The 72089-nt window shown below is 33.3% G+C and overlaps 1 protein-coding gene across 1 annotated transcript; it reads right to left on the bottom strand.

The window, feature by feature from the left end:
• Positions 1-24463: 24463 nt before the first annotated feature.
• LOC108472378 (uncharacterized) lies at positions 24464-25357 on the bottom strand. Its single transcript, XM_017773863.2, has one exon. The coding sequence runs from the start codon at positions 25355-25357 to the stop codon at positions 24464-24466; it is 894 nt and encodes a 297-aa protein (XP_017629352.1).
• Between the last annotated feature and the right edge of the window lie 46732 nt (positions 25358-72089).

The raw sequence follows: 72089 nt of genomic DNA on the forward strand, positions 1-72089 counted from the left end.
TTGCTTGAATTTGGTTAATTTTCATTTTTATATTTTTTAAATTTTAAATTTTCAATTTTAATCTAAACAATATCGTTAAATTTGATAGGTCAAATTTAGTTATTAGTCTTGTGCTATGCAAAAATTGAGGATTTAGTCATTATTCTCCAATTGATCATTTTTTAGTCCTTATGCTTTTAAATATTTTGAAATTTCAGTCTCGACTTAGACAATAATTGTTAAACTATTAACTAAAATAATATGCCTTTTTGTGCGAGTATTATGTAATAATAACAAGTTTTCATAACATTACAAATAGGGGCGAAGCTAGGAAGTGGTTTTTATGGAAGGGTTGAAATTAAAATTAAAATTTTTATGAGAAAAAAAATGTTTTTTTGATTTGTAACCTTAAAGCTTTATAATTTTTAGAAAGGTTAAATAACAATTTTATCAGTTTAGGGAGACAAAATACCATTTTATCATGTAATAATTTTCAATTTTTTAGATTTTAAAAGGGTTAATACAAATTTTTATTTTGGGGGCAAGGCAGATTACCCCTGATTACATATGTGATAATGTGTTTATCGCTTAATATTATTGAAAATGGTAGAGTATAGAAATTGGGTTAGGATTGAAATTTTAAAGTTCAAAAAGTATGGCTAAAAATAACGATATTAAATTATAGAGATTAAATCTACAATTTATACATAGTATAGGGATTAATAGCAGAATTTGACTTTCTTTTCCTTTGTTATTACTAGGTTAAAACAGGCTCGAAAATGTTGGATCATAAATTTGGAATTGTTTACTTTTGTACATGTTCATTTGATGATTTTATGTTTGCTTTATTGAGGCTATTATTGTTGTTGTTTTTATTTTTTTTTCTTGATGTTATTTGCCGGTTTATTTAGTGCTAAAAATTTAGTGGGAATTGCTTTGATGTTGGGTCTTGGTTTTTTGTATATGTTTGATTCTCCTTATCATTTTATTTATTTTTGTTATGTTACTATCCTGGCTTGTTGATCTGTTATCTTGATATGACTATGCTTTCTGTTGTCTTACTCTCTAATGGCTTAGTCATGATGCGAGAATTACTGTTGCTTATTCTCGCTCCAAATAGGCATGGATGTTTGAAGGTGGTTGAGAATAATTATTGTGCTTCAAAAAGAGGTATGCTGTATTTTTCATTTATTTAATTTAATTTCTTATTGGTTTTGGAACTTTGGTCCTTTGTTATAATTCCTTAAAAAATAGAAACTGTTTTCTCACTTCTTGCATTTGGAGGTTTCAAGTAAACCTATTAATTACAAAATGAAGTATAAGTTGTGTTGTGAAGCAAATGGTTCTACTTGTTGCAATCTGTTAAGAAGGAATTTGAATCTGTTCTAGGTGCTACTTCATAGTAAATAACCAGCATCTTTTTTCTGTTGTTCATCCTTTTGAAAGTTGTTAACTATAAAAGCTATTAACAAGTTAGCTGCTTGAATATACTTTCATTTGCTAGTCAAGTTTTCTTTGTAGTTACCTGACTGCTAGTTCAATCTAGTTTTCATCTCTCTATTTTTATATATATGCGCATGTTACTTTCATTGATTGAAGTGGATGCTAAATTCCCAACTGAAATCTGTAGGTGGAGTTCGCTGCCTGCCTATTTTGAATGCGATTTTTGCTGTCATCTTTGGTCTTCTTGCTTTGTTTTTTGGTTCAAGCCTCCTCACGCGGTTAATCGGTAGCTTCTATTTTTTTTATCATTTTATTTGTTTATTCCCACCTGTTATTAGCAAATATAAGTTTGGGATTGTGCATTTGGTTATTGCTTTTCTAGGTTTAACTAATCAAACTGTGAGTATCCTTATCATATATGCATTAGGAACTATGATATCTATATTAGTGAATATGGACTGTAATTGATAGGCTTACTCTTGAAAGTCCTTGCAAAGTTTTCTTCATCCTTAGGGTTGGCGATTGAAATGTCTAATCCTTTATGGGATAGAAAAACAACCACACCCTTTATTTCATAACATTAATCAAATGTATGAATTGCAGCCCTTTAAATGTATGAATTGCAGCCCTTTAAATAAACTTGAACTAGACCTGATTCTTGTAGCTTAATTATTATTTGAAGTATGAATAAGTATGAATAAGTTTTTATATTTGGTTCAACTTAATTATTATTTGATTCAACTTAAGTATGAATAAGTATGAATTAATTTTATTACCATGTAGCTTGCTCGTCCATTAAAATTACAACAATAGCTGACCTTCTCTCCAACCTTATTTTAAATATTTTAAAGATTCAAAGTATATAGGCTAGAAACCTGACGGGTTGCCTTATATCGAGCTGTAAGATATAATGGATCCTCCCTAGGTGTAACAACGCCACGTATGATGAATCTTAAAAAATTTAAAAAGACATGAAAAAAGTTCTATCGAGCTCATTTACTATTGAATATTTATATAACCTTAATTTATTTCCAATTTACTTATAAAAATTAAACTACGATTCTTTTTGATATTATTATATTCAAATTACTATTTTTTATATTAATAATGTTTGATTTTAATATTTAATATTTTAAATGTCTTTAAAAGTTATAATTAATTTTTATCAAAATAGTATTAATATTGATCATTACTTAAATAAATTACATAACTTACATAACTCATATAACTTACATAATTTACATAACAACTTACATAACTCACATAACTTACATAATTTACATAACAACTTACATAACTCACATAACATACATAATTTACATAACTCACATAACGTACATAACAACTTACATAACTTAACTAATACATATAGTTTAATCTAATAATTTCCTTAAAAGCATATAGTTTAAAGTTCAAATTTCATAACTTACATAATCTACATAACTTACATAAAACATAAAAATAAATCATATCAAGACTTACATAATAAACAACTTACCCGTGTAACTTATTGCCAACTTTAGACTTCAACAACTACGAAATGGATAGGACTTGGATGAATTTCTCAAGGGCAAGCAACGAGTATCAAAATAGAGTGCAATCTTTTTTAGATTTTGCATTTCACAATTCAAGCCAAGAGAATATGATTCTTTGCCCGTGTAAGAAGTGTGGCAATATCTATTGGCATTATCGTGAAGTTGTCTACGAACATCTAATTGTTGATGGCTTCATTCGGGGGTATAAAAAATGGATTTTCCATGGAGAGTGTACACCTAGTGGAGCCTCTTCGAAGATTAATCCGGGTTATCCTTATAGTGGTTACCGTCAGTATGTTAGAGAAGATGACATGGAAGGTATGATGCGGGATGCATTTAATATACGGAGTGAAGGTTTCCAATCATTTCCACCAAACTATGTTGCATCTGATGATTATAATATCGGTGGGAATACTTTTATGGAAATGAGAAGAAGTGTACCGGATGAACAACCGAATGAAGAAGCGGCGAAGTTCTACACGTTACTTGGTGAAATGAATGAAGAACTTTATGAGGGATCAAAATTTTCAAAAATGTCATTCTGTATTTGCCTTTTCCACTTAAAATGTTTGGGAGGGTAGACCGAAAACTCTTTGACAATGCTGTTAGAGCTTTTGAGAGAAATGTTCCCGTTTGCAAAAATCCCTCAATCATGTAAAGGCATGAAAAAAGTGATAAAAGATTTGGGCCTTGGGTACAACAAAATTCATAGTTGCCCAAACGATTGCATGTTGTATTGGGGTGATCGGAGAAATCAACAGTCTTGTCATGTTTGCGATAAATCTCATTGGATGAATAGAGATGCAGAAGATGTTAATGAGGATGAATATGGGCCACAGTCAATAAGGAAGCCGAACAAGATTTTGCGTTATTTCCTGCTAATCCCAAGGCTTCAAAGGCTATTCATGTCGTCAAAGACAGCTGAGTTTATGATGTGGCATCATGATCAACGAACGAGTGATGGATTATTAAGGCATCCTGCAGATTCTTTAGCATGGAAATCATTTGACAATAAATTTCCAAGCTTTACAAGTGATCCTCGGAGTGTAAGGCTCGGGTTAGCATCTGACGGATTTAATCCTTTTAAAATCATGAGCACCTCGTACAGTACTTGGCCTGTGGTCCTTGTTCCTTATAATTTGCCTCCATGGCTCTGCATGAAGCAATCTTCTTTGATATTGTCTATGATCATCCCCGGAGAGAAAGGCCCCGGAAATGATATTGACATATATCTGCAGCCACTTATTGAAGAGTTAAAACAATTATGGGCGGGTGTTGAGACGTATGATGTATTGAGAAAGAAGAACTTTTACCTACGTGCTGCTTTGTTGTGGACAATTAATGATTTCCCAGCATATGCGAATTTATCCGGTTAGAGTACCAGAGGACGTTATGCTTGTCCTTGTTGTGCTGCTCAAACATGTTCACAGTGGTTATATAATGGGAAGAAGTTCTGCTATATGGGGCATCGTCGGTGGTTAGATGAAAATCATAGCTATAGATTTCAGAGGGCTTTATTTGAAGGTACTGAAGAGTTGAAAAAAGCTCCTGAGCAGACCATTGGATCTGAAATCTTATTCATGTTAAAAGATATCGATTTCAGTTACGGGAAGCTGAATCAACCATCTAACAGGCAAACAAATAGACGATCGAGGGATGAATCTGATGATGAATCTGACGAGGAGGTTGACCCTAATGAGGTGGACTTGTAGAAGAAAAGAAGTATTTTTTTTGAGTTGCCTTATTAGGAGCATCACATATTACGCCACAATCTTGATGTGATGCATATTGAGAAGAATGTCTGCGAGAACATCATCCAGACAATTTTGAACGTCGATGGTAAATCAAAAGATAATCTTCAGAGTCGACTTGATTTAGTTCACATGGGAATTAGGCGTGATCTTCATCCCCAAGTATGTCCTAATGGAAAATATTGGTTGCCGCCTACAATTTAGGCAATGTCAAAGGAAGAGAAAGAAATGTTCTGCACGGTGTTGAAGGATATAAAGGTTCTGGATGCGTATGCATCAAATATATCTCGATGTGTAAGTCTTAAAGATCGAAGACTATATTCATTAAAATCACATGACTATCACATCTTGATGCAAGATCTACTTCCGGTTGTTTTACGGTCTTTGTATGTCAAAGAAGGTAACGTCCTGTATAATTGAACTGTCCAATATAATGAAAGCAATTTGTGGAAAAGTTCTGAATGTTGAAGAACTTGAAAAAGTACAAGATCGAGTCGTTTTGACATTATGCAATTTGGAAAAGATCTTTCCACCTTCCTTCTTCACTATTATGGTGTACCTTGTCATTCATCTCCCTCGTGAAGCAATAATTGGTGGGCCTGTTTTCTATCATTGGATGTATCCAATTGAAAGGTGCTAATTTATTTCAAACGCATTCACCTTTATACCTATAGTTACCAGTTTTGATAATGTTGTATATGGTGTTTAGGTTCCTAAGCAAATTGAAGTCTTATTGCCATAACAAGCGTTATCCGGAAGGATCAATTGCTGAAGGCTACTTGGCAGAGGAGTGTATGACATTCTGTTCTAGATATTTAGAAGATGTTGAAACAAGATTGAATAAACCAAGTAGAAATGCCGGACTCAATGATCCTAGCTTAGCCGAAACTTATTTATTTCAAAGTTATGGAGAACCAATCGGCAAAGTTGAAATTGCAGAATTAGATGACCGATCTTGGATACAAGCACATAGATATGTTCTTTTCCACCACGATGCACTTGAACAATTACGCAAGTAAGTTCTAGAATATGATAAATATTCATCTTTTTTTGATTTGTTTATTTTTTAACGAATTAAACATGTTTTTAATATAGTGAGTACAAACAAGTCTTAAGATCTCGTTCACGCTCACGAAGATTACAACATCGCTAGATTAATAGGTTATTCACAGAATCTTTTCATGAATGGTTAAGCCAAACGGTATGCAACTCAACATTTTATTGACAAATAATAATGTTTTCTCATAACATTTACAATTACTCAATTTACTTTTGATTCAATAGGTTTGGAGTGGGAATGTCATTAATGACGAAGTTAAATGGCTTTCCCAAGGTCCGAATCGAGTAGTAAAAAGATATAGTGGCTTCATCATGAATGGATTCAGATTTCATACCAAATATCGCGAGAGATTGAGGAGAACTCAAAATTGTGGAGTAGTTGTTGATTCTTTAATTACAAGTTACGCTAGTGCTAGGGACAGTAATCCTGTCGAGGGAAAGGTGGAGTATTACGGACTTCTAACTGACATTATTGAGTTGGATTACTATGAAAAATGGAAAGTTGTCTTATTTCGATGTGATTGGGTGATGCTAATCTCGCTCATGAATTAAAAATGATCAGTTTGGTTTTACAATGGTGAATTTCTCTCGATTAATTCACCTTGGAGAACATTTGATAGACGAGCCGTATGTATTTTCTTCTCAAGTTAAACAAGTTTTTACTCGAAAGATCCAATTGATGAAGGTTGGTACGTTGTACTCCGAAACACCCCTAGAGACTTGTTTGACATGGGGAATGGAAGTAGAGAGGACATCGTTGAAAGATCAAAAACTTTGCCTTTTCGAACAAAACTTAAATGAAAATATCCTAGTACTAGTACACAATTTCAATGGGTTAAATCGGGATGTGGACGAAGATATTTACGATTTATGATGTAGTAAGATTTTATGATATTTTTTTATATGTAATGTTATAATTTTAACATTGGTCATGTTATATAATTTAACTATTTTATATTTACTATTGTTGTTATTTCTTACTAAAATTTTAACTATTTTATATGTTGCGGAAAAATGCCTAGAAGAAGATTAAGAGATCTTAGTATTGTACAGGATACTACAAATTCGGAAGAAGTAAATCTTGAGCAATGAGACAGGTTGTTGGATCTTTAAGCGTCTTAAGAAGACACTTGACGAGTCTGTGGAATTTCAAATTAATGTTAAGTTTATTTTACAAATTGTATTAAATTTTATTCTTGATTTATTTTTAAATTTAAATATAGTAATAATATATTATTTTTCAAATGAAAATGGTGGGGCCAGCAGAGGTCGAGGACATACGCCCTAATGATTTATATAACTTAAATTACATCGAGCGTGTCAAAGTAACTAAAACAGACCATGGTTAGCTTTGTTGGACAAGAAGCTCGACTTTTAGCGAGGCTATTTGGGCATTATAGCACGAAATGCCGATATGTTGCCCATCAACTACTTAATTATGGCATAACATGCCCGATAGCAATAAAATCAAGCTCTCTCTAATATTAAGGTAACAAAACGTTAATGTAATTTATAATACTTTGGTTTAAGTTTCATTTATATTTAATTCCTAAACTTGTGTTTTTAGGAGAGGTTTGCTTTAGAGGTCTCTGATGCCTATATCAAGAAGGCATTGGGTAAAAAATGGAGAGACCATAAAAGCGGTTTGAAAAAGAATATTTTAAAAACCCATAAGCCTCGAAGAAAAATTGCAAAATGTTCCACCGGGAATGCTGAGGTACCAATGGGAAGATGCGGTTTGATTTTGGAATTCGAAGAAAGGAGAGGTATTATGTACTTGCAAACTCTTATAAATTCTTTGGTTTATAGTATTTACTATATACGTAATAATAATTTCATTATGTAGGACCGTGAGCGAGTTGGAACAAGCGTGAGCAAAAACAAAAATTTACGCTTAATCGCAAGGTCGAGAAGTTTTGCTTGTGTAGCTCAGGCAGCGGTACTATGGATTTATTAATTCTATCAAGTATTAATGACTTTTACTATTAAATAATATTTTTACTACTATATTGTAGGAAGCCTAAATGCTGGTCAAAAGTTGGACGCCTTGACTTTTTGACATTACATATGAGAAAAAAGATGGAACTCAGATGACATCCGAAATTGCGAAATTATGGTATATTTACTTAATAAAATTTGATTCATTATAAATATTTATAATATTTAATTATAATGTTTTAATTAAATGCGTTTTTATTAGTTTAATTTTAAATAATGTTATGTTGTATTCCTTTTTATTGTATATTTCGTTTCTAACTCTTTGGTGATTTATTAGGAGAAACTAAAAGATAAGAAGGCGAGTATGAAGCTTATCGCTTGATCGATAGTTCTGTTAATTTTAAGGATATTGATAATGTAATTATTAATGAAGTTTTGGGTCTGAAAGGTATTGTCGGGTTAGATTTCAAGGATCCGTGTTAACTTGGCCAATATTTTGGATCCACCTCGCACCAATACATGCCTTCCAGAGTCAAAGTCAAGCTAAAGTTCAGAGGCTAAAAGATCGATAGTTCAGATACAAGCTAGCACAGATGAGCAAATTTCTCAACTTAGGCGGAGGCGATGGCGAGGAGGTGGGCGAGCGAAAATACAATGAACTCCACTCTGACTTGGTCTATGATGACTATGTTCGGCAATTTCAAAATCCGCCATCTTAGACATTTGTTTTCTTGCAACTTTTAACATTATTGTAAGAATATTTTGAATATTCATTTACAATTTATATAATATATTTTTCATATAATTTTGTATTATTTAAATTTGCGGGTTTTGGTTGGATTTCATAGTATATTTGTTGTTTTTGGTTGAATTTCTTGCAGGAAAGTTGGATATAGGTGCAAAATACATATTGCAAAACTGGGCAAATTAGCAGCCTTTTTTAAAAAAGCACCGCTAAAAGTCCTGGTCTTTAGCGACGTTTTGTTAAAAAAAAAGCCGCTATAAATCCTGGTCTTTAGCGGTGTTTTTATATAAACGCCGCTAAAAGTCCTGGTCTTTAGCGCCGTTTTTTAGAAAAGCGCCACTAAAAGTCCTGGTCTTTAGAGGCGTTTTTATATAAGCACCGCTATAAGTCCTGGTCTTTGCGGCGTTTTTTATATAAGCGTCGCTAAAAGTCCTGGTCTTTAGCGGCATTTTTTTCAACAAAACGCTGCTAATTTTAGCGGCGTTACATATAGCGACGTTTTTTGCTGCGCTTTTCAACGCGGCTAAAGGCAAAAAAAACGTCGATAAAAGTCTATTTTCCTGTAGTGGTTATAGTACCAGCCACAACTGGACAGATGGGTGTTCTTCCAGGACATGTAGCAACAATTGCAGAATTAAAGCCTGGTGTGCTATTAGTGTATGAAGGAAGTGAAACTACAAAGTACTTTATCAGCAGCGGTTTTTTTTTTATCCATGTCAACTCATTTGCAGATATAATTACTGTCGAGGCAGTGCCACTAATTGGATCGACGCAAATCTTGTCCGAAAAGGGCTTGCAGATTTCACCTAGAAGCTGAGCTCAGCCACAACTGAATTGGAGAAAGCTGAAGCACAGATTGGGATTGATGTTCATAGCACACTAAACTCAACTCTCACAAAGCTAACCGTTGTTTGCCATTATGTTCATTGGTTAGTCCATTTGTCCCTTCTCTTTTAGGTTTATCTCATGGATGTTGATGTTATTCGAATACAAGTGGTTCTATTTGTTACGAATATTTAAAGAGATCTTGCTTGATTAATAAAGAGGAAACCAAGATTTTGATTTGATATATAATCAAATACACTAGTATTAGTGGTAGTAGCATAAAAGCGACAATGGCGTGGACTAAAGTTAAGGGAATTAATATAACAGAGAAAATCACTTCATAAGATTTCAGCACTAATATTTAGCATCTATAAAAATGTAGGTGGTGTGTTCTTTTTGGTCTGACACACTTTGGTATCCGTTTGCCACATTGGGTTTTGATTAAATCTAGAATCAAGTCGACGGAGGGCAAGCTCTTTCTGTACTGTTTTTTTTTCTAATTAAAAAAACTTAAATTTAGAATCTTGCTTAAAGGCATTAAATTTTTTACCACTCGACTCGAAAGGTGTCGAAGGTGATGATATATTATGGGCTATTTGTTGTCCGGTGATCATCCAAGTTATGACTTTAAAATAAAAGCTTGGAACTTGAAGGAGTACTTGCCATGTCAACTTTTATATATTTCATAAATAAAGAAAAGAATCATCGTCACTCCAAAAAACAAGAAAAAGGTGTTTATTACTTCCAAATCCAATAAATGATTAAACAAATTCTTGAGCTTGCATAGCATCTAGTCAGATTGCTTTTTATATTGTGTTGTTGCACTTGGAGGGTTTTTCAATACTTGATGAGAAAATTTTTGCTAATTGTTTAGATTTGGAATAAATCACGTTACAATCAAACTTCATTATTAAATATAGTGCTATAACTTCTCTAATTTAAAGCTATATTTACTATTAGTTTTTTTTTTCAAAGAAAAAGCTTTACATCCCTTATATAGCATATTCTGTCTCTATACTTTAATTTGTTTATTTTTATTATTAAAATTCTTGATCTCAACATGGATCTAGATTTTCTCATTTAATTTCACTTTAGGAGCACGATTCATTTGCTTTAATTTTAATTTTGTTGTTATTAAGGAGGTTTGTGTAGATATAAATCTTCTCATCTAGTTATCTATTATTTTTCCCTTATATATTGTTTTCTTTTTAACTCAGTTAGTTCTTGTTTACTAATTAGTCATATGGAAACCGACTTACCATAAGTCGTAGCTTTGAAACAATTATAGTTAGCTAATTTTATGAGAAGATTTCTAGTTTGATTCGCCTATGTCATAAAAACTTGAATTGATAGATGAAAAAATATTGAGTGAAGTGATAACCTATATTACATTTTAAAAGAGAATGCATGTTTAAATTTTGAAGGTAATATTATTGAAAGAGACAAATACAAACTTCAAATATAATATTATATTAACATAAATTTGACAAGAAAAATATAAAAAATCATAAAAACTTTGAGTTTTAAACCAAAGAGGAAGGAAATGTTAAGTTGAAATTAGAAACACATTGATTGTTTACAGGGGCCTCGAGTAGGAACTATGTTTGTACTTTGCATTTCGTGTTTAAATGGTTTAAATTTTCATATAAATTACAAGAGAAATAATTTGCTTTTTTTCACAAGGTACATCCACTATCTTGTTTTTAATGTTAGTAACAATTGTGGTTGTTTTGAGACCTCATGATTAATTAAAACTAATAAGTAAAAAAACCATCAATAATTGAGGTTTTTAAATGATAGAAGATATTTTTATGCTGTTATATCATTCATAAAAGTTAATTTTTTCTATGTTAATTTTATATGTTAACTTTGAAGTACATTTGTCCGATTCTCAATGCATTTTCTTATATATTTGCTACCCAACATCCATTCTTTGGTCACAAAATGATTAAAATATATATGATTAAAATCATAGGCTTCTTTTGATGTTTTTGTCTTATATATGATTAAAATATATATGATCTAAAAGCAAGAGAGAAGGAACTTAAAGCAAAAGAGGCTGAACTGAATAAGCGTGAACAGGTAATTTGTTCTTATATGTTCGGATGCAATATGTAACTGTGTGTATGTAAGGTGATTTTGCTATTCATTTTGCTCTTAGATTAATTTTTCCTTGTAGAAACTGAATGTTAACTTTATATTTTGCAGGAGTTGAGAAGCAAAGAGGATGCAATAGCACGAGGTAGGTTCTTTTTTATTTTTTTATCTTGATGAGTCTCGAGTTTATCCATTACCAGTTTTATTTTGACATGAGTTCTTGACATGAGTCCCTTAAACATCTTTTTCTTTTTTCTTCCAAAAGTTTAACATCTTTCCATTAGTGTTTCATCGTCAAGTTTATCTCCTCTTCCTTTTGATCGACATTTTCAAGACTTCGGGTTCAAGATCCCCTATATGCTAGAGGTATAGAGTTCAAACTTTGGCATGAGCTTGCTTTTCAGCAACTATGGCATTTTGCGCTCATCTTCAATGATTAGACATTTCAAAGTGACTAAAGATAATACCAAATTTGTTTGAATGAAAAATAATTACTTTATCAATGCTATTGGACATAGAAATTAATATTATGATAACTAAAAACCTGTGATATTTGTGAGCTTAATAAAAAAAGTGAAACATGTTATGAGTCGCATGAAATCGAGAAAGGAGATAGACATTAAACACGTGAGGTTCGTCATGATATCTCATTTAACCTTCATTTAACCCTTTTTGTCTTTTTCATATATGCTACTTATTTTCTTTTTTGAGGCCTTTACAAGTCCATCAACATGAAACTAGACTTATGCCTGTCACTTATTTATAGCGACATTAGCATTTACGATTAGCCTAGCATCAGTTTTTTTTATTATGGGTTTACTTTTTACTAATTTCACTTTCATTACAGTAAATGGTATAGCTAATTTCCTTGTTTTGCTCAATCAAGTGACCGAGATTCCGTTTAACAATTTTCTTTATTGCTGGAAAAGTCTTAACCAAGATCAAGATCAAAGTACTTCACTAAGTTATATATGCAGGCATTGCAATACTTTGGCTTCATCTAAGCTTGACCAGCCCTCTGTTGTATATTGTTTCTTCTTCTTTTCTGATCTTTTTCCTTTTATTAATGAGAGGTGATGATGATTTGGCATTATTTTCTCACTAGGATGAATTTTGTTTTAGAAATTGTAATACTTTGTGTGCTTTTTTTTTATGTATTAAATTACATATTGAATCAATGTTTATGTATTAAATTTAAATTCATTAATTTTTATATTTAGTTTTGAAGTTTCAATTTTAATGGAAAATTTAATTTAATTAATATTTTTATTTATCCTTAAAAATATATAGTTTAAAGTTCAATTTCAAAATTAAACATAATATAATATTTAACATAGAAATAAATATTATTTAATTAAAATAAAATAATTTTTTAAAGGTCATGATTTTTAACGGCGTTTTTGAGAAAAGAGCTGCTAAAGGTCGTGATCTTTAGTGGCGTTTGTGGGAAAAGCGCCGCTAAAGGTCATTATCTTTAGCGGCGTTGGTGGGAAAGCGCCGCTAAAGGTACTAATCTTTAGCAGCATTTGTGGGAAAAGCGCCGCTAAAGGTCATGTTCTTTAGCAGCATTTTTCAAATAAATGTCGCAAACTTTAGCAGCGTTTTTTGCAGCGCTTGCAAAAACGCCTCTAAGGACCTTAAAAGACACCGCTAAAAGTCAATTTTGCTGCAGTGGCTCAGATTGACCATCCATCTGCGGGTAAAAAGCAATATTGAAATGTAATTTTGTAGCTAAAGTCTCTTGCAGTTTCTTCCAAAATTGCAAATCGAATCTCTATCTGACACAATAGACAATGGCACACCGTGCAATCTCATAATATCATAAATGTATAACTCAGCTAACTTATCAAACGAGTAATCAGATCGTATCGGAATAAAATGAGCTGATTTCGTCAATCGATCAACCACAACCCAGATCGCATCTTTCTTTCTTGGAGATAGGGGCAAACCTGAAACAAAATCCATTGTCACTCTATCCCACTTTCACTCCGAAATCATAATCGGTTGTAACAAATTGGATGGCACCTGATGTTCAGCTTTAACTTGCTGACAGATTAAACATTTCAAACAAAATCAGAGATATCCCTTTTCATTCCAGACCACCAATAATGTTGTTTCAAATCACTATACATTTTCGTCCTACCTGGATGTACAGATAATCGACTGTTGTGAGCTTCGTTCAAAATCATCTGAATCAACTCTGGATTTCTCGAAACACAAATTCGATCTCAGAATCTCAGACAATCATTTTTATCAATTCGATATTTAGAATCAGAATTTTCACATTGAGTTTGTTTTGCTATTAACTCATTATCAACTTTCTGAACATCAATAATATGTTTTAAAAACAACAGTCTCGCTTTCAATTCGGCTAAAAACGAACCATCATCAAATAGAACCAAATGAGTATTCATCGCACGTAATGCAAACAGTGACTTTCGAATCAAAGCATCAGCAACAACATTTGCTTTTCCCGGATGATAATCAATAACAAGCTCGTAGTCTTTTAGCAGTTTTAGCCATCTTCTCTTTCTTAGATTCAAATCTTTCTGAGTCATCTGATATTTCAAACTCTTATGATCTGAATATACATGACATTTCTCACCAAACAAATAGTGGCACCAAATCTTCAAAGCAAAAACAATAGCCTCCAATTCCAGATCGTGTGTCGGATAATTCTTTTCATGCAGTTTTAACTGTCTCGAAGCACAGGCTATGACTTTGCCTTCCTGCATCAAAACGCAGCCCAGACCGTTCAATGAAGCACCACTGTAGATCACAAATTCTTTACCCGATTCTAGTTGTACTAACACCAGAGCTTCAGTCAATAGGGCTTTCAACTGATCAAAACTTTTCTGACATTTTTCAGACCATTCAAATTTCACATATTTCTCAAGTAGTTTCGTCAACGAAGTTGCAATCATAGAAAGGCCTTTTACGAATCTTCGGTAATAACCAACAAGTCCTAGAAAACTGCGGACTTCAAAAACATTTCTTGGAGGCTTCCAATCCAAAATAGTTGAAATCTTGCTCGGATCAACTCGGATACTTGATGCTGATACTATATGACCCAGAAAACCAACTTCGCATAACCAGAACTCACATTTACTGAACTTTGCAAATAATTGCTTATCACGTAGAGTCTGTAACACTATTCTCAAATGATTAGAATGTTCAGTTTCATCACGCAAATAAATCAAAATGTCATCAATGAATACGACAATAAATCGATCTAAATACAGTCTGAAAATTTTGTTCATCAAATCCATAAAAATAGCAGGTGTATTCGTTAATCTGAAAGGCATAACTAAAAACTCATAGTGGTCGTGCCTCGTTCGGAAAATATTTTTTAGAATGTCTGAATCTTTACTCTCAACTGATAATATCCTGATCTCAAATATATCTTTGAAAACACAATAGCTCCTTTCAACTGATCAAACAAATCATCAATTTTGGACAGAGGATATTTATTCTTAATAGTCACTTTGTTCAACTGACGATAATCAATACATATTCTCATTGTACCATCTTTCTTTTTCACAAATAGAACAGGAGCACCCCAAGGTGAGAAACTTGGTCTTGCGAATCCTCTATCTGTCAACTCTTGCAACTGGGACTTTAATTCTTTTAACTCGGTCAGAGCCATTCTATACGGAGCTATCGAAATCGAAGTAGTTCCTGGTACTAACTCTATTCCAAATTCATCTTCTCGGATCGCAGGTAATCCCAGAAGTTCTTCAGGAAATACATAAGGGAATTCACAGACAACAGGCACTGATTCAACTTTCTTTTCTATCACTTTCGAGTCAATCACATAAGAAAAATAGGCTTCACAACCCTTTCTCACAAAACTCATAGCTTTCATCAAAGATATTATAGCCGGCAACCCATTTAAGTCACTAGATTCAATTCGGACTACTTCATCATTCTTGCATCTCAAATCAATAGCTTTCCATTTGCAATTCACAATAGCATCATGCAAAGTTAACCAATCCATACCCAGAATTATATCAAACTCATCAAAAGGTAATAACATCGATTAGCCAGAAAACAAATGTCTCAAAACATTAACGGACAATTCTTGCAAACTTTGTCAACTAGGACACTTTTACCTAGGGGGTTCGATACTCTAGTCACAAATTTAGTAGACTCTATAGGCAAAGCTTACTGGATACTAAATTCATGCATATATACGAATGCGTCGATCTTGGATCTATCAATGCAATAACAGAAGTGTCATAAAAAGTAAAAGTACCCGTAATCACATCTGGAGATGAAGCTTCCTCACGAGCTAGGATGGCGTAGGCTCTGACAGGTGCGCAAGCTTCAGATCAAACAGTGGTATCTTTAGTCCCTCTTTGACTACCACTCACATTTCCTGTATTTCTAGGAGGTCTACCATGAGCTGAATTTCTACTTGGCATCGGATTCTGCACAATTTCTTGTTCAACAGACTCAAGACAATCACGAATAAAATGATCTAAAGATCCACATTTGAAACAAGCCCGATCATACAGTCTACAATTGTCGGGATGTCTTTTACCACAGTGTTTACGCTCGGGTCAGGCCGATTGGACATTTCCAACACTTGCAACAGAAGTAACTGGAGTTCTACAGCTTGAACGCGATCTAACACAATCTCTACTCGAACGGCCCACATTAGCCTTTGAACGGCTATAATCATCTTGAAATTTCTTTGACTCAAACTAAAATGATTTACTTGTGGATCTCTTTCTCACATCTCTAGCTTCTAAGTCGACTTTTCTTTTCTCTTTCCCGAGTTCTTCAGCTTTACATGCTCGTTCAGCAAACACAACAAACTCTTTTATTTCCAGAATCCTGACTAACAATTTGATGTCTTCATTTAAGCCATCCTCGAATCTCTTGCACATAATTGCTTCAGTCGAGACACATTCTCGAGCGTATTGACTCAATCTCACAAATTCTTGCTCGTAATCTGTAACAGACATACGGCCTTGTTTCAATTCAAGAAACTCTTTATGTTTTTGATCGATGAATCTCTGACTGAAATATTTCTTCCAGCATTTAACTTGAAAGAAATCCCAAGTAACTCGTTCTCTCGAATTTACGAATATCAACGTCTTCCACCCATGATACCCCGTATCTCTCAAAAGTGAAATGGCACATTTTAGGCATTCATTTAGAGTTAATAACAATTCATCAAACACTCGTATCGTATTCTCTAACCAGAATTTAGCTTTCTCGCCATCATCATTAGTAGTGGCACGGAACATTTTGACCCCATATTTTCTAATTTTATCCACAGAGGCTTATTCAACTGAATCGAATTCGCTTGTGGCATGACAGGGACTTACAGAGGATTAGGCGGGGGTAAAGGTTGTGGCACAGCATGATTAGCTCGAATATATTAGGTGAATCAATCATTCATCATTTGGTAAAAGGCTTGTCTAACCTCTCCCTCGTGGCTACTTATAACAGGTTTAGAATTGGATGGCACTATCCCTTGAGCGGAAGCAGGCGCATTACTCTTGACATCATCAGCTACGGCTCGTTCAGGATCCACTTGCTATATAAAAGCACACTTTCGATGTCAAGAATCATCACACTATCACAGTTTACAATTATGGCATGTATATCTAGACTCGTATATGCTACGTTAGTTCTAGAATCGACTAAATCGTAACTCTGATACCAACTAAATGTAACACCCCTAACACATATCCGTCGCCGGACTAGCGTTAAGAGGCATTACCGGACATATCGAAACATTTAACATTCATTTCACAATCATCATAACATCATAGCCATACATCAATACAGAGTCCCTTACATAGGTTAACAAGACATTAAACAGTTTTAGAAAGGGGTCATGACTAAACCTAACGTATACAAAATTTTTCAAAACTTAAACATTTTTCAAAGTTATAAAGGTCACACGCCCGTGTGAACAGGCAGTGTGCCTCACACGGCATTAGACACGCCCATGTGTCTAAGCCATGGAAAAACAGGGCATACATACTGACTTGTCCACATGGCTACAAGACACGCCTGTGTACCAAGCCGTGTGAAAATTAGGGAGGCTACTGACTTGATCACACGACCAATCACACGCCTGTGTGTCTAACACATGCACAAAACTGACTTGGCCACACGGCCTAGCGCATGCCCGTGTGTGTGCGACTGTATGGTCTGCTCAGGCTCATTTCGAAATGATCATTAAGCAACATGGCTGAGACACACGCTCGTGTCCTTCCTCGTGTGGGAAAAAATGGGCCATTTACAAGGCCAAAATTTCCCCATTAAGGGTCCTCCCTACAAGCATCAAAACCAAACATTTACAACATATTTCCAACCAATTTCAATCACAAAACATTCACCATTCATAACATATATTCATCAACCTATTTCATCCTTATTATACAAACCAAACATACCAAATCACGAGCTAATGTCATACCTAAACATATGCTTCATAATCTCAATTCATTTTATTCAATCTCATGCCATAAACTTATCAATTCCTCAAATAAGCACATATCATAAACTTACCAAATTGACCATTACTATTGGCCATCCAAAAACACATCATATTGGCAATATTTCATCACAAAGTTATTACTCAAAAATCATACATAAACACAACCAAAACCAAGCCACAACACATAGCTAATATTCACAACTCAAAAACATATAGACATATTTCTAGCCTGTACATGCCATAATCCAATATACACATTTTCAAAAGGTACCAAAATATAGTTCAATAGTATGGTGATGATCCTCGATGACCCTCGAGCTTTCGATAGCTTCGATATCTATAAAACAGTTGAAAACACACACAAAGTAAGCTTTCCAAAAGCTTAGTAAGCCATATACAAATAAACTCATATTTTAACACATATAAGCATCATAACTTACATTTATTCCATAGTCAAATACTATTACAAACCACATAATTCATATACATTTCACATATTCCCAATTCATTTGCACATATAGCATATTTTCTTATACTTATATCACTTATCATCACTTGCACATATACTTGCCTTTCATTCTCAATTGATGATAAATATTTCAAACGTACCTGAATCGAATACACATCCACATAGTTATTCATTTCTCGAAATGCCCGTTGAACCGTTTAGAATTAATAAGGATATTCAGATAGCTCGAAAAGCTCGTACAATGCCAAAGTCCTAGACGTGGTCTTACATGTAATCGAATATTGATGCCACTGTCGCAGACAGGGTCTTACACAAAATCAAATACGATGCCGATATCCTAGACATGGTCTTACACATAAATCATAAGTCAATGCCAACGTCCCAGACGTGGTCTTACACGAAAAAACATATTAGATCCTATGTCATGACATATGTATCCTAACTATTCCTATAGTTTGTACGGGGCTTTTCGGACGTCGTCACATTATCGGAACTTTCTTGGATTTTCTCATATTAAACTTATATTGCAATTCATCAATGTTCAATAGCATATAAACATTAATATTCCAATTCAAATCACATTTATTTGTATATATACTTACCTCGTACGGATTCGAACGAACGGAGTCGACTACTCGATGACTTTCGACTTCCCCCGATCTAATTCCGTTTTCTTTTGTTCTTAATCTAAATAAATTCAAATTTGACTTATTCAAACTCACATTCATTCAAATCAATTCAAAAACACATATTTAGGTCATTTTACAAATTAACCCTCACATTTTCACATTTTGATATTTTAGTCCCTAATTCATAAAATCACAAAATATACAAAATTTCCTTTTACACATGCTTAGCCGAATTTTCATGGAGTTCATACAAGTCCATATATTTCATTTATTTCATATTTTAATCCCTCAAAATCTCATTTTTACAATTTAGCCCAAGTTACTCAAATTCATCAAAAATTCAAATACAAAAATCTATCATATATCTTTCATTTTTCATCATTTAACAACACAAATCTTACAACTTCATCAATGGCATAACTAAAATCATCAACAGAATCAGAAATTGAGACATGGGCTTGATAGAATACTAAGCAACAATCACAAAAACGTAGAAATTATCAAAAACCTATCAAAAACACATTCCAAATTGATGCTTGAACTAGCTGAACCGTAACTATCTCGTTTTCTTTTCTTTTCCTTTGATTTTTGGCAAGGATGAATGAAAATGGCCTAATTTCATGCTTTTGTTTTACTTTAATTAATAATTATTAACTAAATACCAATTTTGCCCTTAATGAAAACATTATCAAAACATTAACATTAGGCCATTTATGTCCATTAACGTTTTCAATGGGTTAATAACAACATAAGGACCTTTGCTTTAGAAAGTCATGGAAAATAGAAACCTTTACAATATAGAAAGCCACTTTTACATTTTACGCGATTAGGTCTTTTTTATCAAATAAGCACACAAACTATCAAATTTTCATATGAAATTTCCACACATGCTTAACCACATACTAAAAACACGAAAATTAATATTAAAATATTTTTCTAACTCAGATTTGTGGTCCTGAAACCACTATTTGGACTAGGGTCTAAACCGGGCTGTTACACATGGTCATGCGCACGGGCGTGTGGTTTGGCCATGTGTCCCCTACATCTTAAAAATCGAGAACCAGAATGCTCAGAATTAGCACACAGGTAGAGATATGGGCATGTGTCTCAGCCGGCACATGAGCGTGTGTCCTGGCCATGTAACCCCTACACCTAATTTTCAAAAATTAAATTGTCCACATGGTCTAGCACATAGAAGTATGGCTAGCCATATGACTCAAGTCATAGAGTTGTACAAAACGGGCTGGAACACGGTCGTGTGCCTCACATTGAATGCCCACACGGCCTAGGACACGGGCGTGTCATTGGCCGTGTAAGCCACACTGCCTGGCCACACGGGCGTGTGTCCCCTGTACCTCAGAAAAATTTTGAGATTTCACAAAAAAAATTTCTATGAATCCGGTGTAGCCCGACTCGATCCTAATTTGTATTTTGGGCCTCGAGGACCCATATGAGGGACATTATGATTGATTGTGATTGATTTTTGGAAATGAATAGTAAATTACATGAATTAACTGTAATTGAACTGCATACTCTGGTAATGCTCTATAACCCTGTTCCGGTGACGGATATGGGTTAGAGGTGTTATAGTCATAAATCTCATTCACCCCTTTACTATTCGAACTAGAGAAAAGGTCAATGAAATAACTAATAGTCGTATGCATTATAGCCATATCCTTAGTGTGTTCAATCCCCAAATCATCCTTCAAACATCTAACCCTGTTCAAACGTTGACAATAAGACGTAAAATTGTGAAAAAAAATTGTATTTTGATCCCCGAACTGTAACCAATTCGATCTAGCCCCTTTGACTCTAATAAATTTCCTCTTTATCAATGGCTATCCCATAATCCAATTTAGCTTCAATAATATCCATCGGTGTCGTATCTGATGGGTGAGCCAAATAAAGATCATCAACCCAGGTCATGAAGACCACAATCTGCCAAAACTTCTCGAAAATTGGCCATTTGAGTTCCATTCCTCGGATCCCCACCTTTCTTCTCCTGATTAGAGACAATCTCATTAAAATCTCCCATGACAATTCAAGGACCTTCATGAGAATTACACAAATGGGACAGTAAAGCCTATAAATTCACTCGATCTCTGCTATTGGGATCACCATAAAAACCAATAAAACGCTAATCAACATTCACATCCTCAGTAGAAATTAAAACATCGATATATTTCTCATTGAAACTTCTTAAAGAAATTGAAATGCCATTTTTTCACCCCAACGTCAAACCACCACGGGAGCCACTTGCCTGAAAGTCAATCCCATTTCGATAACTGAATTTCTCTCGAATTCTGCCCATTCGAACCTCATCCACTTTCGTCTCAATAAGAAAAATAATCTGGGGATTATAACCTTTCAGCAAATGCTGAATTCTACGAACGGATCGTGGGTTCCTCAGCCCACGAACGTTTCAACTTAGGATTTTCATTGCGATTGGCTAACTTGCCCCTTAAGTTCAACTGAGTTTTCAAATTGGCAAAACATGTTCTGCTTGCCGGGAGTCTCACCCAAATCCATAGAGAAAGAAACCGATGATACATTTTTCGATCTGGGTCATTTCTTACCATTATTAATCGAGATTGGCCTATTTTCCTCCAAACTTCCTTTATTCATTAATTCCAAATCAACTTGCAGTTCCTTATTGGGAAGATTTGATTTCCCAGCTAAATTCAACCCAAAAATTCCGCCAACATCAACCATAAATTAAGGGGATTAGAATCCCTAAAATTTCTCCCCTGATTAATTCCAAAAATTCCACAATTTTCACCTCAATTTCCCCATGTTCACGCAGCCAGATGCTGCCGCCAGTGATCGTCCTTCGAGGGGGAGCTTTCAGTGAAATGTCCCATGCCAGCGGCAAATTCTTACTACTTTCAACCATGCGAATAGGACAATTACTTTCACTGTGTCCTAATCTTCCACATAGAAAACAAAAAGTAATGAGCATTTCATATTTAAAGGTGGCATAGCGTTCCTTCATATTGGCAAAAAGAATATTTTTCCTCTATTTCAACGGTTTAAAGATGTTAATTTCCACCTGAACTCTCATAAAATTTCACAAACCCGCAACAATAGCCTTCACATCATACTCTAAAAAGATGCCAATGAGGTTTCCAAACTGCCTAGCCAAAGATTCCGAATACATGCCTAAACTGAGATTATGGATCTGGACCCATAAAAGGGTAGAAAGAAGAGGCACCTCCAACGGTTCCTCATTCAGTTTAACCTTTGCTAATAGGAACAAATGGTTGTTGAAAGTCTAAGGAATGCCATTAAAAACTCTATCCCGATCCACTTCACAGTAGAATCTAAAAAGAAACTGTTTCTCACCAATATTTTTTATTGTCATCCCTCCTAAAGGATGCCAAAGATTAGTCATGACCGATCTCATAGACTGAAAATTAACGGTGCTTGTCGTCAAGAATAGCCTACTAGAAGGTAATAAGGCTGTTTATCTTGTACTTCAGATTCTTGGGCCATCTCCCATGCCATCGGCTCTCCCGTTTCTTCCTCATCCTCTAAGCGAAGATCTAATAATGTTGATTCCATAATGCAAGAACAAACTGAAATAGAGCCAAAACCGAAGGATACCAAAAATAGAACCAAACAAATGTCATAGAAAAGCCATACTCTCAAATCTCTCCTTCATAGTTTTTTTTTTTATTTTTTATGATAAATATAATCTTTGAATTACTATCAACAAACATTAGCCATTTCATTAAATTCATATCTTTTGACCGGAGGATTTTGTTTTCACATGGTTAAACAAACCAATGATGGTCACATCTTTTCTTATCTTTTTCTTTATTTAATCTAATGACACATCATAAAAAATCAAATGATCTAGATTTATTTTTATTTATAATTTACCATCATCCTATAATCAATAATATATATTTATAAGTTATCAAATATAAATCCTAATTATAATAAATGTTCCGGTTGTACGCAATATCAAGGAAATGTCTCTATGTACAATGTCAAGCAACAACATCTATATTTTTATATAAATGTAAACTGTCAATTTATAAAATAACAACTCATGTATATATATATAAAAGAAAAAATCATTTAGTGAAATGAATTTTTAAATTGAATTAAATTAAATTTATAGTAATTAAAATTTTACATTTAAAAAATTATTGAAATAGAATAAAATTGATGAATTTTGTAAATTTTGAGGGCTAAATGTATTAAGTTTTTTAAAATTTAATCTAAAATAATTTTTTTGTAAATATTGATGGCTAAATTTGTTGAATATTTTATATTTAAGATCAAATTAATATAATGTGTAAATATTTGAGTGCTATATTTATTATTAAATCAATAAAAAAGCCTATATAAGTTTTTCTACGCTCATCTAATGACAAAAAGTAACTAAAATATTTGATTTCAAAAATTTAATGATTAAATCAAAAAATTAATAATTTAATGACTAAAATAAAATAAAAATAATAATTTAATGATATTTTTATAATTTACCCTAAAATATTCATACTTTAAATATCAGATAATATAGTTATCTCGTTAAAGTTATACATTTATGCTTCTAATATTATAAGAACAGATAAGATCAGCAGCAAGATTGACAAAGTAAAAGATCTTTTGACCCTACCAAAGCTAAAAGGGCCAATGGTGTGGCGAAAGGAGTGCCATTTGCTCATTTGATATCCCCACCCCCCGGCCCCCAAAAAAAAAATAGAGGGAAGCAAATTTCATGCCAATCCCAAATCTGGGTGGTTACCTTCTCAGTTGAGAAATCAGAAGCCAACCAGAAGTGGCCACCCACTTCACCATTGGGACACTTCATCCACCGCTCTGCCTTTCCCCAATTGCCCTTACCCATATGACAAAAGCCTAGGACAATAATTTCCCTTCTCTCTTATCTTCTTTCTCTCTCAAAAGCCAAATAAACTAACATAATACTTTATCCATTTCACTATCTTTCCTTTTCACTCCTGTCCCCTCATTATTACCCCTTTGCCCCCACTTCTTCATAATGCAGTTCAAAACCTCTCTCTTTATTTTTTAAAAATAATATCAGATTGATTTATTTACTTTTTAAAAATATAGTATTATATAATTTAGCTAGAAGACAACACCCTCCTCAGCGTCACATCCAAACTTATTGCCACGCCATCCTCATTCTATCTTCTGAGTTGTATCATCCAAATGGTTTTCCAACACGTGCTCCTTTCACCAGGGGAGGCCCAATCTTTATTGAGATTTTCAACGGTCAGGATTTTTTTATATTTTTTACTGAATTTTCAGATTCGTGGTAAACACGTGATTAATGAGCAAACTATGTGGTGGCCTTGTACGCAATGTGTATTAGCCGCGTTACACGAAATATTTATTACTTTTTCTTCTCACGATACACACCAAATAATTAAAAAAAGAAAAAGGTTAATTGAGGGTAAACTAAGAAAATAATGTTGATTATAACTAAAGATTACAAATATTCCTCGCATTATTATCTATTCCAGTTTTCGTTTATCGTCGTCTGTCAAAATCAAAATTATTATCTCGTACGGACAAACAAACGACCGTTCACTGTTTCGTCGAACCCAACGTGACAGCATTGCACGATGTTGACGGGATGGACCGACGAGGGGGTCAATGGGCTGGAGCTCGCCGGGATTTGGTTCGTCGTTCGACGGTACGAACCGAACCATTTGTTTTGCATGTAACGGTTTTTCCTCCATGGAGGGAGGGTTAGTTCTTTGCTCTTCAACGATCTTTTTACCGAATCGCTCATGACCTTGACGATCATTTTCAATTCCTCGTTTCTTCCCACGAAAACCCTAGGCAAATGTTGTAACAGCCTCGAGTACTCGGTCGTCGGCCTGGCGATCTCGAACTCGGAAGCGAAATCGAGATCAATGAGGTACCGGTTTTGGCCCGTGCGTGCTGCGGATTGCACTACGTCTATGAACTCGTAGTTTCCGGCAGTTAGGCCTCCAGAGGAGCTCCATTTGGTCTTGCATATCGCCGCATTGTGGCCTACGTCGCGAAGATAAGCCATTACTTTACGCCTGAAAATTGCTTTATCTGTTTTGAAAAAAGAAAGCATCTCCATTGCTCTCAGAACGTGAGCCATAAGCAGATTCCTGTAAGCATCCGTGTTGTTAAGAGAGGTTGACTTGATGATGATCTCGAGCGAATCGGTAAAGTCAAGGTTTGAGTCGACTCGATCTGAGTCAGAGTTGTAACCCGTTTGTTCAGCTGCATCGTGGTCGTCTTCCAGAAAACTGTGAACAAGCTCCGAGAGGCAAGGCGAATCATCATCTTCAACGACAACGGCGGCAGAATGTTCGCTTCCGCTACTGTCGTAACTGACGCCGACGAGACGAGCCTTGACTCGGTCGTCGAGCGGGTCAGTAACTCGTTTAATTCTTCTATCAGAAAGAGCCATTAGAGCATTTCTATACGACAAACTCGGGTTTGTGTTTCAAGGGTATTGGGGTTGATTAGTTCAGTTAAATAGGAGAGACGGGGAAGAACATAGGGATATGTGAGGGACATAAAAAGAAAGGAAACCCAGCTTAAATTTTTTTTTTCCTGGTAAGAAAGTGAATAAATTATATTTACGGGGGAATTTTAAGTCGAATATTCCAATAAATTGCTGTGTTTGCATCATATCAGATTATGCCTTTTGATATTCGAGTTTAAATCGATAACCGAGCCTTAATTTTAATTCTTTTATATATGAAAAGCAACTTTCATTTGAATTTTAATTAATACCCTATCAATTAATTCAGTACTATATTTTTTAATTTTTATATTCTTGTGATTGTCTTTAAATCCAGTATTATTTTAAATCGCACTAATGTTATTATACATAGTTAATATGTACTGTCCTTTTCAATTTGTTTATTTATATTTAATTGATATTTATTTTTATCTAATTAATATTTAAGTTTAGAGTCAATTACATTTTGATATCTCTGCATTAACGTCATTAGAAAATGATGATATGGCATTAACAACAATTACATGTAATTAGTGTTAGTCTCACATTATGATACATGACGAATATAAATAAAAATAATAAAATTTTTAAAATATATCAATTAATAAAAATATACATTATCATTGTTTAGATTCATCTAAATTTAGGCAATCACTTGTCATATATATTCTATATTTTTATTAGTTTTATATATTTTACTTTCCTTTATAAAATTTCACTTTTATATTATTATTTTGAAGTAAAAATATGAATTAATAAAAAGTGAACCTAGACAACTATATGATGAGATTCATTCTAAATGTTTGTTTGTTTTTTTAACAATTTTATTTATTTACTTAAAATAACATATTTTCATATTATTATTTTCAAATTAAAAAATATGTAAGTTTTAATAAAATTGGAAAATATACAAATATTTTAAAAATAAAGTATAAAACTTTTTTGCATCAAGAAATAATATGGACAAATAATTGTTCAGAATACAATGAACATAGACGATATTTGTCTAAATTTATTCTAGGCATGTTTTTTAGTAATATATATTTATGTTTTATAAAATATCAAGTTTTATATTATTATTTTGAAGAATACATAAAATTTATAATTTATAATTTACAAAAAAAATATAAATATATAAATTTATAAAAAACATAAAATATATAAAATTACTATAAAACTTGTTTAGGTTGATTCTTCATACATTTATAAAAAAATTATTAATTTTTATATTTTAACTTTTATATCTTTTTAATTTGAAAATAATAATAATAATACAAAACCTAATATTTTATTAAAATTTTAAAATATATAAAATTACTAAAAGCACATTTGAAATGAATTTAAACAAAATGTTTCCTAGATTTAGATAAACATAGATAAATGGTTATTCAAGCTCATTTTGGATGTGAAAAATTATATTTTTTATGAATTTATATACTTTTAAATATTTTATCTTTTTTTATATTTGCTATGTGTCATAATTAGATGTTGTCATGTGTCATGGTCTGGTTGCTTGTTAGTTCAACATTATTAATTTTTAACCACATTACTATAAAGGTATCAAAGTGTGTGATGAAACCCAACTTTAAGTACTAATTAGGTCTATAGAAAAATATAGATACCAACTAAGCGCAAGTAGTCAAATTCAAGAGGTAAAGTATATTTAACCCTATTATAAATTTTTAGATATTATAGGTTCGAATGAGTTAAGATGTGTAATATCATTTTCAAGTGAATAATTAATTAGGTTAATTGCACTGGACATGACTTCCTCAAAAGTGGAATTACTCGTTAAAACTCGAATGCCGATCCATGATTTGAAAGTTTAGATAAAAATATGATACTCAAAATAATTGCTTGGTATAAAAAACTGAGCTTGAGTAAAAAAAAAAAACCAATATCATTTTTAAAACAAGGTTGGACCTTAGACATAAATTTTCAAGCTTGAGCATAACCTGACCTGAATGCAAATATATATTTAATATTTTATTTTCTATCTAATAATAAATAACATTATATATTTTATTCTATGTAATATAATTATAAAAAATTTATATATTTTACTTTTGAAATAATTTTATATGTTTTATTATATGTATTATAAGTAGGGTAGTTGGTCACTAAACTTTCATAGATTTTATTTTAAGCACCGAAAATAAAAATAATTTATAAATTGGACACTATCATTAACAATTATTTTCTTTTAATTACCCAACTTTAATAAATTTTCATTTTGATCACTGACAAAATTCGGGGTTGTTGTACACTCATTTTAGTCATTCAACCTTAATAAATCTTTATTTTGATTACTTATTTTATCTTTTTAAAATGATTTTTTTAAAAATGATAATTTTAGTTTTTCCTAAAAAAGGAAAACCTAAGGTTTTATAAGAAATTTCCTAAGCTTTTTATAAGAAAAACTTGAGTGTTTATAGGAAAAACAAATTTATCTTTTTAATTTCCTTTATTATTATTTCCTCTTTTAGAATTAGTTTTATTTTTTCTAGTAAAAGGAAAAACATCGGATTTTATAGAGAACTATTTGGGTTTTTTATAGGAAAAACTATTTTTCTTTATTTTCTTTATTTTTCCCTTTTAGAATTAATTTTATTTTTCCCAAGAAAAGAGAAAAACTTGGGATTTTATAGAAAATTATTCGGTTTTTATAAGAATTTTTTTATCTTTTAATTCCTTTTATTTTTTTCTAGAATTAATTTTTAGCTTTTTTCAGTAAAAAGAAAAAAATAGTTTTTTGAAGAACTTGGGTTTAATAGAGAATTGAATTGTAGGGAAAACCTTGAATTTCATCTCCGTAGCTGCATAACTCAATTTCCTATAAAAACTCAATTTTTTTGGAAAAAAAAATAAAATTAGTTTTTTAAAAAGATAAAATGAGTGATCAAAATGAAAATTTATTAAAGTTAGGTGACTAAAATGGAAATGGTTGTTAACAATAGTGCCCAATTTGCAAATATTTTATTTGTGGTGCCTGAAATGAAAACTTATGAAAGTTGGGTAATGTTATATTTCAGAATGAGATTACAGTATTTGGATTTTAACATTTCAACCATCTTGTAATATAGAGTGTAATCTTATTATAGCTTATTTCTTTGGTAATCTTATATTATGGGCATAATCTCAAATTTTGAATGAATTTGCCCGTTGTTTTTATTATTCTAATCAATTTAGGCTTTTTTTCTTAAGACTAATAAAAATATTTACTTTAATAGTGAACTAGTAGATATTATACATTACAATTATAATCATTATTTTATTTAATAACTTATTTATTAATATATTAATTATGGTTATAACTATAATTATGGTTGTGTTGCAATAATTTTTCATGAATTATTATAATTATAATTTATAAATTTATTTTAACATAATATATTTACCTATTAAAATATAAATTGTAATGAAATGTAATAATTCTAATTATTGGTCATAATTTTATGGAAATTGTGTAACATCTTGAATTAGGGCCTAGTCGGAACAGTGGTTTCGAGACCACAAATCCGAAGTAAAAATAATTATTTTATGATTATTAGGAGGTCTATAATATGATTGCATGCTTGTGTGGAAATTTCATGAAGAAATTTCATTGATAAAGTGTCCAATTTGACATTTAGGACTAAATTGCAAAAGTTGCAAAATGTGAGTTCTAGAAGCCTTAAGCATGAAATTGACATGGAGTATTAATTAGAGGTCCTTTTACAGAAATTTACCCAATTTCTATTTTTATGGACAAATAAAACACCCCCTAACCCCGAACCGTCGCCGAAACAGGGTTACGAGGCATTATCGGACAAATCAGACAACTTACGAATAATTCACAAATAAAATAACATTTATAGTATAATTTAATAAATAAGTCCCTATAATGAACTCTCGAAGTCTAAAACATGTATTAAAAGTGAAACGGGACTCGTTCAAGTACTCCGAATTTTTTTTTTATATATAAATTTCGACAGCATTTCTGCTTATTTTTACACAAAACCCCCTGCAATTAAAACCGTATCCATTTCAAACATAACCAATTCAACCAACTCATTTCACATACTCATTTTGTATTCTAAATACCTTCTAATCAAACTCAATCAATATAATATCAATTTAAATTTATCAATGTATTAATTAAATTGAAATGGATAAACTTCTTTCATTATAATTCTTAGACTTGTAATACTAACATTTTTAACCATTTATATTCAAAACATAATAACTTTTATACACATCCTATGTACATGCCACATTACCAAAAGAAAATATGCATCACCAAAAGTTTGTTGAAGTCGGGTCTGGCTTTAGATGCTAGTTCAGTACTTGACTTCTACAACCTGTGCACGGAAACAACCGTAAACTGAGTATGCATATTGTAACACTCTGAATTTTGGGCCTAGATGAATTAGGCTTTGGGCTATGGGTCTCATAAAATTTTTAAGTGAGCAAGAAAATGACAAATGACATGTTGGCTTTAAGGGTTTAAGGAATTTGAAGTGTCTAGGTATGTTGGAGAAGTTCTGGGTTCGAGTTTTATGGTGGAGGAATTTTAATTTAATTATTAAAAGAATCAAGGTTGGCAAGTAGGTGGGCTTTTAAATAAAAATAGGGGGAAAATAGCATCAAAAAGCCTTGTGGAGGAGTGGCTAAGTGACTCCACTTAGGAAGTAGGGAGGTGGCGTTAGTAGCTAGCAAGGAGATCCAAGGTTCGAATCCTAGCTTAGTATTTTTAAAAGTTTAATTTTGGCCTTCTAGAAGGATGAAAGTGGCGTGAAGATGGACTCCAAGGGGAGTGTTCAGAAGAAAAAATTAAGGAAAAAATCAAGGGGTTATTAGGGAGAAAAACAAGGAGATGAGAAGGGAGAAGTGATGAAGTCGAATTGGGAATTGGGCATGGAAAATTCAGCTATAAGGGCTATAAATAGGGGCTGAATACAGGGTTGTCAGGCTACTACCGAAATTCTTCTTCACCTTGTTGCCATAAACCCCTTTCTCCAAAAGCCGAAAACCCTTTTCTTTTCAAGATCCAAAAAGCCAAAAACCCTTTTGTTTTTCTTTCTTTTCTTCATGCAGATTTCTATTCTTCTCTACACAATTTTCTTTGTTTCACTTAGTCGATTTCTTCTTCTACCCTTCTTCTTTAATCTGTACCAAATAAACCTTATTCACCATACTAAGTTTGAAAAGCTGAAAAGCCAAATCTCCCAAGGGCTGAATACTTTTTGACCGAATCTAGTGTAAGTGTTGCTCTTCCAATCTGTTTTCTTTGCTAGGTATCGATTATTGTCCTTCACTCTTTCTAATCAATTTTGGTAGGGAATTAGTATCGAATCTCGGATCTTAGCTCTCTGTCGAATTGCTCTTTAGGTGTTTGCGGTTTTGGTAAGTATTCAACTCTCATTGGCTAAGGTGCCCGAATGTTCATAGTTAAGGTAATGGGACTTGTGTTGGATACGAGTCACATATTATTCTAGTTTTAATAGTTAAGATTGGTGCAGATCTAGGAGTTGATCGTGGTTAGTGATTTAAGAAAGGGCTGATCGCGCAAGGTAAGGTTAAAGTGAGGTTTCGGTTTTAGTAAGGATATGTATTAAGCATGCGATTAATGGAAGGGTGATATCGTTTGTAGGTTGGTGACTAAAGGAATCGCAGCACGCTTGCTTACCAGGTGTGTATATACACTGCACACACAAAATGAATCGGCAAAAGCCGAAATGTCAAAAAGCCAAAAAGCCGAAAAGTCGAATTGTCGAAAAGCTAAAAGTTGGGCTACGGTAGTCACAGAGTGCACGAACACTCATGGAGAAGAAACCGATAGGTTGCCTGAGGCTCACAGGAAATTCCGTGGACCTGGGTTGAGAATTGGCCAAATGGGCCGGAATGGGCTAAATGGGCCTGATGGGCTGTTGGACCCATAATAGGCAAAGATTGTTAAGTGATGCTATGTGTTAGGAAATTTGTATGTGAGCATAAGTATAATATGATTTGGGCCTAATAGGCCATATGTATGTGAATTAGGCCTAGTGGGCCATAAGAATATGAACTGGGCCAGATGGGCCATATGAATAAGATTGGGCCCAGTGGGCCATATGCATGTATGTAGGGGTATTGGGCCTAGTATATGATGACTATATAAAACTTAATTAATTAATTGAGATCGTGGACAAGTCATAGGGTTAAGGTGTGGCAACGGGTATATGCATGTCTAGGATTGGATCTAGGGAGAGCTTAGTACTTAAGCAGTCTTAATGACTCACCTCCTTTTCTATGGAATCTTACCTGGTGCATAATAAGTTCATCTTAGCTCTCGGGATTTGTTTGCGGGCCAAGGTAAGTGAAATCCATATCTAGGGAAAATTACCGAAATGCCCTTACGGGCGAAAATGACCAAATTACTCCTAGGTGTTAAATGTAAGTTTTATAAATGTGACATGCATGTTTGCTGCATACTTATGATATTCTGCTTAGGTTGCATAAGGGTTGGGGATTATGGAACGGAGGAAGTATATGAGGATCGCATGGTTGCTTGACAATCATGGATCCGCCGACGGCTTTTAAAGCCCAATATGTAAATGAAGGTAGTTCCGCAATCGGGCTACCATGGTGTGTGGAATGGGTGGGTTGATATTTATATCCCCACATGGTGTGACGGGGGACGGAGCTAGTGTGTAGTGGATGGATAATTTGGATAGGATTGCATTGCATGATTGATAAATGATGTTTTTTTTTCTTGAATGCTTGTTTTTGCCGAGGGTTGTACACACTGAGTTTGAAAAAACTCACTCCCTCTTTTATTTTATTTTCAGGTGATGCTCAGTAGAAGGTTTGATGTTTGGAGGGACTCTGGGTGTTCGGCTAGCAAGATAATTCGGACTTGGTTTTTTTTAAGAATTTAAGTTTTTATTTCTTTTTAAGTCTGTTCAGACCAGATTGCAATAAGATTTTCAATTACTACTTGAATTATTATTATTATTTTCATTGTAATTACGAGAAGTTGAACATGGATTTCTTAAATTATAGTATGTTTTCTACGTTTCCGCAACTAAGTTTTTTAAAATATCAAATGATTTAAACAATGCTTTCATAACTGAAAGGTTTTTCTTTTTTAGTTAATTAGGGTTTTTTTTTAAGAAGAGTTTTCAATGAAAACACGTTTTTCGCTAAAACACTTCAATGTAACACGCCAGATTCGGCCATAACGTCTGGGCCGGGTTTGGGGTGTTACACATATACTCAGTGGTATCACTATAGTTCAATTTATAATTAAATACATTAAATTACACACATACTTTTACATTACAATTATCATCACTTAATGAAAAAATCAATCTTTTTATGTTATCATTTGATTATATATATATACCATTCTTATTTCTTTATTTCAATTCTCACCTTTCACATATGCCATATCATTCAAATTCAGTTTTATTAGTAAATTTATTTTATTTGTCCCTATTAACTTGACTCGGACTCGGCGGATACACAAATTCCAACCAACACACTAGTACGACACATTACGCCTTAACGGTACACAGTACCTAAACGATGTCGAGAATGAGTAGCGATATGATATGATAACAATATTCAACACACAAAGTGCTGAATCTATAACAGTAGCGGTAACAGTATTCAACACACAAAGTGTCTAATCGGTAACAGTAATGGTAACAGTAAAGGTAGTCTGCACATAAGTGCCTGATCAGTAAGCCGAAAAAAACCTGTACTCTTCCATATCTTATGGCATGCCAACTATATCCGACTAGCCCGACTAGTTAATAGGGTATTTAATTCACTTTTCAATACAATTTTCATCTTAGTTTAGTATCAAATATAATTCCTTATTTCAATCAGTTTCGCAGTATTGCTGTGATTCATTACTTCAGTAATTTCACAGTTCAATGCAATACATATAACAATATTCAGTAACTTCACAATTCAATTTAGTACTCAAAACAATATTCAGTATTCTATAATTTAGTTCAGTATCAGTCTCAATTTCAGTACCCAATCATAAATTTATCATTTTACTAAACACTTACCATAAAATACTTACCACACATAATTAGTAAATTAAACACATAATAATGATAAAGTTTGAATTATAGTGATATAAACCAGAATTCTTTTCGGATTTAATCCTCGACGATCTTTTCTTTTCCTTTTTGGGCCGATGATTCAGGCTCGATATTAGCTACAAACAATTAAAATAATTTCACAATCATTAACACAACACAATTTAATTGCTGAAATTTTTATCTAACTTTTACTTTAATTCCAATTTAATCCTAACTAAAACCTATATATTTTCCTTTCTCAATTCATACATTTTTGCTACTCAATTTCTTGCCAAACTCACATTTAACTATCTAATTTTTATCATATTTTCATAATTTTGAATTTATTTCAATTTAATCCCTAAAACTCAAAACTTATAGCTTAGTTTACAATTCAATCCTTTATTCAATTCCAATCAAAATTTCTATCAAATAAACCCCCAATTCCATCATTTGTTCAACATAAACCTACTCAAAAATCTATTAACTTTCAAAATTTCAACTTAAATCCAAGAGTATTTCACTCTAGGATTCCAAAAATATCAAATTTATAAGAAAATGACTTGATTAAACTTACTAATTAAACTTCAAGCTTTAAAACCTTAATTTTCCCTTTCTTCTTTCTTTCCTTTTCCTTTCCTGTTCTGTTTTGAAATGGCATCTGTTACTTTTAGCTTTGTTTCTTTTGTTTTGTGTTTTCTTTTCTTTTTATTTCATTTACTTTATTTTATATTTAAGTTAATTAATAATTATAAAATATCTATTTTAATAACAAATATAATTAATACATTTGTTACCATATCTTAACCTTACATTTGTCTTAATCTAACTAATTTATCAAATAAAAATTCTTATAATATAATAATATAATTAATAAATTTTTTTTACTTAAAATTTAAGAAAATATATACAATTATATTACAAATGTACAAATACATATATTACACATGTATTTTATCATATCCATACAATTGGCATATTTTGATTTATTTAATAATATAATATCATTATAATTTAATTATCATAAATTCATATAATATAAATTATATTTAAATATCATTAATTATATAATTAAAATAAATAAAATCTTAGATTTTATTCCTTTATGCCGCTTCAACTATGCTAAATGGCTTAATTGCCATTTTAGCCCTTTTATTTTCTTTTAATCTATAATTAGACTTTCACTATTTATTCAATTTGATCATTTGTCCTAATTACTTTATAAGCTAAATTCACTAAATAAAAATCTAATTAAACACACTATTAGACTCGTAATTACTCCTAATAATTATTTACTGACTCGATTTACTAAGATGGAGGCTCGGTAACACACTTTTTCGGTGCCCACGGATTTTAGGTCGTTACAACAAAAATGGGCATGAATAGGAAAAATTTGAAAGAAAGGTCTTAAGGGCCTTTTTTTCGTTTGGTTAATAAAAGAATAAAAAGGGAAAAATAAGTCAAAATTATGTTCATATTCTTCATGTGTGTACCGAAAATTTGAAGAGTCATAGCTAGGGTTTTCCTTCAACTTTCAAGCTCGATTGTAAGTACTCCCTAGCCCAATTTTTAATGTTCTTTATGTTTTTGAGATCTTTGAAGCATGATCTACCTATTTTTAGCCTTACTTTGAGTTAGGGCTCATGTTTAAAAAGTGACCCATATGTGACATGCATGTATTTTGATGTTTCATGGAGGAATATGAAAGTTTGATGTATGATAAACATCTTTACTAAGTGGTTTTTCATGAAAACACCTAAAAAGGACCTTTTTGTAAAAAGTCTAAAATGAGTAGTAAGATATGTGTTTTAGTGGGAAATGTGGGTTGAGATGAGTATGGGTTAAGTTCGGCTAGACTTGGGCAACAAAGAAAATGAAAACATTTCATTTTACAAGCCTAGGGACTAATTTGTAAATATGTAAAAGTTTAGGGGTAAAACTATAATTTTTCCTAAATATAGTTTTTGGACTGATTTGAATAATATGATGATTAAATGAGCTGAATTTGCTATTATAGATCAAGAAAAATAGAGTCCGGACCTAGATCGGGGAAAGAATAAGATTTTGGACTAAATCGAATTAATTGTCCATATTTTGTACCGAGGTAAGTTCATTTGTAAATAATGCAATGTTGTATCATGTTTTAATGCTTTATTAATGTATGAATTTCTATGTTTAATTGTTATGATGAGTGTATGAATGACATAATGGTCAATGAGAACAACTTTGTGAATGAGTTCGACAAAGATGTGACATCGAGAAAATCCCATTTGAACCTTAGGAATAATTTAGGATACAATGTGACATGTCACTAGGAACTATATGATTATGAGCTCATGAGATTATGTGTATATGTGACTATGTGAATTCGAGTGCTGGTCTTATACGTTCTACCGGTGGCTGGGTAGCCTGGCATGTGTTGCGGGTACCTGTCAGTTTGTGTGAGTAGGCCCGTGATTAGCTTCAGAGCGAGCAATGTATGAATGTGATATGAGGTAGTATGTGGCTATGTTTGAAGCACTATGTGCAAGTCTTTAGTGTATCTGATAGTATTCCGAGTGTTCAACAAGTAAACCTGTGAGTTATTCGACAAGTAAGTCAATGATGAGGAAATATGACAATGTGTTTCAAGTTGGTACAGGTATGTAAGAAAACTCATATGAATGAGCTTGGTATGTGATGAACTTTTGGTAAGATTGAAAATGTGTAAGTTATGTCTACAAATTTAAGTTATGCCTATGAATTTATGATGACACATAAGTAAACTATGTTATAATATGGTTATGTTGCTATTTATTTGCATGTGAACTTACTAAGCTTTATGCTTACTCCCCTCTCTTTTCCATTTTCTTATAGTATCGCCAAGCTAGCTTAGGGATTAAAGGATTTCGGAGACTCGATCATACTATCAACTGGACATTTGGGTATAGTTAGTCTCAACACTTTTGAGTATAGCATGTATAAGGACTTGGTCTTTTTGTTATATGTCATATTGGTCTAGCCAAATGTGTTGGCTTATGGTAATATTTGATTCATTTTTATATGACCATGTGATATGGTTCATATTGATTATTTGGGTTGTAACCTTAATTAATTATGCATGCATGCAATGTGTTATGCTTGATATGGTTGTTTGTGGATGATATGTGTGATGAATGGCGTATATGCTAAATGAATGAATCGTGGCTAATAAGTATGACCAAAGCTATGGTATAATTGAGTAAACTGGAAGTAGGTTTACTATGAAGAATACATATGAAATTGGTGTGAAATGCTATATGAAAGCATGATGGTTTGGATAGGTGATATGTTGACATTAAAAAGTCATGGATTAACCAAGATTATGAGTATTTGAGTAACTAAATATACTATGTTGCATACCATAAAAAATATATGAGTGAATGAGCATTTAAGGGTGACAGATGGCTTGGAAAATTAGCCTCAAAGTTGTCCACACGGGTAGACACATGGGCGTGTGTCTAGGCCATGTGTGACACATAGTCTGCCCCATGGGTGTGTGATTCGACCGTGTGTCTCCTGTACCCTAATTAATACAAAATACAATGCCCAGTAGTAAACACAAGGGCAGAGACACGAGCGTGTGTCTCTGCTGTGTGAAGAGCACGACCTTAGTACATGGGCGTGTGCACAGGCCGTGTGAAGTCTGCACTTGATTTTGGAATTTAATTTTCCATACGGTCTGAGCACACGGGCGTATGACTTGGTCGTGTGACCCTAATTGTATTGATGACGTCATAAACAAAGAGTTACACGGGCTAAGGACACGGACGTGTCCCAAGCCACACGGGTGTGTGCCACACAGCCTACCCATACGGGCATGTGACCCTGTTTCATGAAAATTTTTCTAAATTTTTCTAAAGTTCTCAAATTAGTCCCAAACTACCCCCAATGTATGTTTTGGGCCTCGTAGGCCCATATAAGAGACAATTTGCATGTGTATGAATGGTTTTAAATTGAATGAAGTTTTATGGCTGGTTGTGTATGTTTGCTGGTATTTAAGTCCGGTAATGCCTTGTATCCTGTCCCGGTGTCGGACACGGGTAAGGGGTGTTACAAATTGAAACTAAAAAATATTAAATGAACTAAACTTGTTAAAAAAACAAATTCTATAATAAGGACAATTGAGTAAAATTTGTTTTTAAGTAATCTTACATTCCATCAACCAAACAGTTAAATCTTACATTTTAACCAAATGAACCAAATAAGATAATCTTATGGAATACTATTATGGAATACAATCTAATATTCGACGAACCAAATATTCACAAAATCGTTAGCACTAAACCCCCCAAAGTAAAATCAATAATAAAAATCCTCAAATTATTTTAAAATTATTAATAAGCTTTTATCTTTTTCTTGTGAAATGGGTTAAACACTGAGGCTCCGTTTGTTTGCTTGTAAAAGTTTTTCTGGAAAATATTTTCAACCTTTTCCATTGTTTGTTTGGTGGAAAATAAATTCCCACCGTAAAAACTTTTCCAAAACACGAGAAAAATGATGCCTTCTTCTAAGAAAATGTCTTACACTTTTTTTTCGGTAAGACATTTTCTAGCCGATTTTCCCTTCACATCCCAACTCTTTACTAAATTTTCTTCCCTTTTCTCTTCCCCTTCCTCTTCCCCTTCCTCTTGGGTTGCAAATCAGTGCCATTGCTAGGTACTCTCCTTTATATTCTCTCTAGTCTACCCATTTTTATCTCTTCGATCATTCTACTTTTTGTTACCTATGTTTCTTTCTTTTTTTCAATCTCTTAACAAATTTGCGTGATCGATCCAAGAATTATTTTTCCTGTTTAAGCAGTACAACTATTGTAGTAGGAATTTGCAGATTTCCCCTACTATCACCTCTATTGATATGCACTTCTTTTGAGTTGATCTCCGTTCTTGTTTTTGTTTTAATCTTTTAATTCTTTTTCTCACTGTTATCATTTTACTGTAGTTGATTTGGGTAATTATTATGGTTAGGCTTGAGTGGTGTAATCCTTACCCAAAAATCAACATTTCCTGTAGTTCTTATATAATTGATGAGCAGAAAGGAATGAGCAAAGCATCCTTGGTTTTAGTCTTGCAGATTCTTGTTAAATGCCCATTGACACGCTACCATCCATGACCCAAAGTATGAGAGCAAATAGGTCTTCTTTTAGCTCTAGCAATGGGCATGAAGAAGTTCCTTTTCACAATGTTGCTTCTATTTCAAATGGGGACGATTACGATATGTAAGCAAATAAACCTATGATATTTTCTAACCAATTGTGATTGTGTAATATTTTTATGTGTGTTTTATCGTGCACTAATTGGCTTGTAAGATTGGTTTATATGATGCAAAGTAATTTAACCTTTGTCTATTCAATTGAAGTATAATCTTTCACAGAAGTGATGTATACAAGATGGCTGATTAGGTTGTGAAAAGTTATATCGACTTTGTTTACTTGTAATCTTGGTTTACAAGTTCATAAGTTAGAGAATTTGTATTATGAAACATAGGGTTTTGTGAGAAGTAATGTAATTTTGTTGCAAGCTTTATTAATATAAATGTAATGTAATTCAGATGATGCCAAAGAAGATGGTTCAAATTTGAACTAGTTTTGCATCTTCATTTTGATTCTGTTAGCAATAATAGATAGTCCTGTTTACCTCTTTTTAAATAGAATGGAAGGTTATTTGGCCCTTTTTCAACGAAATTTTTTTTGTTCTCTAATTGACATAGAATCTTTTACTGCGTGTTTTTAGAATAAAGAACAAGCAAAGCCATTACCAAAGAAGCATAGGAGATACTAAGGCCATTGAAGTTTGGATTTTAAGTATGCCATCTTTCATTGGTCACTTACAGCAAGATGATGATGCTAATGTGGGAATGCTCCTTTGCTTTTGGACACAATTTTTTCCCTTTTCCTTGTGCAAGTGCCTTATGTAACATGATTATATTTATGTATGTATATATATATATGTAAAAAATTGTGAATTCAGTCATAATGTTGTAGTTTGGTTTACACATTTTGTTTAGTGAATTTAGCTAAACAATTAAATGAAAAAGAAAAAGTCAAATATATGTTTGTTTCATTTTAAATAGTTTTTTTAAAATAGTTTTTTGAAATATTTTCAAGAAAGTGAATTTAGCTAAACAATTAAAAGACAAGGAAAATTCAAATGTATGTTTGTTTGGTTTAAAATAGCTTTTTTGAAATATTTTTAGGGAATCTACCAAACAACAGAAAATATTTTATACAGATTCAATCAAACACCAGAAAATATTAACTTTTCTAGAAAAGTCAATCATTTTTTAGAAATCATTTTCCGAAAGCCATTTTCAGTCAAATAAATGGAGCCTAATTTTTAAAAGGTTGAATTTGTATCCCTTCAACTTATCCATTTTCATTAAGTCGGTGGTATTTAAACTTACATTCCATCACATATTTTAGTTTCTCTACATTAGGATCATTAGTTTATTATCAAACAATGACATGTAACAACTTCTCAATAAGACACGGGCAAAAATATTAAAATATTTAAAATTATATGAAAATTTTAAAAATATAAATTCTTTCAACTTCATTTTAGACACGCTTTTGTAATAATTTAATATTTCAAATTTTTATAATATATTGGGTTTTATATTATTATTATTTTTGTTATTATTATTATTATTTTGAAGTTAAAAATATATAAAAGCTAAAAATTTTAAAATACATAAATTTATAAAATATTATAAATATTATTTCACATTGGAATGAACTTAGACAATTTTTGTCTAGATTCAAATAAACCTAAATAAAGTTCCAAACACATTTTTAGTAGTTTTATATAATATTAGTCATAACATATTATATTTTTTATTATTTTTAAATGAAAATTTAATAAAATCTAAAAATCTAAAACTACCAGAAAATTAGAATTTATTTAAGTAAATAGTTGTTTAGATGCTTTTAAACATGGACAACCATTCGTTCTTGTCAAATCTAATATGAGCTAATATATATATATATATTTATAAATTTTATATGTTTTAATTTCAAATATAAAACATGAAATGTTATAAAATTTAAAATATATAAAATTATTAAAACACATGTTAAGAATAAATTTGGATTAATGGTTATAAAAAAGTGTGAGAAATTTTTTTATAATTTTTATAATTTATATACCTTTTAAAATATTGTTTAGATTTCTTATTTCTTATTTGTTATTGTCATGTGTCATATTAATAGATTGTCACGTATTATTGTCTAATTAATTGTTAGTGTCTTGTTATTATAAATTAATGGTGTTAGCCAGTAAGTATTAAAATGAGTGATAGAATATAAATTTAAATATTAATTAAATAAAAAATAAACACTAACTAAATACAAACAGATAAATTCAAGGAATATATATATTAGCCCAAAGTAAACCCTAAACGATAATGATTGAAGTGATTGAGAAGTGGCTCCGCATTGATTAAAATCAAGCCCCTTATTATTAGGTTGAAAATATCCATGAAACTAAAAATTGATTTAAATTCTGAACTTATGAAAAAAAATTGAGAACTACATCATTATAATATAAGCGATAAATTTTAAAAACTATTCCAATCTCACTGCATTCATCCTTTCATATCTGTGTTCTTTCTTCCATGTACGTACATATATATATATATATATATATATATATATATATATATTCTAAAATATTTAGATATAAAATAAAATATTTAATTAAAAATAAGTAAAATTCTTGTAAATAATAAGATTTCTTTAAAATAAGTAGAAAAATTTCTACGCTTTGCTACAAACAAGTTATATGAATAATTAAAATTATTGATTCTAATTAATTTATAACTAATCAGTAACTAAAATATATAGAAAAATAATACCCTAACCAAATGATACTAAAAAATCAAAGCTGCAACAATGCTAACTACTTTCTTGGATGGTTTTCTTGTTCGTTTTTCATTGCAATGGAAAAATATTTTTGAGTTAAAAGTAATTTTTTATAGTACAAACAATGAAAAACACTTTGCTTTTGTAGTTAAAAGTACGGCCGAAAAGTTCATTTCCACTCAAACCTAAAAATTCGGTTTAAGCGCTTTTAACCTTTTTGTTTGGAAGTGAAAATAATTAAAATCCTTTTATTTATTTAACTATTTAAAAGGTGTATAAAAATTAGATTAATTTATATTTTATATATCATTATATTAAATTATTTAAATATTTTATGTATCGTGACTTAAATATCATTTACCATTATATTAAATTATTTAAATTTTATTTATTATTATATTTAAATTTTAAAAATATTTTATATATCACCAATTTTACAAATATTTTATATTAATTACTTAAAAATATTTTAATTTTATATTTCATTTATCATTATATTAAATTATTTAAATATTATATAACAAATTTTAACTTTCTAATATTATGCCTAAAAAATATTTGAACTTTCAATTATAATTTTTACAAAATAAAAATACTAAAACTAACAAACACACTCTTACACAACACTCTTCTGTCATACTTTTCCAAAATATATTTTCCAACTCCAATAGCAATCAACATTAACTCTTTAACTGCCATTGATTTGAAATTTCTCATTTGTTAATTTGAGTTTCTCTTAAAATCTCAATAAAAAAAATAGTTCTTAAAAAATTTCATCTCATTTTTCCACCAAAACTCCATAGCAGCCAATAAAGGCATAGCATGTGGTATACTCTTAAAAAAAACGGATTTAATAATTTAAATATCATTTTAATAAATACCTAACTTAAAAACAATATAATTTAGGAGTCAATTTTATATTTAAACTTCTTTGCATCATATTGGTAATAGGGATTAAATGGATCACTTTTAAGGTATAAGTACTAACTTGAATTAATCTCCATAATTCAAGGACCTTTTAAGTAAACCGAACAATAACAAATTTATTTAAGAAAAAGAGAAGAAGTTGTTGAGACATTGAAAGAAGGATATACGGTATACCCAAATTATATCCGGTTTTAAGGGTGTAAACGTGGGAGCATATCCAATGGTACCTAAAGGTTTATTCGATATAATTATTTTATTTTAATTACTATTTATTAAATGTAGGGGAAAGGTGTTTGGTTGGGATGAGGTGACACGTAGATGAAATTGAATGAATGATTATGGGGGAAGCAAGGGCAGTAGTGGGGCCCCGAGGGAGACTTTATGCTGTGGTTGCCTTTGCCCCTTCATGAATTGAAAGGGAACGCCAAAGGCTATAACAATAATAATAATATCTTACATTTTGCTTATTTTCTTTTGGATTACCATTCACGAAATGCCTCACAATTCATCACGTGCATTATGTCTTAAAAGTTCAAATATCACCCTCAAACAATAAAAACCTTTATATATATGTGGATATGTTACATCTTTATAATATTAAATTGTTTATTGAGTTTAGCGTGATAAATTAATGGAATAATAATTAAAGTATTTTTATTTTATAAAATAAATTATATTAATTTAAAGATTTTTTATTATTTTTATATAGAAAAATAAAAAATGTATATATATATATATATGATAAGATCAAGACCTAAATATTAATATTTTACCATTCAATCAAAGTCTCATTTATTAATTATATTATTTTTATAAAAGAAAAGATTCACTTATTAATATTTTAACAATTTAACTATTGAATTTATCAATATAATTATACTTATTATGCATATAAATTTTGAAATAACTCGATATCTTTATAATATTATACATTTTTATACGATTAGTATTTTAACAAAAATACTATATATATTAAGATTTATGGAATGATTATAAAATTATTTTACTTAAAGTAACTAGTTAAAAATTTTAAATTTACATTAACTTTGAGATATTGTAACACCTCGAATTTTGGGGTTAGAAGTTTGAGATTTGTGGTTAGGGTCAGTGAGTAGGTTGTGCTATTGTGTTTAGTTGAGCGTTTAAGTAATAGAATGGGCTTGTTGGTTTGGTGGTTAGTTGTGTATTAGTGTATCTTTAGGTCACGTGTTCGAACCTGTGTATTAGTGTATCTTTAGGTCACGTGTTCAAACCTTTGAGTGTGCGTTTTAGAGAAATATTTTTATTTTGTTAAATAGTAGACTTGTTTTAAGTTTAAAAATAATTATTAGTTTTATTTTTTTATTTGGTTACTGCTTTTCTTTTCACGTTCTCCTCTCCCTCTCATTGTTTTTTTTTCTTTTACTTTTTTTTTTCCTGTTGGGAAATAGTTTTGCTTGCGGATTTGGGAGAACTTCGCTCTTTTGTCGTCGAGTCGGTGTCTAGACGTCATTGATTGCGAATCAGGTGTGAGTTTCGAACCTTTTAAATTTTCATTAACGAATTGTGGTTTGTTTTTGTGTAATTGGAAATCGTTGTGTGCTTAGGGAATCAACTAATCAAAAGGGGCGATTGTCATGGGATAGCTTAGAATTGGGTGTGATTTTGATATATTTCTGTGTAATTAAGGATTGAGGAACGTTCTGACAATAAAGGCACATTCGGTAGCCTTTTTTTGTGTCGTTTCGGGACTACACAGGTGGCCACACGGGCGTCTGCCCCCACATGGGCAATTCACATGGTCGTGTGCAATTAGGAATTAGGGTTATTGGGCAGAATTTGGTGCCACACGGCTTGGCCACACGGTCGTGTGGCTAATTTGGGGAAATTAGTCGGTTTTCACACGGCCGTGTCCCCTAGGCACATAGGCGTATGCGTTTGGGAATTAGGGTTTCAGTGATTTGGTTTCGCACGGCTTGGCCACACGGCCATGTGGCTAATTTGAGGATTTAGGGATCCCACATGGGCATGTGCTTTGGACACACAGCCGTGTTTGGTGAGTACACGGGCGTGTGAGACCGTCATACGACTGTGTCTGCCCTGTACTCTATTTTAGCACAAATGGACAGATAGTCACACTGCTATGTCCCTGGCTCACACGGGCGTATGTTTTAGCCACACGGCAGTGTGCCTCTTCCCACACGGGCGTGTCTTCCCCTCACATGGGCGTGTTGACCCCCACACAGCCTAGAGATTTCCACATGGCTAGAGCACATGGCCGTATGGTCTTAAGTCACCAATTTTAGTTCTTTGTATGTTTTTTTACCTGAAAATGCATTTGTATGTTCTGACCCTTGATTAGGCTTTAGTGAGGGAAGTTAAGAATCTGATTTGAGCTTCAGTTTATGTGTTATTTATGACTGTTGTGCGAGATATCTGATTCTGAACCCGGTTAGTTGGGTGTCTGCATGTTTGTTTCTGTCTAACTGTCTATCGATGTGTTCATTGTTTCTGTGAGGTTGTAAGCATACATGCACTTGCATAAAGTAATTTTTGGGTTGGTTGTGAAGAGAAGGAAGACTGATTCTAATATGATCTGACAGTTTAACTGTAAACTTAACGGTACAGCGATTTACCGCACTGTACTGCATGTACGATAGCTTTGCTGCATACTATTATTTGATCTGGCAGTTTAAATTGTAACATGTCTTTTACCGCAATGCACTGTACTGCATATACGCCAGCCTTGCTGTGTAATATTATCTGAGTGGCTTAGTCTACATACATGGTGTGCAGCCTTGGATGGGCCTTTCGAGTTCCTATGTGGTGTGTTTGGTTGGATAAGCTTAAACAACTCTTTTGGAGTGTGATCGGGGGACGGATATGTGTTTTTACTGGATGGGTGGGTTTTCAATACTTGACTACATTCATACGCATCTAGATGTGAGCTAATTGTCTATAATCGGTCTGTTCATCATAACATTGTGATGATAAGTATTGTTGTATCAACTTGTTGATGGGTTTATCTGTTGACTATTCTGTGTGTGATTTGGTGTATTTTGACTGTTGCATATTTTTGGGACGTTGGTTCTGAGTTTGTTTTCTATTTCTGGGTATCTCTGTAAGTACTTTTCATTATTGAACCACTATTTGATTTCTGATCTGTAATTCCGTTGTTAGATATGTTTTGAACGCACACTGAGCTCCTGTAGCTCACCCCTTTAATGTTTCCCCTTGTAGGTACATTTCTGAATTTTGTTATTGGACTCGGTATGCGGAGGTCTCGGACAGTCATAGTTAAAAACAAATTAACAATTTTTCTTTTTAGTTCCCATTTTGATATACTGTTACGAACTGTAAAGTTTTATAGAAACTGTGGTACAAGTTCTTGTAACACCCTTTACCCGTATTCGAAGCCGGAACAGGGTATGAGGCATTACCGGACGTAAACACAAGCAAACATATAAAATCGAACGTAAATTTCCATCCAAATTTAAAACTTTTCACATACATTCATATCATCTTAAAATGAGCCTACAAGGCCCAAAACATACATTGTAAGTGGTTTGGGACTAAACCGAGAACTTTGAAAACTTTTGGAAAACTTAGAAAATTTCTCATAGAAACAAGGCGACATGCTCGTGTGGACTGAGGCACACGCCCGTGTGGACCGAGGCACACACCTGTGTTGTAAGGAACACTGTAATGCCCCGTACCCAAGACCATTTTCGGAGTCGAACACGAGGTGTTAACAGACTTAATTCATTAATTAAACAGCTCATACAATTCATTTTAAAATTTCCAGACAAGCTGGCTAACTGCATCACAGTCGCTTTAAAAATCATATCTCGAGTTCCAAAACTCGAAATCCAATTCCATAAATTTTTACTGAAACTAGACTCATATATCTATCTACTAATTTTTTTCTAGAATTTTTGGTCAGGCCAATTAGTACAGTTTATTAGTTAAAGTCTCCCCTGTTTCAGGGTTTGACTACTCTGACCTCTGTGTATTACTAATCAGATATCTCCCTGTACAGAGATTCAATGACTATGCCGTTTATTTCTAATAAAACTAGACTCAATAAGGAATCTGTACATATAAAGCATGACTTCTAATTATCTTTGTAAAATTTATGGTGAATTTCCAAAGTCAGAACAGGGGATCCAGAAATAGCTCTGGCCCTGTTTCACAAAAATTTAAACATCTCATAAAATATAACTCATATACCTGTTTTGTTCCATCCATATGAAAATAGACTCATAATTCTTCAATTCCATATTTTATTCACCATCTAATTGTATCTCTACTATTTTTAATGATTTTTCAAACTCACGTCACTACTGCTGTCTGAATCTATTTTATGGTAAATTTTACCTATTTCATGGTTTCCATGGATTAGCTAGCAATTTGACATACATAACACCAAATATGATCATGATTAGCCATCCCAATGGCTAATCATTACCAAGCATTTCCATACTACTCAATTACCATATCATAAGACCATATATACAAAATGATTATAATGTTATACATGCCATACTCAAAATATACAAGCCATTATGCCAAGATGGTATACGGATAGTGTGAGCGAGCCTCCGACCGTTCCCGATTTCCGAGCTGGCTTGTCAACACTACAAGGAATGAAAAGGAGGGAGTAAGCATAAATGCTTAGTAAGTTCACATGCAAATAGCAAGTAACATAACCATATAAGCAAACATAAAACATCATTTGCATAATCATCACCAAGACATTCATATCACATTTTCATTTATCATCTTACCATATTGTTGTTCTATCGATTTTTCAACCCGAGGGTTAAGTACATACCTGTTCAAAGTACCCATTTCACAACACTTACCAATACGTCCCTTTCATCTTGAGTATTCCTCCATTTCAATAGAACTTTACCCGTTGAACACATCGGAATATAATTCGGATACATGGAAAGTTTGCACATAAGTGGCACATATGTAGCCAAGCTACCATGTAACCCGCCCATAAGCGAACTCGGACTCAACTCAACGAGCTCGGGCGTTCGCATCCATAAGTGAACTCGGACTCAACTCAACGAGCTCGGATGCCTAGTTACATCTCACGAACTCGGACTCAACTCAACGAGTTCGGATGCCCAAATATCCCAGTGACATGTCACTTGTATCCTAATCTATTCCTAAGGTTCAAACGGGCTTTTTTCCTCAATCTCACATCTTTGCCGTCTTCCACGGAATATCGAAATTGATACTTCGGTGATAGTTCATACTCATCAAGTAATTCACATAATTACATATTATTCAACAATAACCACAAAGTATAATATTTCATGATAATAATCAGCATCATATCATATAAACAACATTAAATTGCTTAAAATGACAATTATGTTACTACATTTACACATGAACTTACCTCGTATGCGAAAATGGCTACTTTTACCATTTCGTCTACAACTTGGTATTTTCCCATTTTAGCCAATTTCAGTTTTCCTTGCTCTATCATTTAAAATATAGTCTAATTAGGACTCACATTATTCAAATTGACCCAAAATCATATTTTAGAAAAATTACAATTTTGCCCTAAACTTTTGCATATTTACACTTTTGCCTTAAAGCTCGTAAATTAAACTTCAGCCTATTTTCTTATGTTTTATGACATGCTCATTTTTCCTTCTATGGCAACATCAAATTCTCACTCTAACATGTACTTATGACTATTAGGTATTTTTCTGGATTAAGCCCTTTTGCTCGTTTTCACTTAAAACCGAGTAGCACAAGTTGTCTAACATAATTTAAAACCTCATATTCTATCATAAAACACCAAAATACACAAATTTCACCTATGGGTATTTTTCCAAATATAAACCCTAGGTTGAATTATTGCTAGCATAAGCTAAATCGAGCTAGGGACTCCAAAACGTAAAAATCATTAAAAGCGAGGCTAGAAACGGACTTACAATCGAGCTTGGAAGCTTGAAAACCCTAGCCATGGTTTCTCCTTGCTATATTCGGCCATAGGGTTGAAGATGAGCAAAATTGGCTTTTAATTTTGTATTTTAATTCATTTTACCCTAAATGACCAAAATGCCCTTACTACTAAACTTTCCAAAATTCCATCCATGTCCAATTTTGTCCATAGACTTAGAAATTGGTAAAATTTCTATTTAAGACCTCCTAATTAATATTTCAAAACAATTTCATACTAGAAACTTCTAGAATACAAGTTTTGCAAATTATTCGATTTAGTCCCTAATTTCAATTTAAGCACTTTATGCATAAAATTTCTTCACAAAATTTTCACACAATCATGCAATCATATCATAGACCTTAAAATAATCATAAAATAATTATTTCTATCTCGGATTTTGTGGTCACTAAACCACTATTCCGACTAGGCCCAAAATCAGGTTATTACAAACACACCCGTGATCCTAGCCCGTGTAACTCTCTGTTTATGACGTTATGAAAAAATTGAGGTCATACAGCCAAGGCACACGCCCGTGTCCTGAGGCCATGTTGTGATATCCCGAATTAGGGGTTAAACGGAATAGTGGTTTTGAAACCACAATTCTGAAGTAGAAAAATTTATTCCGATTAATTTTTATAATTTATTGAGTGATTAGATGCATGTGTTAGAATATCGATAGAAAATTTCATGAATTGCATGTCTAATTTGCCTATTAGGAATTAATTGCAAAAATTGATAAATATGAGTTTTAGATGTTAAAGGACTTAATTGAAGAGCATAATTGAAGTAGAGGTCCTTAAATAGTAATTATACCATTAGGTTTTCATGGACAAAAATGGACATACATAGGTAGAGATAACCAAAGTTTTTAATGAAGGGTATTTTAGTTATTTGGTAATTAAAAGATTAAAAAAAGGAAAAAGATGGCAAAATATGTCCATCTTCTTCATTAGGACGAAATTTCAAGGGTTCTCCATAGCTAGGGTTTGTTTCAAACTTCCAAGCTCCATAGTAAGTGATTCCAAGCCCCGTTTTTAATGTTCTTTACGTTTTTGGAGTCTTGGTAACTTGATTTAGCTTATTCTAGCAATAATTTAACCTAGGGTTTATATTTGAAAAAATACCCATAGGTGAAATGTATTTATTTTGATGTTTTATGGTAGAATATGAAGCTTGAAATTGTGTTAAACAACTTTTCTAAGCGATTTTATGTGAAAACTAGTAAAACGACATAATCGATAAAAATACCTAATGTTCATAACTACATGTTAGAGTGAGAATTTGATGTTGCCATAGAAGGGGCAAAATCGTAATTTTTCTAAAGTTAGAGTTAAGGACTATTTCGATAAATGTGAGTATTAAATTAGTTAAATGTGTTATTTTAGACCAAGAAAGACGTGGAATCGACCTTGATCGGGGAAAGGAAAAGATTGTGGACTATATTGTAAAATTTCTTTGTTTTGTACCGAGGTAAGTTCATGTGTAAATGTAGTAACATAATTCTAATTTTAAGTAATTTAATGTTATTTATATGATATGATGATTAATATCATGAAATATTATGCTTTGTGGTTATTATTGAGTAATATGCAAATTATGTGTGCTACTTGTTAAATATGAATTGCTACCGAGTATCGGTTTCGATATTCTGTGGAAGACGGCAAATATGTGTAATCGAGAAAAAAACCCGTTTGAACCTTGGGAATAGATTAGAATACAAGTGACATGTCACTAGGATATTTGAGTTCTGAGCTCGTTGAGTTGAGTCCGAGTTCGTGAGATGTAACTAGGCATCCGAGCTCGTTGAGTTGAGTCCGAGTTCACTTATGGATGCGAACGCCTGAGCTCGTTGAGTTGAGTCCGAGTTCACTTATGGGCGGGTTACATGGTAACATGGCTATATAATTTTCGCAGGCTATTGAGTTTGTCTAGCTGCGGGTATGGCACTTACGTGCATGAAATCCGTGCATTCAAATTATATTCTGATGTGTTCAACGAGTGAATCTTAAGTGAATAAGGAGAATGCCTAAAACGAAGGTGACATGTTGGTAAGTGTGGTGAATGAGAAAATTTAACAGGTATGTGTTTAAACCCTCGGGTTGAGAACTTGGTATGACGAAATCGTGGTAAGATAGTAAATGCAAGTGTAACATGAATGCCTTGGTGATATTTATGCAAATGATGTTTTATGTTAGATTGTATTGTTATGTTACTTGCTATTTACATGTGAACTTACTAAGCATTTATGCTTACTCCCTCCCTTCCATTCCTTATAGTTTTGACAAGCCAGCTTGGAGATCGGGACTGTCAGAGGCACGTTCACACTATCAACGGACGATCTCGGTATAGTGGTTTGCATATTTTTGGAATATGGCATGTATAGCATTATGATCCTTTTGTGTATATAATCTTATTATATGGTGAATGAGTGATGTGGAAATGTTTGTTGATGATTAGTTACTGGAATGGCTACTCAAAATTTATATTTAGTGTTTTGTATGCTTAATGAATTTCCTAATCCATGGAAAACCATAAAATGGTGAAATTGGCTATAAAATAGTGTCATATAGCAGCAGTGACGTGAATTTGAAAAATCACTAAAAATAGTAGAAATAGAATTAGATAATGAATAAAATATGGAATAGAATCTTAATGAATCTGTTTTCATGTGGAATAAAAAAAATAAGTAAAAGAGTTGTATTTTATGAGATATTTACGTTTTGGTAAAACAGGGTCAGAGTGATTTTTGGATCCCCTGTTCTGACTTTAGAAATTCACCATAAATTGTGTAAACATAATTAGGACTCACAATTTATATTTATAGGTTTCTTATTGAGTCTAATTTTAATAGAAACAAACGACATAGTCATCTGAATTCTGTACAAAGAGAAAAGTGATTCATAGTAAACAGAGGTCAGAGCAGTCGAACACTAAAACAGGGGAAATTTTAACTAATAAATTGTACTAATTGGCCTGACCAAAAATTCTAGAAAAAAAATTAGTAAGTAGATATATGAGTCTAGTTTCAGGAAAAATTTACATAATTAGATTTTGAGTTTTGTAACTCGAGATATGATTTTTTAGCAACTGTGGCGCAAATGGACAATTTAATACGAGAATTGTTTGAACTTGTTTAAATGCTAAAATAAGTTTAGTAATGTCTCATACTCGACTCCGGCGACGGTCTCAGGTAAGGGGGCGTTACACATGTCCTTCACACGGTTGAGACACATGCCCGTGTCTTTTCCCGTGTGCTTGATACTGAGCATTCTTGTAACGCCCCGTACCCGAGACCGTTTCCAGAGTCGAACACGCGGTGTTAACGAACTTAATTCATTAATTAAACAGCTCATACAATTCATTTTAAAATTTCCAGACAAGCAGGCTAACTGCATCACAGTCGCTTTAAAAATCATATCTCGAGTTCCAAAACTCAAAATCCAATTCCGTAAATTTTTATTGAAACTAGACTCATATATCTATCTACTAATGTTTTTCTAGAATTTTTGGTCGGGCCAATTAGTACAGTTTATTAGTTAAATTCTCCCCTATTTTAGGGTTCAACTACTCTGACCTCTGTGTATTACGAATCAGATATCTCCCTGTACAGAGCTTCAATGACTATGCCGTTTGTCTCTAATAAAACTAGACTCAATAAGGAATCTTTACATATAAAGTATGACTTCTAATTATCTTTGTAAAATTTATGGTGAATTTCCAAAGTCAGAATAGGGGATCCAGAAATCGCTTTGGCCCTGTTTCACAAAAATTTAAACATCTCATAAAATATAGCTCATATACCTGTTTCACTTCTTCCATATGAAAATAGACTCATCAAGCTTTGATTCCATAACTTATTCATTATTTAATTCCATTTCTACTATTTTTAGTGGTTTTTCAAATTCACGTCACTACTTCTGTCTGAATCTATTTTATGGTAAATTTTACCTATTTCATGGTTTCCATGGATTAGCTAGTAATTTGACATACATAACACCAAATATGATCATGATTAGCCATTCCAATGGCTACTCATTACCAAGCATTTCCATACCACTCAATAACCATATTATAAGACCATATATAGAAAATGATTATAATGTTATACATGCCATACTCAAAATATACAAGCCATTATGCCAAGATTGTGACAACCCGAATTAGGGCCTAATCAGAATAGTGGTTTCGTGACCACAAATCCGAGATAGAAATAATTTTTTTATAATTATTTTGGGGTTTATGATATGATTGCATGATTGTGTGAAAATTTCGTGATGAAATTCTATGCCTAAAGTGCTTAAATTGAAAGTAGGGACTAAATCGAATAAGTTGCAAAATTTGCATCCGGAAGTTTTAGTATGAAATTGTTTTGGAATATTAATTAGGAGGTCTTAAATAGCAATTTGACCAATTTTAAGTTCATGGAAAAAATTAGGACATGGAAGGAATTTTTGAAAGTTTAGTAAGGAGGGCATTTTGGTCATTTGGATATTAAATGAAATAAAATGGGAAAAATAACACAAAATTGATCATCATCCTCCTTAGTTGCTGCGAATTCTCCTCTCTCCATAGCTAGGGTTTCTTCAACTTTCAAGCTCCATAGTAAGTGATTCCAAACCCGTTTTTAATGTTCTTTACGTTTTGGAATCCGGAAGCTAGATTAAGTTTATGCTAGTAATAATTTAACCTAGGGTTCATATTTGGAAAAATACCCATAGGTGAAATTTGTGTATTTTGATGTTTTATGATAGAATATGAGGTTTTAAATTATGTTAGACAACTTGTGCTACTCGGTTTTAAGTGAAAGCGAGTAAAAGCAGCATAATCGGTAAAAATACCTATTGTTCATAACTATATGATAGAGTGAGAATTTGATGTTGTTGTAGAGAGAAAAATGTTCAGCATATCATAAAACATAAGAATAAGGGCTGAAATTAAATTCCGAGCCTAGGGCAAAATTGTAATTTTGTAAAAGTTAGGGGCAAAATTGTAATTTTTCCATGATGTGATTTTTGGATTGAAATAAATAGTATGAGTATTAAATGAGCTAAATGTGTTATTATAGATGAAGAAAGGCGGAATTGACCTCGAGCGGGAAGGAAAAAGTTTTGGACTAAATTGCAAAATTTCCACATTTTGCACCAAGGTAAGTTGTATGTAAATATTACAATAATTTCATGTACATTCTTATATTTCAGCCTATTATATAAATATACTAGCTGATGTTAAAATATAAATCGACTATTGGAAGAATGGAAATAAATATAGAGAGAGATCCGGTTGAACATTGAGAGATCGAATGAAATAGAGGGCGTAGCTAGGTCACATGTATGATCTTGAGTGCACATCATGTGTACAAGAAAGCTACGAGACACCATGTAGTAGCTAGGTCACATGTGTGATCGGGACGTATCCCATGTAGACAAGAGAGCTACGTGAAAGATAAATGTAGCTAGGTCGCATGCGTGATTCCAAGTGAAGGACACCATGTAGACAAGAGAGCTATGAGACAAATCGGCTAGGTCGCATGAGTGGTACTAAGTGTTCACCATGTGTACAAGAGAGCCGAACTAAATGAAGTATGATGGTGGGGTGTGTCTTTGAAACCATTAAATATCGAGGATTGATCCGAATTGTTCAGCAGGATGGTTTTGTGGTGATATTGTGGTTTGGACCTACACTTATGGTGAATGAAATGTGGTGAAAATGATTTGTGGTATATACATTTATAAGATAAAATGAGGTTAGCATAAAGAATGTGTGAAAGAGTGAAATTAACATTAAAACTGTTTTTAGATGGTAGCAGTGACGTGATTTTGAAAAATCACCAAAAATAGGAGGAATATAATTAGAGGTTGAATGAGATGTGAAATTAAAGCTTAATGAGTCTACTTTCATATAAAAGAAACAGAGCAAGCAAAGGAATTCTATATTTTGAGATATTTACAATTGTAAGTGACTTGCTCAGTATGAATACGTGATCCCCTGTTCCAACTTTGAAAAATCATTAAAAATTGTACAAAGAAAATTAAGAAATATAGTTTACATGCATAAATTTCTTATTGAGACTAGTTTTAAATGAAATAGACTTAAGGGTTTTTTGAATTGTGTACTGAGAGAAATTCAATTCGTAGTGAACAGAGGTCAGATCAGTCAAGCTGTGTAACAGGGGAAACTTTAACTAATAAACTGTACTAATCGACTGAACCAAAAATTATAGAAAAAAATTAGAAAGAATATTTATGAGTCTAGATTCAGGGAAATTTTACGGATTTGAATTTCGAGTTTTGTAACTCGAGTTATGATTTATTTAGTGAATATGACGCAGCAGAGACAGCTTAATCAAAGTGGAATGAATAGTTAAGTTAAAGTAGATATACTTGAATTGTTGTGTAAACATGTTAGATTCTTTAATTAGTATTTACATACTTACTTACTAAGCTATAAGCTTACTTTGTTTTCTCTCTTTTGTCTTATAGTGTCCTCCAGCTTGCTCAGGAGTTAAGGATCGTGAAGATCTACCCGCACTATCATACTTTAGGGTATTTGAACTAAACGTTTTGAATTATAGCATGTATAGTAGGCTTAATTATTTTGTTACGTGTCATATTTGTCTAGGTTTAAAATATTAGTTACAGTACTCGACCAGCTACTTTGTACAAGCCATTAAAGTTGGCTAATATTGTTCAAGACATATGATATACGATGCACTATCAAATTGGATGACATATTTCTATCTCATTTATGTTTAATGGTATGTGTTATGTTCTGGTAATACCTTGTATCCTGTTCCGGCGACGGTAACTGGTAAGGGGTGTTACAAAGATGGTATACGGATAGTGTGAGCGAGCCTCCGACCGTTCCCAATTTTTGAGCTGGCTTGTCAAAACTACAAGGAATGAAAAGGAGGGAGTAAGCATAAATGCTTAATAAGTTCACATGCAAATAGCAAGTAACATAACCATATAAGCAAACATAAAACATCATTTGCATAATCATCACCAAGACATTCATATCACATTCTCATTTATCATTTTACCATATTGTTGTTATATCGATTTTTCAACCCAAGGGTTAAGTACATACCTGTTCAAAGTACCCATTTCACAACACTTAACAATACGTCCCTTTCATCTTGAGTATTCCTCCATTTCAGTAGAACTTTACCCGTTGAACACATCGAAATATAATTCAGATACATGGAAAGTTTGCACATAAGTGCCACATATGTAGCCAAGCTACTATGTAACCCGCCCATAAGCGAACTCGGACTCAACTCAACGAGCTCGGGCGTTCGTATCCATGAGTGAACTCGGACTCAACTCAATGAGTTCGGATACCTAGTTACATCTCACGAACTCGGACTCAACTCAGCGAGTTCGGACATTTGCATCCATAAGTGAACTCGGACTCAACTCAACGAGTTCGGATGCTCAACCATCCTAGTGACATGTCACTTGTATCCTAATCTATTCCTAAGGTTCAAACGGGATTTTCCTCGAACACATCTCCTTGCCCTCTTCCGTAAAATACCGAAACCAATACTCGGTAGTACTTTATATTTAACAATTAATACACATAATTTGCATTTTATTGGAAAATAACCACAAAGCATAATATTTCATGATAATAATCAGCATCATATCATATAAACAACATTAAATTGCTTAAAATGACAATCATGTTACTACATTTACACATGAACTTACCTCGTATGCGAAAATGGCTACTTTTACCATTTCGTCCACAACTTGGTATTTTCCCCATTTTAGCCCGAATTTTAGTTTTCCTTGCTCTATCATTTAAAATATAGTCTAATTAGGACTCACATTATTCAAATTGACCCAAAATCATATTTTTGAAAAATTACAATTTTGCCCCTAAACTTTTGCATATTTACACTTTTTCCCCAAAGCTCGTAAATTAAAATTCAGCCTATTTTCTTATGTTTTATGACATGCTGATCATTTTTCCTTCTATGGCAACATAAAATTCTCACTCTAACATGTACTTATGACTATTAGGTATTTTTACCGATTAAACCCTTTTGCTCGTTTTCACTTAAAACCGAGTAGCACAAGTTGTCTAACATAATTTAAAACCTCATATTCTATCATAAAACACCAAAACACACAAATTTCACCTATGGGTATTTTTCCAAATATAAACCCTAGGTTAAATTATTGCTAGCATAAGCTAAATCGAGCTAAGGGACTCCAAAACGTAAAAATCATTAAAAGCGAGGCTAGAACGAACTTACAATCGAGCTTGGAAGCTTGAAAACCCTAGCCATGGTTTCTCCTTGCTATATTCGGCCATGGGGTTGAAGATGAGCAAAATTGGCTTTTAATTTTGTATTTTAATTCATTTTACCCCTAAATGACCAAAATCAGGATATTACAACTCTCCCCCCCCTTTAGGGATTTTCGTCCCCGAAAATCTTACCAGAAAAGTGGTCTTCACTTTTAATCTCATATTTGGTGCCGAAGAACTTTCACTTAGGCTGTACCTCCAGTGCATCTCTTCAATTTCTCATATGATCTAAAAGCTTACAGTCTCAACTCTCAACTGTTCTTAAACTTTCAACCCTTCTCAGTTTCCCATGATATCATGACATAAAACCCGGATCTCAACTTGATTTAATGGAGACCAGAATTCCAAGAAATCCAACAATCAAAGAGACCTGAAATTCCATGAATTTGACGAGTAGGAATTCATTCAATACAGATATGATTTATAGATCTCGCCAAACATTTAACAATAGGATACATCACATTTTCCTCTTTCCGCCATAGAAATAATTCTGATATGGCCTCAGGAATAATCCTTCTCATTTCCATCCCAATATCAACATTGACAAGGATAATTTTGATAGATCCCAATGCTCGGCTTCAACCCCTTTAACAACTCCGATTTTATGTAACATCGGATGCTCTAAACTATCACATTACCTCACCGTCTTGAAACATATCACAATTCATACAACAATACATTCTTGAAAGTCGAAGTCTTTGCTCAATGTAGACTAGTCTAGTTCGACGCCTTGGTTACCAATATTCTCATCTATCCGAACTCATCAACATGTAATAAACTTTTCACTTTCACAAGATGGAAACCTTATCATTCGTAGTGACTTAAACTAATATCCAACTCTTTCTAATAAATATACACTTATCGTTCAAACTATTTACTCTTTTATCCATACAAAATGAAATTCTATTATCAGACTTGGGAAAAATAATCCTGACATAATTGTCACATGAAATCTTTCAAATAAATAATTTACCATACCGACTGAAACTCGTGCTTTTATCACTTATGCCTTTACTGATGTCAAACCTTACACAGAAATTAGAAAAAATCTCAATACTAAATCACCACATTACCAAGATCAAATTAGAAGTATAGTCATATTTGACATGATTATCACGAGCTGAAGAACGTACTTCGAACATGAGTCATAATTGACAAATTATAGAACAAAGATAATAAGAAAACCGAATAAAGAAATCCAAGATAGAGAAACCCAGAATAAAGAAATCCAGAATAAAGAGATCTAGGATAAAGAAACCCAAGATACGATACTATCGGAGAATCGAAAACCAAACTCATAGAGAAAATACGGAATACCCGATAATTCTTCAAAGAAAGAAAGTCCGAAGAAAACATCATTTAATCCCACTGAAATCAAATATAACAAGATCAATATATCTTCCCAATCATATATATCAGATGAAGCATCAAGTAGAAGAAACAGAATCATAATATCATACGTATTATCTCATCAATTCTTATCGACGAAATGAAATAGAATACCGATGAAATAGAGCAATATAAATTATAAACCAATCAGACTACCAATGCTTTCATCCAACACCAGAATTAGAAGACATTCCCATATAACAAGAATTTCTTCAGAAGATCAATAGCCATAGAAATATTTCTGAGAATGGGTGAACACATAGAACATCTCAAAAGAGACTGCTAAATCTATCCGGTCATAACTGTCACACTCAGATAGTTCATATTTCAAATATCATTTCTCCAACTAGTTCTGCCGTCACAAATTTCATATTAGACCATTCACTAAAGAATGTCAGTTCTGAATAAATTTCGATTTACACTTTTCTCGACCTTGCACCTGAGTAATTCGATTTACCAAAGAGAATGCCTTCTCTAACTAGGACAGTGCATAATTCCAATAATCTTTATATCAATCCGATACTTTACTGGCTCTGACTTCACTTATCAGCTCATTTTCAATATAATTATTCTATCACTGAACTCTTTGGGTTCTCAACCGGAAACTTATTCAATACAAATCTCATGAAATTCCATTATAAGTACCACTTCGGTAAGGGGGAGGGGTTGTAGGACCTCTGACTCGACTTTCTTATACATACACATATGACACGACTTCCATCATCATAGTAACATCATCAAAATCATGTCATTCATTCATGTTGGCTTACACCAATTTTCCTATTGTCCCATTTAGACAATATACTTATGCATACAATCTATGTTTTCTAGACAACTTTACTTATCCATTCATTTAATTAAATTAATTCATGCTCATGACATTATATAAGGCCAAACAAACATAGATATTTGCATCACAATCACAACTTTCATTTCATGCATCATCATGTACATATCATTACAATCATATAATTCAATCCAACAATTTAATTAACATAGATAAGTTCATTTCATTATAATCCTTTATCTCATAAAAATTATATATCATTAACATTTATCAACATTCGACGTCCAAATCAAGACAAGGACATTTTCACTCGTATCATAATATTATGACCTTTATTCATACCTCTACTACTTTCTATTTATTCCGTTCATCTTATCAAGTAAGCCACATACACTACATCATATGAGCATTAAGCAAATATGAATATTTATCACATATGTATCATAAACCTTTATTCATACTTTTCTGAACCGAGACTTATCATCATCATAATTTTACTCAAATACCTTCACATAACATTGAACATGGTCGGCACAGCTCGGTTGGAGAGTACCCTGTCTAAATAAGACGGTACTCATACGCGTCGGAAGACATCACACTATCACAGATCAGTGGCATGTATAGCTAAAATTTTACACATGCTAGGTTAGTCCGAGAACCGGCTAAATCTGCTCTGATACCACTAAATGTAACGCCCCGTACCCGAGACCGTTTTCGGAGTCGAACACGAGGTGTTAACGAACTTAATTCATTAATTAAACAGCTCATACAATTCATTTTAAAATTTCGGACAAGTGGCTAAGCGCATCACGATCGCTTTAAAAATCATATCTCGAGTTCAAACTCGAAATCCAATTCCATAAATTTTTCCTGAAACTAGACTCATATATCTATCTACTAATGTTTTTCTAGAATTTTTGGTCGGGCCAATTAGTACAGTTTATTAGTTAAATTCTCCCCTGTTTCAGGGTTTGACTACTCTGACCTCTGTGTATTATGAATAAGATATCTCCCTGTACAGAGCTTCAATGACTATGCCATTTGTCTCTAATAAAACTAGACTCAATAAGGAATCTGTACATATAAAGCATGACTTCTAATTATCCTTGTAAAATTTATGGTGAATTTCCAAAGTCAGAACAGGGGATCCAGAAATCGCTTTGGCCCTGTTTCACAAAAATTTAAACATCTCATAAAATATAGCTCATATACCTGTTTCGCTTCTTCCATATGAAAATAGACTCATCAAGCTTCGATAACTTATTCATTATTTAATTCCATTTCTACTATTTTTAGTGGTTTTTCAAATTCACGTCACTACTTCTGTCTAAATCTATTTTATGGTAAATTTTACCTATTTCATGGTTTCCATGGATTAGCTAGTAATTTGACCTACATAACACCAAATATGATCATGATTAACCATTCCAATGGCTACTCATTACCAAGCATTTCCATACCACTCAATAACCATATTATAAGACCATATATAGAAAATGATTATAATGTTATACATGCCATACTCAAAATATACAAGCCATTATGCCAAGATGGTATACGGATAGTGTGAGCGAGCCTCAACCGTTCCCAATTTTCGAAGTGGCTTGTCAAAACTACAAGGAATGAAAAGGAGGAGTAAGCATAAATGCTTAATAAGTTCACATGCAAATAGCAAGTAACATAACCATATAAGCAAACATAAAACATCATTTGCATAATCATCACCAAGACATTCATATCACATTTTCATTTATCATTTTACCATATTGTTGTTATATCGATTTTTCAACCCGAGGGTTAAGTACATACCTGTTCAAAGTACCCATTTCACAACACTTAACAATATGTCCCTTTCATCTTGAGTATTCCTCCATTTTAGTAGAACTTTTCCCATTGAACACATCGGAATATAATTCGGATACATGGAAAGTTTGCACATAAGTGCCACATATGTAGCCAAGCTACTATGTAACCCGCCCATAAGCGAACTCGGACTCAACTCAACGAGCTCGGGTGTTCGCATCCATGAGTGAACTCGAACTCAACTCAACGAGTTCGGATGCCTAGTTACATCTCACGAACTCGGACTCAACTCAACGAGTTTGGACATTTGCATCCATAAGTGAACTCGGACTCAACTCAACGAGTTCGGATGCTCAACCATCCTAGTGACATGTCACTTGTATCCTAATCTATTCCTAAGGTTCAAACGGGATTTTACTCAAACACATCTCCTTGCCATCTTTCGTAAAATACCGAAACCAATACTCGGTAGTACTTTATATTTAACAATTAATACACAAAATTTGCATTTTATTCGAAAATAACCACAAAGCATAATATTTCATGATAATAATCAGCATCATATCATATAAACAACATTAAATTGCTTAAAATGACAATCATGTTACTACATTTACACATGAACTTACCTCGTAGATGAAAATGGCTACTTTTACCATTTCGTCCACAACTTGGTATTTTCCCCATTTTAGCCAATTTCAGTTTTCCTTGCTCTATCATTTAAAATATAGTCTAATTAGGACTCACATTATTCAAATTGACCCAAAATCATATTTTGGAAAAATTACAATTTTGCCCTAAACTTTTGCATATTTACACTTTTGCCCCAAAGCTCGTAAATTAAACTTCAGCCTATTTTCTTATGTTTTATGACATGCTGATCATTTTTCCTTCTATGGCAACATCAAATTCTCACTCTAACATGTACTTATGACTATTAGGTATTTTTACCGATTAAGCCCTTTGCTCGTTTTCACTTAAAATCGAGTAGCACAAGTTGTCTAACATAATTTAAAACCTCATATTCTATCATAAAACACCAAAATACACAAATTTCACCTATGGGTATTTTTCCAAATATAAACCCTAGGTTAAATTATTGCTAGCATAAGCTAAATCGAGCTAAGGGACTCCAAAAACGTAAAAATCATTAAAACGAGGCTAGAACGGACTTACAATCGAGCTTGGAAGCTTGAAAACCCTAGCCATGGTTTCTCCTTGCTATATTCGGCCATGGGGTTGAAGATGAGCAAAATTGGCTTTAATTTTGTATTTTAATTCATTTTACCCTAAATGACCAAAATGCCCTTACTACTAAACTTTCCAAAATTCCATCCATGTCCAATTTTGTCCATAGACTTAGAAATTGGTAAAATTCTATTTAAGACCTCCTAATTAATATTTCAAAACAATTTCATACTAGAAACTTCTAGAATGCAAGTTTTGCAAATTATTCGATTTAGTCCCTAATTTCAATTTAAGCACTTTATGCATAAAATTTCTTCACGAAATTTTCACACAATCATGAAATCATATCATAGACCTTAAAATAATCATAAAATAATTATTTCTATCTCGGATTTTGTGGTCACAAAACCACTATTCCAACTAGGCCCAAAATCAGGATATTACAATTCTATTTTGCAACAATTTAGGTGCAGGGGACACACAGCCGGATCACACGCCCATGGGGCTGACCTTGTGTCACACACGGCCTAGACACACGCCCGTGTGTCTACCCGTGTGGACAATAATAAGGCTATTTACCAAGCCGTTTGCCACCCTTATTCACACATACACTTGCCCCAATTCAAAGGCACAAAACAATACATACTTAGGCAACTAAAGCATCCACATTCATAGATAAAACATATCAACTTATATCTTTGTTTAACATATTCACCACATTTATTAAGCCTTAAATAAAACATACAAATTTCACATTCATTAGGCTTTATTTAACTACTTTCTAGTTACCAAATTATACTCAAATTCCTCATGTCATCTATAGGTAACATTTCCAAAAATTACACAATCATGCCATAAATCACATTTCCAAACATTTCACATTCACCAAACATACCATGATCATATCACCATAAACATTGACACATATACGAATATACTTAGGCTTACAACCATGCTAGCCAATATAAGCCAACTTACATGGCCAAATATCAAAACAAGCCTTTGATGATTACAAGCCATTACATTGGCTAAATTTTCATATGACGCATATAACAAAGTAGTTATGTAACAGCCTGATTTTTGACTAAATCGGAACAGTGGTTTCAAAACCATAAATTTGATGTCAAAAAAATATTTTAATATTAATTTTGGTGTTTACATCATGATAGTATATATGTGTGAAAATTTCGTGAGTTAATTTTATCGTTTAATAGCTCAAGTTGAGAAAAAAGACTAAATCGAGTAAAATGCAAAAGTTGCATTCTACTTGTTAAAGGTGTCTAATTGCTATGATTTATTAAATGAAAGGTCCTTATGATGTTATTAGACCATTGATAGTGGAATTTGACATAGATGATGTAACACCCCGTACCCGAGACCGTCGCCGGGGTCGGACACGAGGGGTTAACAGACTTCGTTCACTTAATTTCACCGTTCATAAAAAAAAAAATTTCCAGACAGCTGGCTAACTGTGTCACTGTCACCTTAAAATCATATCTTGGGTTCTACAACTCAAAAATCAGTTTCGTGATTTTTCCCTGAAACTAGACTCACATATTCATCTATAAATTTTTTTCTAGAATTTTTGGTCGGGCCAATTAGTATATTTTCTTAGTTAAAGTCTCCCCTGTTACAGGGTGTGACTACACTGACCTTCATGCATTACGACCTGGATATCTCCCTGTACAGGGCTTCAATACTGATGAAATTTGTTTCTATAGAAACTAGACTCAAAAAGGAATCTATACATATATGGCATGACTTCTAAATGTCTCGGGTTAATTTATAATGAATTTCCAAAGTCGGAACAGGAAATCCAGAAACTGTTCTGGCCCTGTTTCACGAAAACCTAAATATCTCATAACATACAACTCATATGACGGTTTCGTTTCTTCCATATGAAAGTAGATTCATCAAGGTTCATTTACATAATTTATTCACTATTTAATTCCATTCCTACTATTTTTAGTGATTCTTCACATCCACATCGCTCTTCTTTGTCAAGATCGCCTTTAAGGTAGACTTTACCTATTTCATAGTTTCCATGATTCAATTAGCCCTTTTTGCATACATAGCACAAAGTATAATCATGATTAACCATTCCAATGGCTAATCGTTTCCAAACATTTCCATACCTCTTAGTGATCAACATACAAATGATTATAGTACTATGCTAAAAACGTATATAAGCCATTTTCGCATGGCTATCCAAAGTTTTACATACCAAAGTTCAAACAAACATAATAGCCTATACATGCCGAAATGTTCTCTTAGACCAACTAAGAAGAAGATACCAAAAAGTTGCAAGCTGGTGTGATTACTTCGATGACGGTCCCGAATATGCAAAAAGTCGAGTCCAAGAAACCTAAAATGGGTGACAAGCAAACACCGAATGAGTATATAACTCAGTAAGTCATAAGCATTACACTACCATCCATTAATAAAATTTTCACAAGAGGAAACAACGAAATGAGGCTAAGTACTCCATCCATACCGAACTATGCCATAGTTTCTTAGACCTTACGATTCAATCTCATTCCAAGTCCTACATTGACATTTCATACGCTATTCAATAGGATAATTGAGGCATTTCCATACATCATTTTATTTTCGTTACAATCATACAACTAAACGAACTTTCACCTATTCCACGATGAACCTTATGTACGTGACTTCAATTATAATCATCACATAGGTTCAAAACTTACCATGCTCAACTCCATATATAAACATAGCACCTATTAGCCATGAACTCAAGGTACTTACCCTTTCCATTGTTCAAATCGACTCGGTAAGGTCGTACCTTTAATATAAATAATTGATAGAAAATATATATATATATATTTATATAGTGGGTTCGCACACATAGTGCTTAATAATCAACCACGCACACTTATCGCCATGTACTTTAAACTCGCACGATTAGTGCCATGCATTTCAAGCCCGCACACTTAGTGCCATTCTCTCAACCGTGAACACTTATTGTCCGCACACTTAGTGCCGAAAACCAGCCACTATATACGCTTCACTTCCTTTTTACATTCGACAATTTCATCTCTACATACGTATACATCTGTATACATTTCATCTCATTAAACACAATTGCATAGGTATTACGATCGTTTAAATCAATACCAACTATATGCTTAATGACTTACCTTGTGTTGGGTAAAATAATTCCAAGTCGGCTACTCGATGACCTTCGATTTCCCTTGTTGGACGCTCTCCTTTAGGATCTTGAGCTTAACCAAATAAATTAACTCATTCAACCGCTTTGCTACATATATTGGTATTCACATTTTAATGATTTTATGACATACTGAACGGCATGGTAAAATTTTTATCTTGCTACCTTATGCTCTTAGCTATTCTATTAATAACCATATGCTATCGCCCTACTATCAATAATCCAATCACACATGCATATATATATATATGGCCGAATGTACAAAGCTTAGAATCATCATCACCTATGCTCTTAATTTGATGGCCGAATATGCATACATATATATATATAATATCAACTATACTATCATCTTTAATTCACCTAAACACAAAATTTCATCTCATGAACACTTGACTGAATTTTTCCTAATCTAGCATGGCTTCACATATATTTGTAACATCCTATAAATCCACATATATCACATTTCTACATAAATTACCTTTTACTTTTCCTCTACTTCCATTCACAACATCAAAAGCACCATACACATGTATCATTACAAAGCTTCACACTTAGCATGCAAATGACATCAACACAAATCCACCTTAGCCGAAACTTAACTCATCTTCATGCCTCATCACCACAACATCAAACATCAAACATCAACCAAGAAGACAACACCCATGGCCGAATATCATCCCCATCTCATAGCAAAGATTTAAACCATGGGCTAGGTAGAACTCAAACTAACAACTAAAACATGCATGAATCTCATGGACAACATCAAACATACCTTAGTCTAGCAACCTCCCATGTCTGATTTTCTCAAGCTCTTCCCCCTTCTTCTTAGAACATTCGGCCAAGCCAACAAAATGTGAAAGGATGGACACTTTTTTTCTTTTCTTTGTTTTCATCATATTCCTTTTCATTATTTATTCTTTCTAACATAACCACTAACTAAACATGTTTGCAACATGTTTCCATTCATAGCATGGTGGCCACTATGCTTAAATTTTGGGTAAATTGACATGCAAACCCAAAGATTTTCACAACATGCATTTATAGGCCACCTTACATTTGCCTAGCACATTTCTAAATTTTCTCACATAAGTCCTATTTGATAAAATTCACTTACAATTAACAAAATCCAAACATGAAATTTTCACACATGCATATGTACATATAATGAGCATCAACTATGACGGTTAATTATTTTATGACTCGGTTTAGTGGTCCCGAAACCACTTTCGACTAGGGTCAATTTAGGGTGTCACAACTCTCCCCACTTAAGAAATTTTCGTCCCCGAAAATCTTATCGATAAATAGGTTTGGGTATCGTTCTTTCATAGAGTTCTCGTGTTCCCAAGTAGCTTCTTCCATTCCGTGTTTGAGCCATAACACTTTCACTAACGGAACCCTTTTGTTTCGCAACTCTTTCACTTCACGAGCTAGGATACGGATCGGTTCTTCTTCATAACTCATATCGGCTTGAATTTCAATCTCGGAGGGGTTTATTACATGCGAAGGATCGGATCGGTAACGTCGAAGCATCGAAACATGAAAAACGTTGTGGATCCTTTCGAGTTCAGGGGGTAAAAGCAACCTATATGCAACTGGGCCAACTTGTTCGGAGATCTCATACGGCCCAATGAATCTCGGACTCAATTTGCCCTTACGGCCAAACCTGAGTATCTTTTTCCAAGGTGATACCTTGAGAAACATTTTGTCTCCCACCTGATACCCAATATCTCTTCGTTTTAAATCCGCGTACGACTTCTGACAATCTGATGCTGCCTTCAGACTCTCATGAATTATACTTACTTTCTGTTCAGCATCTTTAATCAAATCCACTCCGAAAATTTTACTTTCACCGAGCTCGGTCCAAAACAATGGCGTACGGCATTTTCAACCGTACAAAGCCTCATAAGGTGACATCTTAGTACTTGACTGAAAACTATTATTGTAAGCGAATTCAATCAAAGGTAAATACCGTTCCCATGAACCACTAAACTCGAGGATGCAACATCTCAACATATCCTCAAGTATCTAAATTATCCGCTCGGATTGACCATCAGTTTGGGGGTGAAAAGTGGTGCTAAAATGCAACTTGGTACCCAAGGCTTTTTGAAATTTCTTCCAAAATCGTGAGGTGAATCTCGGATCTCTATCCGACACAATAGAAATTGGTACCCCGTGTAATCTCACAATCTGAGAAACATACAATTCAGCTAGTTTATCCAATGAAAAATCCGTACGTACGGGGATAAAATGAGCTGACTTAGTCAGTCTATCAACAACAACCCAAATCGCATCTTTCTTACTTGTCGACAATGGCAACCCAGACACAAAATCCATCGTGACGCGATCCCATTTCCATTCAGGTATCATGATCGGCTGAAGTAAACCCGTAGGCATTTGATGTTCCGCCTTTACTTGCTGACATATTAAACACTTCGAAACAAAATCGGAAATGTCTCGTTTCATACCATGCCACCAAAACTGACGTCTTAGATCGTTGTACATTTTCATACTCTCCGGGTGAATCGACATTCAGCTACAATGAGCCTCGTTCAGAATCATCGAAATGAGTTCTGAATTTCTTGGAACACACAAACGACTTCTGAACCTCAAACAATCGTCATTATCAATTTGAAACTCTGATTCCATATTCGGAACACATTCAGCCCGTCTTGCAACCAACTCATCCTCGACTTTCTGAGCTTCACGAATTTGATGAATCAATAGTGGTTTGGCCCTTAATTCGGCTACTAACACATTGTCGGGTAGAACAGACAAGTGTACATTCATTGCTTGTAAAGCAAACAGTGATTTCCAGCTTAAGGCGTCCGCAACCACATTAGCCTTTCCCGGGTGATAATCAATGACCAGCTCATAATCTTTCAACAACTCAAGCCAACGTCTTTGTTGCAGATTTAAGTCTCTTTGAGTCATCAAATATTTGAGACTTTTGTGATCCGAAAATACATGGCACTTCTCACCAAATAAGTAATGTCGCCATATTTTCAAGGCGAATACGATGGCAGCTAATTCGAGATCATGGGTCGGATAATTTTTCTCATGTGGCTTTAATTGTCTCGACGCATAGGCCACAACTCGACCTTCTTGCATCAACATGCAACCTAACCCAAGTAGGGAGGCGTCACTATAGATGACAAACTCTTTGCCTGATTCGGGCTTTCAGTCAAATAAGTTTTCAATTGATCAAAACTTTTCTGACATTTTTTCGTCCATTCGAACTTAATATCTTTTTGAAGTAGCTTCGTCATGGGTGTGGCTATCATCGAGAAACCTTTTACAAACCGTCGGTAGTAACCCATGAGTCCCAAAAAGCTCGAACCTCGGTAATATTTCTGGAGGCTTCAGTTAAGTATGGTTGAAATTTTGCTCGGGTCAACTCGAATACCCGATGCAGATACCACATGGCCCAAGAAGCTAACCTCTCTTAACCAAAACTCACACTTACTGAACTTAGCATATAACTGCTTATCCCGTAAAATTTGCAACACTAATCTCAGGTGCTCAGCATGTTTGGTCTCATCTCTTGAATAGACCAAGATGTCGTCAATGAACACAACTACGAACCGGTTCAAATACTGTCTGAAGATCCGATTCATCAAATCCATAAATACCGCAGGGGCATTAGTGAGCCCAAACGGAATCACTAAGAATTCGTAGTGGCTGTATCTCGTTCTGAAAGAAGTTTTGGGTATATCCGAATCTCGAATCCGCAACTGATAATAACCCGATCTCAAATCTATCTTTGAAAACACTGAGGCTCCCTTTAGTTGATCAAACAAATCATCAATACGCAGTAACGGATATGTATTCTTTATTGTCACTTTGTTCAGCTGACGATAGTCGATGCACAACCTCATGGTTCCGTCCTTCTTTTTCACAAACAATACTGGTGCACCCCAAGGTGAGAAACTTGGTCGAGCAAAACCTCTATCCGTCAATTCTTGCAACTGAGCTTTCAACTCTTTTAACTCGGTTGGTGCAATACGATACGGAGCTATCGAAATCAGAGTAGTCTCAGGTACAAGCTCAATACCAAACTCTACCTTCCGAATAGGTGGTAAACCCGATAATTCTTCGGGAAAAACGTCCGGGTATTCACAAACCACCGGCACAGATTCGAGTTTCTTATCTAACTCTTTGTCATCAAGTACATACGCAAGGTATGCTTCGCACCCCTTTCTTACATATTTCGAGCCAACATTGATGATATTACGGTGGCAACCCTTTAAGTCCGTAGACTCAACTCGAATTATCTCGTTATTTGCGCACCTTAAATCAATGGTTTTTCTTTTGCAACTCACCACTGCGTCATATACGGTCAACCAGTCCATACCAAGAATAACATCAAATTCATCAAATGGTAAAAGCATTAAATCGGCCGGAAAATAGGATTCTCGGATCATTAGAGGGCATCTCTTACACACTTTGTCAACAAGTGCATATTGACCTAAAGGATTTGACACTCGAATTACGAACTCAGCAGACTCAATAGGCAGAGTCTTACTGGATGTGTGACAGCCCAAAATTGACCCTAGTCGGGAAGTGGTTTCGGGACCGCTAAACCGAGTCACCGAAATGTTTGAACGTAATATTTATTGTCTAGAATATGTAATTATGAATGTGTGAAAATTTCAAGCTTCGGTTTAGTCGATTGCATGTGAATTCAGTTAGTAGGGCTTGTGTGACACTTTTGAAATGTGATAGGCTAATCTATAAGGACCTAATAGTGCATGTAATCAAAAGGAAGGACTTGCATGTCAAATTTCCCCCCTAATTGCTTGTGGCCGGCCATGACAAAGAGCGATGGGCAAAACATGTCATAAAACATGTTGTGACAATGGTGTATGTTAGGAAAAAATAAAATAAGGAGTATGGGTAATAAAGAAATGGGAAAAAAAAAGAATGGTGTGAGTGTTTCTCCCCCCCATTGCCGTGAGTTGAAGAAAAGAGAAAAAAAAATTTGTTCATCCTTTTTCATTTCTTTTGGCCGAAAATTCCAAGGAAGAAGGAAGGAGTTCTTGCTCATGTTTAGTTTGGAAGAGGATTAGGAAGAGGCTTGGCCATACTTGTATCTAGATTAAGGTATGTTTGTGGTTGTGCCATGAGATTTATGCATGTTTTTAGTTGCTAGCTTGAGTTCTAATTAGCCCATGGTTCAAATCTTTGCTATGTCATGGGGATGATATTAAGCCAAGGTGGATTTTGTGTTAATGCCATTGCATGCTAAATATGAAGCTTGATAATGATACATGTGATGGTGGATTGATGACTCTTGGATTTTCTTTTTAGCATTTTTGAGTGAGACATTAAGTTCTTTGTTTAACCATGACCAAAATTGAAATGGTATGGTGTTGTGATGTATTCGGCCATGGTATATCCATAAGTATGCTTTATGCTTATTGCATGGTAGGTAAGATTTGTGTTTTGGATTTATGTTCATGTTTAGTTATAATCAACTTTGAGATTTGGCTCTTGCACATATATATATATATATATATATGTTTGCACATGACGTATTGGTATGACATATACAATATCTCAAGGTATATACTTACATATGATGGTGTTTCGACTATGGAGTACATGATGGATGCGTATTGAGTTATAATATGTAATGCATTAGTTAGTAAAAGGTATGCCATTTGTGTGTGGTATTGAGTATATAATTGGCCTCAACATAGACATGCATAATCGGCCACATGAATGAGTACATAGGTTGATGTGTTGTTCGGCCATAGGTAAGCATGTTGAAGGCTTTATCTTGACTTAAAAAATTCGGCTAAGGAGAGTACTAACTAATGTGGAGTTTGATTCATGACTCTGTACATATGTGACTTTAATGTCTAATGAATATATGTGGGCTAAGTACCTTGAGTTCCTCTTTTCGATGCTCAAATGATTAAATCAATTTATTTGTTAAATTAAGCTCAAGAGCAAAGGGGAACTAAATCCGATAAAGGGAAGGAAAAAGTGGTCGAATAGCCATCGGAATCGTTCGACAACATCCGAGGTAAGTTTTCGAATAATGGAACTTAAATTATGATTCGGTTAGATTATGTCTTAGGTAAATCAAAATCATGCTCTTGTATGTGGCTATTGAGCCGAAATTGTAAATGTGATAAGTGTCTTGTGTTTGAGCTTTGGTAATGAAAATGAAATATGAATGTATCATGATTTATTGATATATGTGCATGGTTACTTGAATGATATACGGGCTAAGTCCCGAAGGCTTTTGTGCTAAGCGACTACATCCGGACTAAGATCCGAAGGCATTTGTGCTAGCGACTATATCCGGGCTAAGTCCCGAAGGCATTTATGCTAGTGACCATATCCGGGCTAAGACCCGAAGGCCTTGTGCGAGTAGTTATATCCGGTTAAACTCCGAAGGTATGTGATTCGGGAATGAATGAACTTGCTATAAAAATTTCAGTTAATACGCTTGTGAAATCCCAACAATGAGGTATGTTTCGTATGTGCTTTGAATTAGTTGAGCCCTTACAAATAAGTATTCGCTCAGTTGATAAACGAGCTACCGGCCTTTGGCTAAGTTGATCTTTTGTGTATGAACATAAGGGTTGGTAATGTGAAGTAAGTATGATATTGAGAATTTGTGCATATGAAATTATTCGTTTAGCTATATGAATGCTATGCTTTTGTTGTGCTGGAATCCCTTGCTCAAAACTTACTAAGCATAAATTGCTTACTCCATTTCTTTGTTTCTCTGTTTTATAGATTTTGGCTCGTCAGCTATCGGACTCGGGATTTTTGGAAGTTGAAGTCTCCCACACTATCAAAGCCCCCTTTTGGTACAATTTTGGTTGAACTTTGAAATGGCATGTATAGGACTACCCTTTTTGTTGTTGGTCATGTACCCATGGATTTTGTGTAAATTTGGATAGCCATGCGAAAATGGCTCATATACGTTTTTAGCATAGTACTATAATCGTTTTGTATGTTGATCACTCAGAGGTATGGAAATGTTTGGTAACGATTAGCCATTGGAATGGTTAATCATGATTATACTTTGTGCTATGTATGCAAAAAGGGCTAATTGAATCATGGAAACTATGAAATAGGTAAAGTCTACCATAAAGGCGGATCTTGACAGCGACAGCGATGTGGATGTGAAAAATCACTAAAAATAGTAGGAATAGAATTAAATAGTGAATAAATTATGTAAATT

Source organism: Gossypium arboreum, chromosome 7 (genome assembly GCF_025698485.1).
Source record: "Gossypium arboreum isolate Shixiya-1 chromosome 7, ASM2569848v2, whole genome shotgun sequence".
Lineage (NCBI taxonomy): Eukaryota > Viridiplantae > Streptophyta > Magnoliopsida > Malvales > Malvaceae > Gossypium > Gossypium arboreum.

Coding starts and splice junctions, on each gene's coding strand:
- LOC108472378 (XM_017773863.2), bottom strand. CDS start 25,357: ATGGCTCTTTCTGATAGAAGAATTAAACGAGTTACTGACCCGCTCGAC.